The 72,089-nt window shown below is 37.6% G+C and overlaps 1 protein-coding gene across 1 annotated transcript; it reads left to right on the forward strand.

The window, feature by feature from the left end:
- The first annotated feature begins 21,152 nt into the window (after nucleotides 1-21,152).
- On the forward strand, nucleotides 21,153-30,532 carry LOC129247932 (ionotropic receptor 40a). The gene is made up of 10 exons (XM_054887310.1): nucleotides 21,153-21,252; nucleotides 21,398-21,836; nucleotides 24,389-24,557; nucleotides 24,637-24,906; nucleotides 27,441-27,951; nucleotides 28,187-28,416; nucleotides 28,497-28,671; nucleotides 28,746-28,842; nucleotides 29,790-30,097; nucleotides 30,222-30,532. Exons 1-10 carry the CDS (start codon nucleotides 21,153-21,155, stop codon nucleotides 30,368-30,370), a joined length of 2,448 nt encoding a protein of 815 aa, XP_054743285.1. The 3' UTR covers nucleotides 30,371-30,532.
- Nucleotides 30,533-72,089: the final 41,557 nt, after the last annotated feature.

Raw genomic sequence — 72,089 nt, forward strand, 5'->3', positions numbered from 1 at the left:
TGAGGTCTTGAATTGACCCTGGCTGTTGGCGTAGACCTTCTCTTTCACGTGGCCCCAAAGAAAAAATCACAAGATGTTAAATCACCAGACCTCGGTGGTCAATTTTGATCTCCCCTTCGAGAGATAACACGGCTCGGAAACTTTTCCCGTAAAAAATCAATGGTTTCGTTGCTTGTGCGGCACGTAGCGCCGTGTTGTTGAAAATAAACGTTGTCCAGATCAATACCATCCAATTCCGGCCATAAGAGACCCATAATCATCTCTCGATAGCGCAATCCTGTTATTGGAAAACCTTTTATAAGTGTGCTTTGCCCAATACATAAGCAGGTGATCCTGCAATCTGCGCAAACTATTGATAAGCTTGCTTAACATGGCATGCAAGGCCCTGTAGAGTGTATTGTGTGAGAGAATGCAGTCAAGCCACACAAACTGATTTGGCCTTCTCAATGCGGTCCATCAGAAAACAGAACAAAAAGAACCAAATAGGTGGCAATTGAAAGAAGGGGCCGCTTCAAGCTACTGATGAATTTCATTAAACCCGCTTAAATAAAGGGGGGTTAAATTTTAAGGGCCGGTGTTGGTTTTGAATAAAATACAATTTTTTAGAAAATTATTATCATTTCTCTTTATTATGATATCTAATATTGGTCTGGCTCAATTACGTATAGAACAAAATATCGGCCAAATGGTCGCCGCGGCATCAGCGGCACACCTCCATCAAAGTGAGAGCCAGATGCCTAAATCTTTTCCCTACGAGAGAATGGCAGTTGAGAAAAAAGCGGTGGGACGATTCTACCTCGTCCTCCAGACAGCTTCTGTAGAAAGAACTTTAAGTAATCCCAAGTCCACCGCGTGGACACCAAAAGTACAATGTTCAGCAAGGAGACCCACCAAATTCGAGAGCTGCGGCTTTGTTAGCCTTAGAAGTCCGGAATTCAAAGCTCACTGTAAAATAATAAAGTTGTTTAACAGTGGTTGCCCCTCAGCAAGCAATGATAAATATCAGAGTGTATTTCTGCCATGAAAGATCTGCGCATAAAAATCATCTTGCATTCAGAGGTGGAACTATTACAAGATGCACGCCACAAGTTGGAGGAGAGGCTCAACCAAAGCCGCAAAGGATGACAAACGCAAAAAAAATATATGCCCAACATTTTTATTTTTTCACATATATTTGATCAATTATATTTTTCAACTCATTCTATGATACATGCAAGTATTGCATGCCTACAACAACAAAACAAAAGAAGGTTTTAATTTAAGACGAGAAAAAGATGGCCTTCGGGTATTATTAGAAAAATTCTCCCACGAAAATATGTGGAAAATCTTAATTAAGTTATTTTGTGTGGCCTATTCACATACAAATACAGACTAAAAATGCCAAATGAAAACCATTTGTATGTTTTACTATCGAGTCATTGAATACCAATGCTATTTTGGGCAGCCAACAACTTCATTACAAGTACAAATATGCAGGTGTACATACAAGATAAGATATACAAATACTGTAAATGTACTTGATTTGCGTGACATGCAATTACCAAACTCCATCCGTACAAAATCAGCAACTTACCGCCGCATAAAAGTGCAGCCAATTACCAAAATTTTAACGCTTTTGCTTAATACGAAAACTTCACCTACTTTGGTCTATACTCTACGAGTACAATAAAATAAAGAAGCCATACATACATATTGGGTAGTTTAAAATGTTTGGTAATACATTTTTTGGTATTCGGTGAACTTTATTTAAAAAAATGTGTGCCAATTTTTATTGTGCATATTTTTGCTATTTTTCGCATGAAGTTATTTTACTGTCAGCGTAGACATTCTAGGTTTGTTGAGTGAAAAACTGATTGAAGTGAATTTAGAATTTAGAGGCTCTAATAAATTCAATTTTACGCCATTAACAACTTTTAACAAATACTAAAAATAGTCTGGAGTGACAAGGTTAGCCAATCATTTCGTACTCCTTTTCTGCACAAGATAATCAAAATGTATTCGAGTTTAGAGCCGCACATCATCACTTTGCTACCGAGCATTTTGAACTACCCAATGCATTTACGTGCAGCTCACAGAGCTGGTCATGCACACCTACAACATAAATAGTACTTATACAATAATTTATGTATTTGGCGAGCACTCCGCAGCGACTTCTACTATCGCATTGGTGATTTTCTATTTTTGGTAATTAACAAATGCCATTAATCGCCTTTTCTGCAGCTGAACGTTGTTGGCTATCAATTACGCTCAAGCGAGTATGTGTGTGTTGTTGATGTTATTGTGCTGGCTTTGGCATCGTATGTGTATATGTGGACCTACACTTTGGTGTTGCATTAATTTGCTCACAACTCACTGTGCTTTAATTAAGTTGCATTGCATTTTTGCGTGTCTAACAAACATTTTTTTCCTCCATAGCTTCCATTGATTCGCACAGTTGGTTGCACAGCATCAAAGAAGTGCAAGGATTACAAATATCATATATATAAAATTATATATATGTATCTACTCGTACACAAATGGATGTAAAATTGTAAGCATATTTGTGTTTATGAAATTTTTAATTTAATTGCCACAAAATATTGAGGAAATTGACGTATTTTTTATATTTGTATGCTCTTAAGAGAAATGGCATGAAATGAGGAAATGTGCGGGAAATTTAATGAGAAATTTTTTAGAAGATTCACGTGTGGGTGCCTGTGGTAAATACGGTATATACCAAGGAAATGAGAAATTAGTCCATAGATGTCGCTAGGAGTATTTTTAAACCTTCCCAAATGTCTTGTTTTTTTCGTCTAGCATCTGTCAACAATATTCAGTTCATTGTTTGTTACGTTTCATACAACAATGCATTTGTGTCGCTCTTAAAAACGTCGAATTTCATGCCTTCAAACTACGATTTGTGGACATCGTTGATTTTCTGTTATCAATTGAAGAAAAACGCTTCTAAAGCTCATCAAATGCTTATAGAAGCTTATGGTGGACATGCTCTAAGTATAGCACAGTGCTTCAGGTGGTTTGAAAAATTCCGCAGTGGTGATTTTAGCGTGGAGAACGAGGACCGTGGCTAGCCACCGAAAAAGTTTGAGGACGTCGAATTGTAAGCATTGTTGGCTTAATATGATGGTCAAACGCAAGAAATGATGGCAGAGCAGTTGGGAGTGACCCAAAAAACCATTTCCAAACGTTTGAAAGACACGGTCGGAAGATGGGTGCCGCATGAATTGACAATGTGACAATGCACCTCCACATCGAACAAGAGCGAGCCGGGAATTGGTGGTGACGTACGATTGGGAACCGCTGGCGCATGCGGCTTATTCACCAGACTTGGTGCCTTCCGATTATCATTTGTTTGCATCGATGGGCACGAACTTTCCGAGCAGCGCTTCAATTCTCACGAAGAAGCCAAAAAATGGCTCGATGATTTTTTTGGCGCGGCATCCACAAATTGCCTGAGAGATGGGAAAAATGTGTCGCTAGCGGTGGCCATTATTTTGAAGATTAAATTTGTAACCATTTTTTGCTAATAAACGTTTGAAATTGAAATATACCGTAAGTATCAGAATCTGCACATCAGGATGGAAAAAAATAATATTTTTTCCTTTTTTATATATTCTTACCATTGCCACCAACATTTTTCCATAAAACTGGAATAAAATACAATCTGAAGGTCGATATTATTAAACATATCCTTTAATTTCCCTCCAACAACGTCTAGAAAATGATATTAGGTGCGCAACTAAGTTCTCGCTGTTTGTCAATAGATGTCGCCAGCAGTGTGTGCTAGTCGATTCTAACATAACGTAAGCATCATAAATCAAGTTTAGATATATATACAAACTGCTTCGACACATTAGTGACTTTGTTTTGTTTTCATATACTTTTGGTTTTGTGAAAATGTGTGATTTTGTGAAGAATAATCGTCATATGCGGGAAGTGTTGATTTTCCTCTTTCATTCGAAAAAAACGGCTTCTGAAGCGCATCGAGAGCTACAAAAAGTTTATGGAGATGCTGCTTTAAGTGAAACAACGTGCCGAGATTGGTTCCGTCGCTTCAAAGACGGTGATTTTAATGTTGACGACCGTCCGCGTGAAGGAAGGCTAAAAAGCTTCGAAGATGCTAAATTGGAGGCGTTACTCAATGAGGATCCATGTCAAACGCAAGAAGAGCTTGCTTCAGTGTTAGAAGGTACCCGTTAATCCATTTCCAAGCGATTGCATGCTTTGGAAATGTTTCAGAAACAGGGGACTTGGGTTCCTTGTAAGTTAAAACCGTGTTTTTGCCTGTGGACAACTGCTCCAGCGGCAAAAAAGGAAGGAGTTTCTTCATCGCATCGTGACGGGTGATGAAAAATGTATTCAGTACAGCAATCCAAAGTAAAGGAAGTCATGAGGACTACCCGGTCATAGTTCTTCGTCGCCGCCTCGGCCGAATATTCACGCTGCGAAGGTTATGCTATGTATTTGGTGGGACCAAGTTGGTGTTATTTATTATGAAATACGCGGAGAGGCATGAAAAAGTGGTTCTACAGCATGACAACGCTCGGCCTCACGTTGCCAAGCCCGTTAAAACCTACCTGGACACACTGTAATGGGAAATCCTACCGCACCCGCCATATTCTCCAGATACTGGGCCGTGCGATTATCACCTGTTCCGATCGATGGCACATGGTCCAGCTGACCATTCATATGAAGACATCAAAAAATGGCTTGATCCGTGGATAGTCTCAAAAGATGAACAGTTTTACCGCGACGGTATACGAGATCTACCAGAAAGATGAGAAAAAGTAGTTGCCAGTGATGGGCAATACTTTCAATGATTCACTTGTAACCATTTTTTCAGAATAAAGTTGTGTTTTTATCAAAAAAAAAAAAACAGCGACAACTTAGCTGCGCATCTAATATGTTGTGTTTTATTTAAAAAAACAAATACAAACTCCTTTTTTTAGACGTTTTGCGAAAATGGCTAAATATAAAAAAATGGGTTTTAACTTAAAAATTAAAAATACTTATATCTTCTTTTTTGTATTTGATAACAGATCGCTACACCTCCTCTGGCAAATATTCATTAAATAGCCAACTATGCAGGAGGCTTTTGTAGTTTGTATCCTAACTTCTTTTGTTAGATCTCTGATGATCGCTGCAATATAAGCATCTAAGTACTTCAACTCCATGACCTGCTCCACACTTTCCCCCCCAAACAGGAAGTTTACACCTGGGGGAAAAGGAAATCTATTATTTTATCGGTAGATGACTGTAATGATCGATACTTCGTAAATAAGACTAAACGATTTTTTAATAGAGTCAGATTTAGGAGATTGAGGAATTACAGAGTAGAGATGTATTATTCTAAAAAGCATAAATTTAATAGAAAAAATAATAAATAAACTTAATCAGCCATTGGGAGCTATTTGCGGAATTAAAAAATATTAAACAGTTCAATAATTTTAGTTTGATAAGCAAGTTTAAGACTTATGCTCGTAGTCAAGGTGACATTTCACACCAAACAGAAGCTGATCGGCATGTTAGTAGTAGCAGCATCGCCCAGGAGCTAAAGATCGATCATAAAATAATGTCAAACCATTTGAGCCCAAATTTTACGCAAAGCTAATGGATTTCTTTTCCGTAGCTTAATATTTATTATAAGAATTCAATCCACTTTTGAGGTACAGCCAAAATTAGTCAGCAAGATCTACAAGAATTGGCTTGACAGAATGCGTTTCAGCAGCTTAAGGGAGTATTCTGGTCTAGAAATTTGAAAAGATCGATTTTTTTTGCATATTTTCAAAGTTTAGACCTTCAAAAAATATGCCCTTCAACGGATTTTTCAAAATTCGAATTATTTTCTGAAATACAGCGGATTTTGTCACGTGGCGTCTAAGGCGGCCGAGTGGAGCGAATCGCACAATGAACGGCAGATGTTACCGGACGACTTGAGGACTCGTTCTTTCCTGAAAATCTTTTGTATCCCACACAACCTTTATTTATTCTATACATATAAATTTTCAAATTAAAAAATAATTTGATTTTTTAAAAAAGGGTCGGAGCTTTTAGCTCTTCTTTATTACACTTCCTTTTTCAGATTGATTTCTTATTACAATTATTTGCCTAATTAAACTTATTAGTAAATATGAGAAATGCTATGTTTGTATTTCCGGTACGCTTAAATATTTTATGCAGACCTAATGTCTGTTTACAATTTTGAAGGCATCGAGTTCACTCGAATTCTATAGGAAAGTAATAAATTAAATTTAAATTTTACTGGTGTTAACTTATATATATACTTTATACTTCTATAATATATACCTGGAAATATATCGCCGATTTATCCAGAGTGAGTAGTAAATATTATAATCTAAGTTATTCTACTGGAATTCTCGCTCAAACTTCAAAACGCGATTTTCTCAAAACTACTTTTTTTGATAAGGTCGTCATGATATCTTAAGTTCAGCTTGAACGATCGCTTTGAAGTTTGATAAGAATTTTTTATTATACATCTGTCTATCGCGCCCACCTCGGATTTTGAAAAATTTAAGTTTGAAGTATTTTTAAAAAATTTGAAAACGTAAAAAAAAGGGGTACAAAATTGACGCCATTTTGTGAATTTTGTGTTTTCTTTGATTGGCGTAATCCGATAGCGACATCCTAACTAATGAAGACTTTTTTTAATTTGTTTGTTTTAGATCGCTACAGGAGCTAGAATCATTTCAACCATGCAGCACCGTTTTTTATGTAGCCACCACTCCGACGGCCTGTAATTCCACGATTTTTTATTTTTTTATTAATTTTTTTATACTTTTCCAATATTAATAAAAACCATAAAAAAATGGTTAGTAAAAATTGTTTTCATTTTTTTTATCTTAGTTTTAAAAATACCTAAAATTAAGGCGTCTAGACCAGAATACCCTCTTAATCGAGACAGACGCGATGTGTTAGCCAGGTTCTACTACATAGAATTAATTTTTATTAAATTAATAATAATTTATTAAATTAAATTTTTTTAAATTATATTTGGACGAACCTTTGTAGCAATTTTTTAAAGATGCTAATTTCCACTATTTTGCTTATTAAAAAAAGCCCTTTTATTTTTCAAGCAAGCAATTGGATAAATAACAGTGTTAATTTATATTTTCTACTTGTTTCGGCGTCAATTTGGCGGTCAATTTAGTTATCAACGGAAGATAGAAACTCCTTCAACTTTACGAAACTAATATTGGGAGTCCAAAAAACAAAACAATTAATAATAAAAAAAGACAGTAAAAAGCTTTTTTCAGTCAAATTAACATTTAATACTCGTACTTGCCTGTCTGCCGCTGGAATTGCATAGAAATTAAAAACTAGCCACCCCCTGCTCGGAGGTCGAAACCCCGGAAATCAATTAAATCTTCTTCCCATTCAACCATTTACACTATGAAAAAATATAATAAAAAATTTATGATTGGATATTAAAATTAAAAAAACCTCAGTGCAATTGGTATATACGTGGGTGTATTTAAAAAGTTTCTGCACTGAGGTGAATGCCTCACAACAGTGAAGGCAAGTTCGTTGCTGAAGTCTTTTGTTAGATACTGAATTACAATAATTAAGTAGTTATACATAAATAAAATATTTTAATTACCAATATTTTTTGCGAAGTAGTAATAAACTGTTTCGAAATAAATGTATAATTTTGTTAAATAAAACTGCAAATGAATTGAGTTATTGTAATGAAAATAAAGGTGCACAGTTGCTCGCACAACGAAGAAATCTTAATGAGGCAGTTGGTGGGTTTGCATGTACCTATTTATTATTGCGCAGCGATGCACGAATGAAGTTTAATTCATATTTATTTATTCATGTTTATTTCTCACTTCCAAGGAGCTTTACTCAACATTTGCAATGATATATTGGTGGTTGGCGCCTACTTTCGCGCAAAACATCGCACCTCAAGCGCCGAAAGTAATCACCTCGGAGGCAACAATAGCAATATTTTAAATAAATAAAATTGCAAAACAGCAGTTAATTTATTTTTTGGCGCCAAAGAAAGCGTGGAATTTCAACGTTACTGCTGTTGCCACTCAATGTTGCAAAAATGTGGAATTAAATGCGAATTTGCGCGAATGCGCGTGAAAAAGTAAATTTATGCAATAGTTGGCATAAACTTAGGGGTACTTGGCGTTTTGCAGAGTACGCAGATTTGCTAGCTGCCATCAGTAGCTAAAAAAATAAAAATTAAAAAAATGGGTATGAGGAAGCAGACAAACTACAAAAGTGTATTATAATACATTGAATCACTTCCAAATGTTTTACATGAAGAAAACCCCACAAAAACATAAAAAAAAAACAAAAGAAAATAGAGGATTTGCTAAAAAGTAATAGCCCGTTGAAATCTTTCGAAATTTGCATAACAAACAAAAACAAATTATAATTTTTCCCCATTTTTACACACGACCTCTACTGACCAGTTCATTTTTTCAGCTTCACTTTTATTTCTATTTATTAAACTCTTTAAGCTTATAAAAATTTCACGTTCAAATTTTGTGGCACATAAGAAAGACCGCAAAAATATTACGCTCACATAGTGGGTGGCTAGCGGTCACGAGTAATGTTAGCGTTATTAAACAAAGGTGTGTATACATAATAACCATTTACAGCAACAACAACTCTTTCAAAGCCATTGAGACACTCAACCATCTCTACTTTGACCCGAAATGTAAGTGATACCACAACGAAGCTGCAATGTACTTATGTGTGTATTCAAGGGTCTAACCATCCATGCTCCACAGTTTCTTTTTGCTGTTATAGTTTTTTCTGAGCTCTCAAGGGAAAAACATATGGATTTGCAGTTTGCCAAATTTTGCATGAAAAATTAACGTATAGCTTCCTCTTCTGCATTTGCCCCTCATTATGGACAAGTGCCTGTAGCTGCGTTATGCAAATCTTTTGATGGGCTGGTTACCCGCCGGAATATTTGTTGTGTTACACAACTTCCTCTATTGTTTATTATGATTGATGGGATATGATCTGGTGCAACGATGCGTATGCGTAACGTGTTTTTTCGGCTGAGAAGATGCAAATTAGTGTGGGTGTACTTAAAGAGTTGTTGTATTTTAACTGTCCGGTTGCACGTACTGTGAAAATTGGACATTAATGGGCCGAGTAGTAAAATATGTAACACTCTTTGGTTATGTCTCACTTAACCGTTGCATCATCATCATCATGCATGGCTAACAGTTTTCTTTTTCAATTCAGGCATTTTTCAAAATGAGCGTATGGGAACACGCGCACTACTTTTCTATTGAAAATTTTACTCTTATAAATACTTGTAGCCGTCCAGTTCTGTTTGAAAATCAATTCATTTCAATTCGCTTACGCGATTTTGGCTAAGTTTAACAAAGATCACAAGTCGTTTCTTTCTCGTGCTGACCGGCGCCAATTGGACACACCAAGTGAACTCAGGCCCTCCACCTGATCTTTCCAACCCAGATTAGGCCTTCCTACTTTTCTACTGCCACCAATAGGTACCGCACTGAATAGTTGCAGAGCCGAAGCGTTTGTATCCATTCGGACGACATGACCCAGCCAACGTACCCACTGGATCTTTATTCGCTGCGCTATGTCTATATCGTCGTAAAGCTCATACAGCATCATTACATTACCTTAGTCGAAATACAAATTTACGCTCTCTCACTCCGGTCTGTGCAGGCGTTAATTCTTCTTTAATTTTAATATAACGCCTGGTTTGCTTGAATTTGAAGCCTTTGTTCATTAGGAAATTTATTTCCCGCTTCGCTCAAGCTCTTCATTTGTGTTTAACCCTTTGTATGCCATAATAATATAGATCCCAAATCATATTTTTCTAAAAGGGGTGCTATCTATGAGGTTGTCGATTGTTTTAAGAGAAATTTGATAGCTCACTGGCGATGAAAATTCATCACATTAAACGATATCAAAAATGTGGCCTTCGAAATTTTTATCAATTCAATCTAAAGGACGCTATAATAGTCAGGAGACTCAGTTGTCCGGAATGTATTACACCCTCCTCAACTCCATCATAAAACTTTTAACCATCTTTTCATACTTGGATGGACTCGTCTTTCTATATTTTCTAGAGCTAAAACTGATCGCTGATGCGCTAGTGCAGACGGAAGATGAACCATGAGACTTAATTGAATAGACTGCGGAGCTCTAAAGCTTCGGACAGGTCGTATCAAATATTTGGCTGCTAAATAGAGCGTTCAATCATAACACCCACATTACTAGGTTGTTTAATAAGTATTGCGGTTCGATAAAGGAGGGCGTTGCTACTACCCTAAATGTTTGTTATGTTGGTATGGACGTATATAAAGTTTCATTTCAATCTATCTATTCAGTCTTTATTTACATGTCAGTTAGTATCGACGTGTCACAGTAATTTCTACAACAGGAAAAATCAAGTATCGTGCAGTGACAGAACTTTTATTCTTGGAAGGTTTAAAGGCAAAGAAAATTTATCAGTGAATGTTGAAATTGTATAAGGACTTTTTGCTATCAATTAGTATAGTTTTGAATTTGAATTTGAATTTGAAAAGGTCGAGCCAAGGAGCACCAGGAGATTTGGTGGCTCCTAAAACACTCAGGCTAAAAAGCCCATTGTATTTAAAGCTCTGGAAAGGGGGTAGATAGTCAAGGAGGGAGGGAGAAAAGTATCATAGAAAGAGATAGGAAAGAATAGAGACAGAGATAGAGATAGTTAGTCCTGTGAGAATTTTCCAGATTCTTTGGTAAACGTGTAAATATCCTCCAGTTTTAGAGAACGAATGTTACTCATTCTCATGACATAGGAACCCAAAACTCGTAGTCTTGCTCTAGCAAAGGCAGGACACTCACAGAGAAAGTGCTCAGTGCTATCCGCCTCCTCCAAGCATGACAGGCATACCGAGTCCTCGATGATTCCAATGGTGGTCATATGCTGACCCCATGGGTTATGTCCTGTAATGATGCCGACCATCAACCGAATGTCTTTCCTTTCAAGTTTTAGTAGAAAGTTTGACAGTTTTCTGTTCGGACTTGTCACAAAACACTTTGCAGTTCTGCAGCGTTCTAGACCGGACCATCGCTCTTTATGTAGATTGCCTACATAATCGTTGATCCAGTTCTTGATTCCTGCGGGACTGATTCCGATTATTGGCTCTGGCCCCTGTGGGGGCACCGCTGATCTACGGTTGGCCAATTCGTCGGCAATTTCGTTTCCTTGAACACCGGAGTGTCCCAGAACCCATATAAGTACAAGCCTGTTTTGTCTTGCGACAGAATTAAGCTTCTTCTTACATTCTTGAACAATCTTTGAGGTTTGCTTCGCGTTCTCCAGGGCCCTCAATGCAGCCTGACTGTGACTGAAGACTCCAATCTGTTTCCCGCTCCATCTCCTCTCGATTATCCATTCGGCTACTTTTAGGATGGCAAAAACTTCTGTTTGGAAAACAGTTGCCATTCCCCCCATAGCGTAGTGATACTTATTACTATCTAAGTACCTTCCGGCTCCAGACCCTATTTCAGTCTTGGACCCATCGGTAAAGAAAATATCCGTCAAACCTCCCTGCATGCCTCCTGGATTGCTCCTGACATCAAATTTCCTTCCGAATGAAACTGTGGGTATCAGGTCATCTTTAGGTGCCAAAAACAGTGGATACTGCTCCGACAGCAACTTAAAGATTTCTCTGTGTCCCGTAGAAAGATGGGTTACTGAATTTAAACGTAGTCGTACAAGTCTTGAAGACGATTCAAGTCAAGGATGCGCTAAAAAAGCAACAACACCAAGATATCTTATTGAAAAATCGTCGAGTGACTGAACGCGATTTAGTAGAAGCTCCAAACGTCTCATTCGGCCTTGTATCCAATATTTTAACTGAAATATTGAGTTTCAGAAAGCCACATTTGAATGCAACTTTCTCAGCAACTTTTAGAGCGTTTTCGAAAGCATAAATTGGATTTTGTGCATCAATGCATCACTATGGATGAAACTTGGATCCATCACCACGATCCTAAACCAAAACATGATCCTAAAGCAAATCAAAACGAGTGGTGTGAATCTGATTCTTCACCTCCGAAGCGAGTTCGTGTCCAGAAATGGGCCAAGAAGGTGATAGCATCAGTTTTTTGGAAGGCGAAAAGAATTTTGTTTGTGGATTACTTGCAAAGTGGTAAAACAATAAATTCTTAATATTATTGTATGCTTTTAAACCAGCTATAGGAAAAAGTCCGTAAAAAATACCCAGTTTGCCAAAGGAACAAATTTTTTTTCATCAGGACAATGCGCCGTGTCACAGGAGCATTTTGAAAATGACTAAAATCCGTAAATTAAGGTTCGAATCGCTGGAGCATCCTCCGTATTCACCAAATTGGGCCCCTAGCAACTTCTCTTCGTTTCCCGGCCTAAAAAAAATGCATGCATGGAAAGCGTTTTTCATCAAATGATGAGGTCATAACAGCTGTGGTAGCATATTTTGCAGGCTTTCCAGACTCTCACTTCAGCGATGGAATTCATAAATTAGAATCTCGTTGGAACAAGTGTATTGATGTTTAGGGAGACTATACTGAGTAATGTAATTGTATTTGAAATCATAAAATCATGTTTTAATTATCGAAGCACAAAACTTATTTAACAACCTAGCAAAGAAATAAAATAAATATAATATTCTCTACATACTTTATGCCACAAAACTTTATAATCTTTTTTATTAATTAATAATGCTGTAAAAAAAAAATTCTGGATGTCTTACATATAAAAATAACTGCTTTTAGTTATAATTAAAATTAATACCAATTCATATCATTTATGTAAATAATATAATATAGAGCAGAGCACCTAGGATAAACAGTTGTGCGACTCCTATTTCTACTTTTTCAAAACCAGAGATGCATTCGTTTATTTTGGTTCTTTGGGTCGCCCTTTCTGTTAGATAAGAATTAACGCATTTTAAATCATTATTCATTCAATAACTCATTAATGTATGGAATAAAAACATTTTTGGTTTCTTTCATAGTATTTCCCTTTCTAACGTTTCCAAAGCTCCTTTGAAGTCTAAAAATACAGCTATAGTTTTTCAATACTTTTCCACTCATTTACTAGGTAGTCTACTGCAGTCTACTAGGTAGTCTTGCGGAAACCTGTCTGGATTTTTGAGAATAGTTTTTTCCATATATTGTTCAAGCTGTTCTTCGACAACTTTCTCAAACGATTTTTCCAAAGTTTTTAAGCCATTGATTGGCCTGAATTCCTCGCATTTGTTTGTATCTTTAACTTTCCTAGAGCCGCTTTCATGGAATCTTTTCACGGTTGTGGGCATTCTCCTTTAAATAGCGAGGTGTTAATGATCCTCAGTGGTATAGGACTTTGTGTGACCCAATGATATAATAGTATTTTTGACTAACATATCGAAATCAAATTTATTCTTCAGTGATTTATACACAATTCCTTGGCTGACATTTTGAGTAATTTAAAAACTGTGTATCTTTTTTCTTAATATTGGTAAATCCGAAATTTTCTATTAAGTTTTGTATAAGCTTTACGCTTGACTCAAAATACTCTAAATTTATTTGATAAACTGATTTCATATGTATTTATACATTTTTTAAACAAAAATTATTGAACTAAAAAGCAGAATTAAATAAAAAAATATACAGTTACTGCCAACAACGTGGTTGCAAATAAACTCACACAAAAAAAATTAGAAAACTTAAAAACATACAAAATGCAAATGAGTTTACTCGAGCGTGCAATGAGTGCTTTCAGATTTCTGATTTCTTGCAGAACTAGCAAATCAAAGGCAGGGGAAGCAGAAAAAAGTTAGTATAAATGTATATATAAAAATGTGAAAATGTAAAAACACCGTTAAAAGCAAATTATACGATTAGTGGCCCAAATGTTCATAACCCAGACCACTACCCAAGCGCAGACCAAACAAAAAACGAAGCGAATGAATAAATAATGCACAAAAACCAAGACACAACTGCTCAAATACGTAAATATGTATCTAACTGTAGAAGAAAATGCACCAACATTAATTTGTACCGCAATTTAACTGCCAGAATGGGAAGTGTTTGCTACGCATAGATACGCAGATAACTTCGCACAATTACACCAAAGTTGAAGGTGAGGTACTGGAATCGGCATTAGGCACGCGAAATGAGATCAAGAAAATATTTGTGTGGTAGAAAAGTAAATGAAGCAGCTATGTGAATGTCAAGAAAATGAGAAAAACTTGAAATAATAAAACAAAACGAGCTTAGTTTGAGTTTGGAAAAATGAAAACGAACAAAAGCGCAAAACTACAAAAATATACAAAACATAATTGGCGGTTTCAGGCCAGTGAGGCAAGATCAGATCAGACGGAGCCCAGACAAGCGCCACATTTCTCACACAAACACAAGCACACACGCAAAAACAATAAACAATACACAATAAGCACAACAGCTGAAGAATGATAAATGTGCGTTGGAAAGCTTGAATGTTAATGGCCAAACAGGCGGAAGGCAATGCGCGCGAATGCTGGTTATGCTGTGGTACTCAAACGCATTCACCAGAAACCATGACTATTGGTTATTTAAAGGTGTGTGTGTGTGTGTTTCAGCAACGCTGTCATTCATAAAAAACCACTTTCTTTGGCCAAGATATGGTTGCATACAAAAATATGGGGGAAAACGCAAAGGCGGCAAGTAAAATAACATTTCAAACTCCAAATTCTAACCAGACAAATAACAATAAATCTAATATTTTTTAAGGCGCGCTTCTAGGCACAAAACAACTAAAAGTGCGGAAGCTCAGAAGTGAAGTACACCTATGTGCACAATAATAGCAGCGCGACATATTACAAAGTGTTGACAATTTTTTTTAATTTCTTATTCATTTTTTTTATTTTTTTTATAAAAATATGGTTTTTACTAAAGATTGTTCAGGTTGAAGGTACTTTTTCCAATAGGGTTTCTTTGACAGATCACGCGTGACTACTGTCAAACTAAAAACATGATTTTGTTGAGCATTCAACGGCATTTGATCAACAACGTTAAAAATTGTACATCGTACGAAAATCGGCACTCTGTGAAAAGTGTTCATCACGCGCTCAGGCCAACTTTTGGTGTTCAGGCTTGGAGGCCCATTTTTGGCTTAATCAATAAGCAAAATTGCCGCATTTGGGCTGAAGAGCAACCCAAAGCCATTCAAGAACAGCGATTAGATTCATTGAAAACAAAAATTTGGTGCGGCCTATGGGATGAAGGAATCATCGGCCCATATTTCTTCAAACACGAGGCTGGCGCCAATGTAACAGTGAATGGCGAACGCTATCGCGCCACGTTAAATGACTTTTAGATGCCAGAAATTGAAGTCCGTTTTGTCCACAACATTTGGTTCCAACAAGACGGCGAACGGCACTACTTGCCATACAGCCCCTAAAACAATTGACTTACTGCGTTGTCGTTTCCTTGAACAATTTATCTCCCGTTTCGGACCATTGGATTGGCTACCAAGAACCTGTGATATCACACTTTTGGACTTTTATTTGTGCTGTTTGGGCAGGTATGTAAAGTCTAAATGCTTTGTGGGTGAACCAGCTTCAATTGAGGTATTGGAAGCTTACATTACTCAAATTATTCATGAGATACCGACCGAAATCCTCCAGCGAGTCATTCAAAATTGATGTTTATTAATGCCCGAATTACGGCGCAGTTGCGGCCAACATTTAAAAGGGATTATCTTTAAGAAATGAATGGTTATACACAAAAATAATAAAGATTACCCAATCAATGTAAATTTTCGTTTTTTTTATTTCAATTAAATATCCGATACCTCTTTACAACAAAAGCCATATAACTCAAAGTTTAAAATTCAGTACAAAATTAAAAAAAAATTTTTTTAAATTTCACGAAAATTTCAAACAGAAAAAATTTTCGAGTATGCAGTTTATAGCTCATTGAATTTGGTACAAATAAATGCAAATTTAAAGTGACCTTAAAATCGCGTAGATTTTTGACTTTTTTTTCTCCATTCGTTATATAGAAGAAAATGCATAACATCGTCTACGTCTACAAAAAAATTATCAAAAATCAACACAAATTTTTAACCACTTGAAATTGGCACTTTATTATGCCAAAACTAAATGAGCTGCATATCCCGAATTTTTCGAAAAACTAAAAATAAAAGTTTTTAAATTTTTATGAAATTTTAAATTTGTAAAAATTGTGTACAAAATTTAAAACTTTAAGTTGTATAGTTTTGTTTTTTGTACGAACAATATTTTTATAAAAAATGAAAAAAAAAAGTTATAAATAAATAGTCACACTTTTACAATACGTCATGTCGTGCTACTATAATTTTGAGCACAGCTGTATACGGTGAGCATTATACTACAGACGTTTGCGTGAGAACTCATAGATGTCTTTATGGCATAAATAAGTACCTACCCGCTGACATTTACATATCTGCAATTACCCAAGTAATCAAACTGCTACTCACTCTTGTGATCCCAAGTGAATACGCGATCTAAAATGCGAGACTTCTTCGTGCTTCATGTTTATTCACAATATCACTTTCTATTTTGACTGGTAATTTGAGTAAGTTGAGTGAAGTTTATTTCTAGTACAAGCCCTTCTTCCACTTCCCTTGAGGTATGTTAAGTATGTAAGAAGTGAGCTTAGCAAGTGGCATTCTTCTTTGCTGGCAGACAAGTCAAATATCGCTGCTAATATGGCAGCCGCCTTAGGGGAGGGGGCAAGAGTTAAGGAGAATAAAATATGAAGTGTTACACTTAACTAAAAGCTGAAAAGAAAATTACGTGCAATTGTTTCTAACAAGTGACAGCTATCAATTGAATCAAGAAAAAATTGGTGAAATGCCGAAATGATAAAATGGCTTACAAACTGATGACTCTTATCTGAAAATTTCGATAAACTTCGGCCTGGTAGGCCAATCATTAAAAAATGAATGGAAGCATAGAAAAAATGAGAAAAAATGGCATATACAGTCCGGTTCACTTGATTACATAGAGGAAATCATTGTTATGGAAGAAAATGGTTATTAAAGCAGCCACATTTGATCTAGTAATATAAGGGTCTCTGATAATTCAAGTGAATACTGTTGCTTGCTCGAAAATAAATATGCATCAAAATAGTATTCCATCTAACAGTATTTCGCAGCAGTTTGCCTACATTATATAAGAAAGCAGAAAGGTTTAACAGATGGAAAGATCAAAGGACAAATCGATATCTTGACCTCAGAGGGAATTTAAATTGCTAAATTGCCAAACATATTTGTCGCTGTCCAAGTGTTGTAGATCTTCACATTTCGATCAAAAGATGGAATTAGCTCGTGAAAATTTCCATGCGATAATTTAATATTTCCTGTTTTCATTTACATCGATTATCGAGACAGAAGTGCACTGATCAACTTATTTCGACTTTGGGCGTTCAAGCGTCACACTTAGTCACTGTGAAATGCTGATGCAATGAGTTCCATAGTGGATGTCGATCCTTGCCAGATGAATTTTATGAAGGCCGTCCAAAAACGGCTATAGGGTCTGAAACAAACGATGCTGTTTGTCAGATGGTAACACAAAATCGTCATGTGACATACCGCTAGATTGAGACATCCTGAGGCATTGGAGGGCCCAGGATACAATCAATATTGCATGAACATTTGATCGTCAAGAAGCCTGGTTCTCATTGCTAACCCAAATACAGTATAATTTGACAATTGCCGAAAAAATAACTCGTGTCGATTTGTATAAAAAATGCTGAAGAAATTCAGCCGCGGCAGCTCAAAGCATGTACAGGGTTGCCAATATTCGACGGACCCATCTGGCAACCCTGTATCTTTTGACAGAGATGTCAAATCGCTTAATGACATACCGCGTTGGAAGCGTCAGTCCAAGCAGGTTTTTACCATGGAACAGTACACGCCACGCGCTCCTTTACATTTTACAAATTTACATTCAACAAAAGAAGTCAATTGTGAAAACTCAACGTGCGTATAAAAAATTAAATAATGTGAAAAGTACGCCTGCTGAGAACACCATTAAACGTTTGTACGAAAGGTTTTCAACTGGTGATGCTCTTTCTAATCCAAAGAGGCCAAATCAAAACCGACCAAGGTGATCGGATGAGAATATTGCTCTTGTACGGGCCAGTGTTAAGACGTCGCCAAGGACATCCCAAAATCGTCGTTCTCAGCAGTTGGGCATTGTTCGGACCACTTTACAACGAATTATCCGCATTGATTTGAATTTATTCCCATATAAGATTAAACTGTTGCCTGCGGACAAGCCTCGTCGATTGGAATGGAAACATAACAGCAATCGACTGTATGGGTATTTTAAGACGAACTTAATTCTATAAGAATTATTCGCAGAAGAAGTACCTCTAAGCAAATGGTCTCCGGTTTTTGAGAATCTGGTCATGTCGCAACTATAGCACAAGAGTAACTTAAAAAAATCAATTCTGAGTGGTACTGAGGCATTTGTTTTCCATAAGTTTTCGAAGAATTAAGAAAATATTACCGCCTAAATCGAATCATCCTTCACTAAAGCAATGTGAACTCTAACGTATCGGCTCAGAAAATAGAGTTTTTTGGCACTCAAAAGATCGAATGAATGGGTCATCCGCTTTACAGCCCTGTTTTGACACCTAACGATTTCTTTTTGTTTCCGAGCACCAAAATTAAAACGCCATGTCAACGTTTTTCAACGCCTGAAGTAGCTGCTGAAGCCTTGACTTCCAAGGAGAATATTCTGAAAAACAATAAACCCATTTCATTATTATTTTACTCTATTTTCATTAAAGGGCGCACAATGTAAAAGACTACCCTCGTAGTGAGGTCATAACATAAAAAGAATAAATAAATAATTGGCGCGTAAGCTACTGTTAAGTGTTTGGCCGAGCTCCTTCTCCTATTTGTGGCGCATGCCTTGATGTTGTTCCGCAAATGAAGCGACCTACAGTTTTAAGCCGACTCCGAACGGTCATAACGCATAAAAAAAATAAGGTTTTGGAATGGCCAGTAGAGTTCTGACCTCAATCCCATAAAAAATTATGGTCTGACCTTAAATAAAAATTTCACTGATCAATTTCGATTATAATCAATAATTTGATTATTTGTTGGCCGGAATCCAGGCTGCAGGAACCCTAATCCCAAAGGAAAGATACGAACATATTGTGGAAAGTATGAAACCAAAATATGAAAAAGTGATTAAAAATGGTTGTTATAGCATAAACAACTCATACTAATATGGTAAAATATTTGCTAAGCGAAACATTTTTAATTTGTTTAATCGTTTTTTTATATTTCACTTAAACTAAAGGGTGGTTAAGTTTCAAGGGCCGGTGTTTATTTTGGATCAAATACAATTTTTTTACAAATTATTGTCATTTCTCCTTATTATGATAATATTGGTATGGCTCAATTACTTAGGGAACAAAATATTGGCCAAATGGCCGCCGCGACCTCAGCGGCACACCTCCATCCGATGGTCCACATTTTCGATGACGCTGAGTCATAATTGAGGTTCTATGCCGTTAATGTGCCGAATTATCTAATCTTTTAGCTCTTGAATTGTTGTTGCTGGCTTATCGACGTACACCTTTCCTTTCAAATAACCCCAAAGAAAGAAGTCCAACTGTGTCAAATCACTTGGCGGCCAATTGACATCGCCGCGACGTGAGATTATTCGGCAATCAAATTTTTCGCGCAAAAGAGCCATTGTTTATCATCTCACGATAGCGAACACTATTCACAGTAACTCACTGACCGGCCTCATTTTGTAAAAAATACGGCCCAATGATGCCGCCGGCCCATAAACCGCACCAAACAGTCAGTCTTTGTGGGTGCATTGCTTTTTCGGCAATCACTCTTGGATTATCATTCGCCCAAATGCGGCAATTCTGCTTATTGACGAATCCACTGAGGTGAAAATGTGCCTCATCACTGAAATCACGAAGTGCGCGATATTCCTTTTGGATTTGAACGCCCGTTTTCATAATAAGCCTGAATAACTTTAACGCGTTGCTCGATTGTGTGAAATGCAGGAAAAAACTTGACGTTTAGGTGTGGTTCACATTCAACATCGGCCCTTGAAATTTAACCACCCTTTATTTTCAAATTGTGTCCCTGTTGTTCAGCATATTAGCACAGTTTTCCCTTATCAAACGCAAAATGGAGTTCATTTTTTCTTAATATGGAAATTAAGAGTTTTTAACTCTAAGCTGTCCCCTTTTTTATGCAGCAAAGTATTATATTTATTTTAAGTATTAAATTAACTTTTTCTATGCAAAGCCAAGTGTGCTATTTATGTGTCCAAGGCTGTAAATAAAGTAAGTATTGGAAGTATGTCAGCAGTTGAATTCTGCATGCCAAAGTAGTACATATGATAATCGAAAATTGCTTTAGAATGCAGAATTTGGTATTTACCTACAACTTCTCATACGCTCAGATATGAAGGAACCTCTTTAACCGCTTTCCTAAGTTTTTATCATATCAAGTAAAACTATTTACGATTTTTTAATAATACCATAAAAATGAATGCCTTCCTGTAACTCCGCAGACGCGAATGTATAAAAATTACAGCAACGTCTGCAGGTGCCAGCGCTTGGCAAACAAAGAGGAGGCGCCAGCGCGTACGAAAAGAACAATGCAGTACTTAAAGCTTGCAGGCAGCAACAAAAAAGAACAAAACGACAAAACAATGCAAAAATTAAGCTTCAAAAAGTGGAAGTAGCTGTGGCTGGCGCTACACACAATTTTTCTTCTTTAAATGTGCTTGAGGAAATATTGTAAGTCGACGCAGCGCAGGAATATTGAGTGCTGCTGACATGCGTTATTTAAAGTTGATGTGATAATTGACAATCAACATATCATAAATTGATGTTTGGCAGGCCAGAGGCAGGCCATAAACCGTGAACGGAAATCAATATGTGCAGAAGGAAATATATATATGCACATACATTGTAGAATGATGAAGCAAATGTGTGTTTGCGCACGCTTTGGATTTTCATACCGACAACTGCATATAAAAGCGCGCCCGAGGGCAGTTAAAGTTATTTTAGTTGATTGAAAGTGAACTTAAAAATATGTGAAGAGTAAGCAATAAAATTAATAAACCATACACGTTGCTGGGACCACTTACCTACTGTTGAATAGCTAAAAGAAAATGAAAGTTTTTATTCTGTGCTTAATTGTATGGCCATCGAGGCTGGTTTATGGCGCGATCACTTACAATGCAGATAGAAATATATCCGATGTGGCCATAGGTATTCATCGATGTTGCTAAGAGTAGAAGTTGTAAAAATTATTATATCATAAAAAATTAAGAAGCACAAAAAATATTTTTATATATAAATATCTATGTTTACTTAAAAAAACAAAAACACAAAACAATTATTAACATCTCCACAGCTCTCTCTGAAATCATCAATGGCTTGAAACCCCGCCAATTAGCCATTCTAGCAGCGCCACAATTTCACTTCGCCACTCGTCATGCTCCACTACCTGCAGCAGCTGAAATCCCTACCGATTCACAGCTGGAAGGCATGCAAATGGACATCGACGATTTCATTTATCAGCTACATAAACTCAATTTCAAATCGGTCATTTATGATAAGGCTGATTTGTTTTTCAAATTCGTCGAAGATAGTCTATTAGGCTCGATTGAGAGCGTCAATTTGATATTTAGCGCGCCCTATGAGCTCTCCGCGCGCATACAGGAGCGTAAGTTGTCACATCGGTTGAGTTTGTTCATATTCTATTGGGGCGCCAAGCATCCACCGAAAGCCCACGAGGTACGCTTTGAGGAGCCAATGAGGGCAGTTGTCATAACGAGACCGAGAAAGAAAGCGTGAGTTGAAAGGTTTTTTGCTACACATTTTTTATTTTATTAAATCTTTGTAAAGTGAGGCGAAGAGTCTTTCGAAAGGCATGAAAACAAAGCTAAGAAATTTTAATTCCAAAGTAAAATCAGTACTCCTATAAGGCTGTGAAACTTGGTTTGTGGAAATTTCAACAACGAAACAGCTTCAGACCTTCATAAATCGCTGCCTTAGAGTCATCTTGCGCTTATGGTGACCCCATAACCGATTGTTAAATGATAAGCTCCTCATCTGAGGTTGGCAAAGGCCAGTTAAAATTGAGATTCGCGAGCGTAAATGGAGAAGAATTGATAATGTTTTGCGAAAATTTGCGACTGACGTCAGTAGAAATATACTCCTGAAATTTATGGCATACCTACATGACAAGAAAAATTTGCACTCTAAACCAAAATTTTTCTAGAAGCACAATTCCTTTAATTTCAGAAAGTTAATACTCCGCAGAAAAACTATCAGTCTTTTAAGCCTATTTGATGAACTCTCTTTTGGGCTCTACGATGCGTTCCGAAATCATTTAGAAAAATACTTAGTACTGAATTTTTCCTCACTTTTATATGCGCAGCTACTCCTGTAGTGCTTCTAAAAGAAGAATGAATTCCTTGCCTCAGGCGGTATTCTTAAAGATTCCGCCGTGGATAAAAGAACTATTTTGACCATTGGATGAGGCATAAAGCTCATGATGTGAGCAGACACATTTGGTGAAAAATCATTGAGAAATGACATAAAAATCGTATTTATCTCCGTTGATTATCGAAAGGTCAGTGAATTTACGGTAAAGCAATTAGTTTTTCCTTTCATATGGTATTTGCCACAGCTACAAAGTTGAAAATGAGCTACCCAAAAAATCTACCCCGATTCGACAAAGATACTCGTATACTTAGCGGTTATGTGGCCGCCGTAGCCGAACTGGTTGATGCGTGACTACTATTCGGAAGTGCACAGATTTAAAACCACGCCGGTTCACTCCTCGGCAGACAGTGGCAAGCCTCCAAGTGTATTTCTGCCACAAAAAAAGCGTTTCATAAAGATCCATCTACCGCTCGGAAGCGGCATAAAACTGTCGGTTCCTGAATTTGTGGAAAACTTTAAAACACACACCACAAACAGGAGGAAGAGTTCGGCCCAATACCCAAGAAGGGTGTAAGCGCGTGCACTTAGCGGCTCCAAACTCACCTAATACTATAACCGAACCTCGTTTCATTAGGTAAAAGGAGTGGCTATAAGATAAAATCACTTATGGATTGTCCCCAAAACCTAATCCTAATCCATTGTCCACCTAATCCTTCGTTATATCTAGAGACCCATCGAATATCGATCTTTAAGGCGGACCGAACCGAACATTTTATAGAGCCCAATAGCTGATCGGTATTTTCACCTTACCTACAGTGCTACAGCACAATTGCTCACCAGCCACAGTCGATGGAAGAGCAGAAAGATATTTCAAAGCAACTAAATTTAGTGAGGCTGTTATAGTTTTGCCATCCAATAGTGATGTGAAATACCGTTTTAATGGTAATTTGATTTAATACCTGTAATTTTATTTTCAATAATACCCCGTGCTGCTTATTTCACCATTTTCCTCACTCACCAAATGAAAAATGTAGTACTTATATATCGATCGAATTATTTTATAAATCGGCCTCTTTTGGTTGGTTGGTGGGTTGGTTGGAGTCGTGATTCAGTTATGACTGCCGTCTACAGGCGTCCTGTCGTTTCATGTTTATCAATGTCGACGATTGCTTGAGATTGTAAGTGGGGCATAACGTCCTGCTGATTTTGCATTTCGTCTGGTCTCTCCATCTGCAATCTGCGATTCGAAGGGAAATTGCATTCTTGACTGCACCTAATGGTATGAATACCGGTACTACTCTTGCCAGTTCATCAGCTTTTTCGTTAACTTCTATGTTCCGGTGTCACAGGACCCAAATTAAGGTTACTTTATGGTTTTCACTCAAGGTGGTGAGGCTATTCCTACTTTGCCGCGCCACTTTAGAGGTTGTGGTAGCCGAGTCCAGTGCCTGGATTGCAGCTTGGCTATCCGAAAGAATAACGATATTGCCCTTAAAAGAGAAATCCGTGGTTAGTAGCCTACAAGCTTCCCCAATTGCCAGTACTTCCGCCTGGAAAACACTGCTGGTATTAGGGAGACGCACAGATTTTTCAACTCCAAGTCTATGAGAATATATACCAGCTCCAACACCACACTCCATTTTACTGTCATCTGTATAGACTGTAGTGTCGAAGTTGTTTAGAGAGAATCGGCCTCTTAATCTCAAATAAATATCTATAGTCAAGGTACAAGACTGACGGTGTTTGTTAAAAAAATGGGCAGACATTGTCCTAACAGATTCTTATATTAACTATAGAGCAGTTGGTACTAAGAAAATCTCCGATGTCGTTTGAAGATCATTCATTGGTGAAACACTTCAGCGGGTTAAGTCTTCTTCACTATAATAAACTGTATTGCACGATTTTCTTCAAGAAAGTTACATGCATAAATTTTGAGGTCCTACTCTCTTTATAGATTTCGCATTTACTACAATCAAGCCGTGCCCGATGGTGTAAGCAACCTTCGCCTGGTTAACTGGTATGATGGTGACAATTTAGGTTTACAGAAAGTTCCACTGCTACCAAATGCAGCAACGGTTTATTCGAATTTTAAGGGACGCGTATTTCGGGTGCCGGTTTTTCACGTAAGTAGAACTACTATTTATTTTACTACAAAAACTAAAACTACTAACTATTTTATTTTTTAACAATTTTTCCTGAAAGTCACCGCCATGGTTTTGGGTCAACTATGAGAATGATTCCATCAACTCCACCATCTTCGATGATTATGTTGATAATGACTACGCTGAGTTCACTGAAGTGAATGTAACTGGTGGGCGCGATCACTGCCTACTAAATCTACTGGCTCAGCATATGAATTTTCAATTCGTTTATATCGAGGCACCTGGCCGCACTCAGGGTTCATTGCGAAGCGATGAGACAGGCGTGGAGAATGACAGCTTTACTGGTGGCATTGGACTGTTGCAAAACGGGGTAAGGCGTAAATATGGACATACTTATGCAATTGACTCAAATATAACTCCTATGATAAGCTTTTTAAGCTTAGCTTAAAGCTCTTTAGCTTTTACTTTGCGCTTTTTTAAACGAAATTCTGTGTAAGTTCAGTAAAAGAGTAGTTAAAGGGTTAAACTGTTTTAGGCATAAATTGCTCGTAAATTTTTTTTGCAGATCTGTGCGAAAATAATTTGTATTTTAAATTAATTTAATTGGATATGGCATTTCAAGTAATTTAGTTGCCTTTTTCTTTTAAGGAGGTTGAAATCAAAATACCAGAAACATCTCAAAAGTGCCGGCACACCAATGGTGTGTGGGGCATGCTCCCACTAATACTATAACAATCCTCCACCCAGGCTAATTCTACCCTGCGACCACAAAAGTATAACTTCTGGGTAGAGCTGCGTTTATGTCCGAAGACACAATAGGTATCTGCGTCCAGGTTCCTCTCCTGTAGGCGGTCCCAAAGTAAAGGAGACAGTAGTAGTGCTATCTTAACTCACTACTGATTTGTCTTCTGTACGATACTGTATTGAGTGTTTCACTCAAACGTCTGTGCTTGTTGTCGGTTAGTCAGAAACTGCCCGCCTTCTCTGTTGCGTCGTGTCATAATCTTACCTGCGAACGTTTGCTCTGCCTCCCACTTATCGCTGGTTGCGCACATATCTCGAATAAGGGTGCTGGAGGACGGTTGATGACCCAGGGCTTGCTCCAGTATAGCTCGTTCCTCTCTAAAGCGGTCACAATAAAACATGACGTGTTCTGCGTTTTCGTCAGTATTCGGGCAGTTTGGACAGAAAGGGTTGTCTGCCAGCTTAAAATGGTGCAGGTATTCTTGAAAATAGCCATGTCCGCTGAGCAACTGCGAAATGTGATAGTCGGTGTCTCCATGTTTTCTCATTAACCACTCATCAACACGTGGTATGAGTTTGTAGGTCCAACGTCCACTTTGTGACTCATCCCACCGCTGCTGCCACCGGCTTATTATCAGCAGTCACTCCGCTGCTTTTTCTCCTGGTGTGGGCCGCGCTCTTTGTCTGTTATAGAGCCGAAACATTTCATCTGCCAAGAGGTTTAGGGGTTATCTTTCTAGCTATTTTGCAAATTGCATCATCAGACACCATTCTAAACGCGCAAGGTACTCGCAGCGCGCCTTGCCTGTATGTCTGGGTCACTTCCCGTCGATTAGACTTTTTGGTCCCCGCCCAGATAGGTGCTGCATACAGAATTATAGAGTCAGCGACCAATGACAGTAGTCGTCTGCGATTTCCCTGGGGCTCTCTTATATTAGGGAGAAGTCGCCTTAGGACACCATTGATAGAAGCCGCCTTAGAACTTTCATTTATTAAATGCTGCCTGAAACAAAGTCTTGTGTCGATCCAGACGCCAAGATATTTGATCGCCTTTTTCGAGACTATACGGTGTGTACCTTTGTTCAGCTCAAAGGACTTTCGCCCTCCAGCACTTATTAGGACTGACTCGGTTTTGTGACCGGCTAAATCTAACTTAGCCTCGTAAAGCCATCGTTGCACTCTCGCTGCAGCATCGTTGCACTTTTCCTTTAAGTGGTCAAGTTTCCTATCAACTACCACCAGGGCAATATCATCGGCGTATCCCACAATTTCGGCGTTTGGCGGGAGTTTCACCTTCAGGACTACATCGTACACCACCGGAGATCTTGTACGTTTTTTGTCCATTTTCAGTTTCATATCGCAGAATGCAGTCACTTAGATAACTGCTGATAATGCGGGCAAGATAGGCGGGTACATTGAAACCTTTGAGGGCCGTGATGATGCTAGGCCAGTTTGCCGAGTTAAAAGCATTTCTAACGTCTAGGGTAATCACAGCGCAGAACTTTCTTGCCGATCTTCCCGCACTTATACCCCTGCGTGCTATTTGTTTTGTGTGCTATTAGTTGCCTTTAACTTTTTTAAAAATACTTACGTAGGGGTATATACAGGTTTTACCTAAGAAGATCAGTAGCAAAAATGTTCAAATAATAATTATTTTCTAGTGCATTGTAAACCTCGAACCGCCTTCTAAACTTTTTTGGAGGCCTTTTTAGACGTAAGGGTCAAAATGAGCCTTTTTTATGGACGCTAGTGGGTAAAAAATTTTAAAATGAAATATTTCCCGTAAAATTCTACTGCATATGTCTTAGACTCTCATTTTGCTCAGACATATATTTTAACCATTTTGTTCACATTTTCGAAAACAACTTAGGTTGGGACATGAAAACTTAAGTAGGCCGTGAAAAAAAATTCGAGCTAACTTTTGCACACCCATCGAGTATTTTATTACTGAATAAGTATAATTTTAAGAAATATCAACAAAGTTCGGGCTTGTTTCGGTTACTGCACAGTGTAATCCGTTATTTCTCTAAGCCTCATATTTCACGCTGAAGGTTTACAAACATTTGAAAAAATATTTCCCAAATTAGATTCACCAGCAATGCAGTATTTTTTATTTGAACAACTTAAATGACTTAAAAGATTCCTCAATAATTTTTCCAGCTAGCCGATTTTCTTCTGGGCGATGTCAGCCTCAGCTGGGAGCGTCGCAAGGCTGTTGAGTTCTCCTTTTTTACACTAGCCGATTCAGGCGCTTTTGCGACGCATGCGCCGCGCCGTCTTAACGAAGCCTTCGCCATAATACGACCTTTCAAAAGTGATGTCTGGCCTTATCTTATATTGACGGTGATATTTTCGGGACCTATATTTTATGCCATCATTGCAATACCATACAAATGGCATTTGCCTTGCCAGACGCTGCAAGCAAACCGGCAGCCTCCTGGACGACTACAGCAACGCGATGTGGAGCGGGGCGGTGAGTTGGTCTTTCACATGGCTTACATCAAGGAAATTACAGGCGACAACGAGTTGACAAGGCGGTTACTGCGACAACAACAACAGCAACTATACAAGGAACAGGAGCGCCGTGGAAGAGTGCCTGCCTTGACGGAAATACCACACAATCTATTCGATAAATGCATTTGGTTCACAGTGCAACTATTTCTCAAGCAATGTAAGTGAATGGAGGAACACTTTGTGTAAATGTATTAAACTACGTGTGCGTGAGTGTGTGTATGAAGTTCTGTGTAACATTCTATCTATCTCTTAATGAGCATTTTGCGTCCACTCAGTCAACATTTCCTCTCAGCAGCTGCTGCTGACATTTATTGCATTCCCATTTCATTCAATTATTTTATCACTCCTTGCTTCATTACCTGTCCGTTGCTGTGGCGTGACGTGCGGTATAGCCTGCAAGGAGCTTTATCATGGCTATCGCGCCAAGTTTCTCATGATCGTCTACTGGATTGCGGCCACCTACGTGTTGGCTGATGTCTACTCCGCCCAGCTTACCTCGCAATTTGCGCGTCCGCCACATGAAGCACCAATTAACACGTTGCAACGTCTGCAAACAGCTATGTTGCACGATGGCTATCAACTGTTTGTGGAGAAGGAAAGCTCATCGCTGGAAATGCTGGAGGTTGTACTATTCGCTAGCGTTGCGTTGCATGGCAAGTGAAAGTAATTTTTTTTCTTGACTCGTTTTTTTTTTGTTTTTAGAATGGCACTGAGATATTTCGTCAGTTGTATGCACTCATGAAGCAACAGAATCCGGATATGGAAGGTTATCTTATTGATTCGGTGGAATCAGGAATTATGCTGATTGCCGATGGACTGGAGAATAAGGCGGTGCTGGGTGGACGGGAGACACTCTACTTCAATATACAACAATTTGGTGAGATAATACTGAACTGAGAAAAGTCTTTTGAACCTCTTCGAACTATGCGTTACGTTTTCTATTTCTTGAAGGCTCCAAGACTTTTCAGCTCAGCCACAAGCTTTACACTCGCTATTCCGCTGTGGCCGTACAGATTGGATGTCCCTTCTTGGATAGTCTGAACGATGTGTAAGTTTCTCCTAGTGTATGTTGAATTTTACAAAATTTCTTAATTTTCCATATTCCTGCTCTGGCATAACGTCTTTTGTTTCATTCCCATTTCCGTTTAATTTTATTTCCTTAATGTAATTAATAAATTTAATTTTGGACTTTGCCTTTGCAATTCTGGCTTTAGTATTTAATGCATTTCTGCGAACCTTTGACAAAGCAAGTGACTTAACTTCTGCATTTTTTGCTGTTACTCGCACTACGTTCCATACCTTTGCACTTCGTTCCATTATATTTTATAATTTCGAGTTCTTTCGTATCCATTCCATTCCGGCTCTAAACGAATTCATTTCAATGCAATTTAAAACATTTAATTCAATTCCATTCCATTCCATTTTTCATTTATTTCAATGCAATTTATAACATTTAATTCATTTCCATTCCATTCCATTTTTCATTTATTTCAATGCGATTTATAACATTTAATACATTTCCATTCCATTCCATTTTTCATTAATTCAATGCGATTTATAACATTTAATTCAATTCCATTCCATTCCATTTTTCATTTATTTCAATGCGATTTATAACATTTAATTCATTTCCATTCCATTCCATTTTTCATTTATTTCAATGCGATTTATAACATTTAATTCATTTCCATTCCATTCCATTTTCCATTTATTTCAATGCGATTTATAACATTTAATTCATTTCCATTCCATTCCATTTTTCATTTATTTCAATGCGATTTATAACATTTAATTCAATTCCATTCCATTCCATTTTTATCCGAATCTATTTCATCCAAAACAATAACACAACTGAATTGCATATCGTTCCATTCTGCGTTCTTTCATTCCATTAGATTCCGAGTTACCTCAACTCACCTCAAATCACCTCCAACGCTACCAGTTGATTTCGCATTTCTAACACTTAAAGTCATTTCGATTCCTCCCCATATACAGCATCATTCACCTCTTCGAAGGCGGCATCTTGGATAAAATGACAAATGCTGAATATGCCACGCAGTCGCGTATGCTGGGTAAGGAATATAACAACCTACACCCCGCAGAGTCCGAGGCAAATGGCAACAATGAACCACCGCCCAACGATGACAACCGAAATTCAAACGGTGGCAGTGACGCCAATAACAAAGGAGATGAGAGCGCTGAGGCTGCGTCCAAGTCGCAGGATTCACAAATCATACAACCACTAAATTTGCGCATGTTGCAAGGAGCTTTCATTGTACTACTCTGTGGCTATGCGGCTGCGAGTAAGTTGCCTTAATCAAGATCTATTTAATTTTTGGTTCTGCACTTTCTCACAGTGTATGAGCCCGCATTTTTGCATTTGCACTGTTGTACGAGTATTCTACGTATGTGTTTTGGAAATTTCAGCTGGTATTCTTGTACTGGAGCTGTGTTGTCACCGCTTGAATTCGAACCTTATGGAGCGTACTGAAGCCCGCATGGTGCGGCGGTATCATTGGTGTTGTCGGAAATTCCGTAAAATTACACGTTCGCTTTATGCCAGAATTCTACGATAATTAATTTGCTTATTTGTGGTGGACTGCTTATCGCATGGAAATTTTGCATAATGCATAACAAATGAAGTTGTAATCGGTGTAGCGAAATTAGTTGGCCGCTAATGTACTTTTAGTTTAGTTCTAATGTTATTGTTGTTCTAAAAAGCTATTTGGGTAATTTATAGCTGAGCCCGTATTTTAGCGCTACATACAAAATTGTCAAAGTAGTTCTGCTTCTAGAATGCCCTAATTGAAATATTTATCTATTACTTCGGAACGGCTAAAGCGTGAATTTATAAAAAAAAACTTCAACACAAAAAAGGGAGAAGGTATGGCTATGACTTAACATGAAAAAATGTAGGAAGTGTTCTAAAGAAAATTTACATAATTACATATAAATATTCAAGAGGCAAACATACATTGTAACTGCAAGCATATTGAGATATTTGTGTACTTTAAATTCAATGAAATCAAGATAAAAGCTTAAATAAAAAAAAAAATTACAGTTCAAGATTAAGCCCCAGTGCTCTCATTTCTTTTATATTTACTTGAAAATAAAAGGACAACTTTTTTTTTTTGGCGGGACAACTAGCAAGTGCAGCACTCAGACATTAACTAACATTGTACTACACTAAAAATCTACCCGATCTCCGAAGGAATCTGAGTAGATCTTGTGGTGCCAAGGAGCCGAGGTGGTCGCTTCTTAACACATCGGTGCGACAGACTTCAAACCTGATTCGAGCGAAGGCGGGGCAGACACACAGGAAGTGGTCCGCCGTCTCATCCTCCTCTTCACAGGCTGGGCAGAGCACACTGTCTGAGATCCCTACCTTTTCCATGTGCTTCAGCCACAGAAAGTGGCCCGTCATCAGTCCAACCAGCTGTCTACACTCCCTTCTGCTTAATGACAGGAGGATTTGCGACAATGGATCGGACATGACAGGTAACATCAGTTTAGCCCATCTGCAGCCTCTCTCAGCCTACCAATCTCGCTTGTAGGTTGCAGTAATCCATTTCCTAGCCGTGGCTTTGATGGCTGCAGAAGGGGGTGGCAAAACGGGCTCTGGGCCAAAGATGTTGGTCTCAGATCCCATCTTGGCTAAGGAGTCAGAGGTCTCGTTACTCACGATACCCACATGTCCCGGGACCCATGTTATTATCAGGCGATTATGTCTACCGACATTGTTCAGCCTGGATTTACAGGACTCGACTGTTGTTGGGGGGCTGTCTAAGGCCATGAGCGCAGCTTGGCGTTCGCTGCAGACACATATAGATCTGCCTCTCCATCTGTTTTCCACAACAAAGTTCATCGCTTCTTGAACAGCGTACACCTCCGCTTGAAACACAGATGCATGCATTCCAAGAGCAAAGTGCAGTTTTGCCCCGCTGGATTCCACGTAGACCCCAGAGCCGGAGCCGGCTCGGTTCTGGAGCCATCCGTTAAAGTAGATTTTCCTTTTTCGGAGTCAGTGTTTGCCGAAAACAGAGTTTGCCGGGTTCATTTTCAGAGTTTGACCTCAACTGAGCCTCTGGTAGCACTACACTGTTTCTCTTTTCAAGCACGACTCTTGATGGCTCCATGCCATGGGTATGGAGAGAATCGTTGGATCGAAGTCCATGCATTCTCTGTTTTCTAATGTCGGACAAGGGCCGTACCAGTTCCCATTGTGTTTCAGCCTCAGCATCTAATGCCCGGCCTGAAGAAGTCGGAAAAGCTCCGGTCCTCCTGACTCCCACGAGAGAGAGTCTACTCATCCAGACCACTGATGTATAGGTGATAATAGGTCTTAGAAAGGACAACTACTCGCCGCCGTAGCCGAATGGGTTGATAAGTGACTACCATTCAGAAGTGCTCAAATTTGAATCTCCGTGCATGGAACACCAAATGATAGAAACAGTTTTTTCTAATAAGAATCTCCTATCCGCATGCAATGGCAAACCTCCGAGTGTATTTCTGCCATGAAAAAGCTCCTCATAAAAACCATCTGCCGTTCAGAATCGTCATAAAACTGTAGGTCTCTCAATTTGTGGAACAACATTAAGAAGCACTCCACAAATAAGAGGAGGAGCTCGGCCCATTAAATATAAAGGGTGATCAGATTGGAGGTTTTTTCCAATAGGGGGTTTTTGACAGATCACGCGTGACTACTATCAGTCTAAATACATAATTTTTTTAGTATTCATTGGCATTTCATCATGGCAAGCTCTACGCCTCCACCACGTTTACAAATCGTACAGTCCTATCGTGTGAAAAGTGTTCATCGTTTGCTCAGGACAACTTATGGTGTTCAGCGATGAGGCCCATTTTCGGATTAATGGCTATGTCAATAAGCAAAATTTCCATATTTGGGCTGAAGACGGGCTGCTCTTCATTCAAAAACAGCCATAAAATCCATTGCAAACGAACGATGAAGGAATCATCGGCCCATATTTCTTCAAACACGAGGCTGGCGCCAATGTAACAGTGAATGGTGAACGCTATCCCGCCACGTTGAACGACTTTTAGATGCCGGAAATTGAAGCCCGCGATCTCCACAACACTTGGTTCCAACAAGACGGCGCTACTTGCCATACAGCTCTTGAAACTATGGATTTACTGCGTCGTCGTTTCCGTAAACAATTTATCTCTCGTCTCGGACCAATGGATTGGCCACCAAGATCATGTGATATCACACCTTTGGACTTTTAATTGTGGGCGTAAGTAAATTCTAAATGCTTTGTGGATAAGCTAGCTTCGATTGAGTGATTGGAAGCCAACATTAATAAAGTTGTTGAGGAGATACGGGCTGTAGTCCTCCAGCGAGTAATTAAAAATTGGTGTTTACAGATGGCGGACTCCGACGTAATTACGGCCAACATTTGAAAGGTATTTGAAAAGCTTAGGACGTCTATGCCAATCGAAAATGTTTTAACAGGTGCTAAAAAAGTTCTCTATGCATTATTTGGCAGAAGGTATTATATTTAAAATTTTTCAGTGGGATTAAAGGCCAGAATACTCGGACACGTGCAAACGATATGATAATGCCAAACTGGAAGTAAATTTAGTTATTTCTCGTAACTCTTTACTGCAAATTTTTAATATTTCCGCACTCGTTTCTGGCAAAAGGCTTCTTGTGTTTGAATTTTATTTTATTCCCTTGAATTGCATGCGTTTTGTTGCTTACGAGTAAATGCTGACCAAGACTTCGTTTGAAGAAATAAGTGTCCACTTTAGGCAATTTCGTGATTTCTCTAGGCGCTTGATTTTTACATATTCCGAGGCTAAAGCGGTGAAATCAACTTCCGTCTGTCAGATATCAGGCTATAGAAATGATAGAAGAAAACATTAGCGGAAGAAACTGCCAGATTGAGCTAAAAAACTAGCATCAATGGAAATACAAAAAAATTTAAATACAAAAATTTAGTAAAAATAAATCAAAAACGGCTATAAATGGAAAAATTTAATTGCATTTCATAGCCTATGTTAGCGTGGAATTTTGAAAAAAGATTGGAACTTTTCTCATTCAAAAATAATAGAGACACAATGCACATAAGAATCGAAATATTATGTTTCGAGAAAATTAGCTGATCCATGCAAACAGAATGTAGATCCAAATCTACAACCTTAAATAAAGTTTTCGTGTCTCATTTCTTTTTTCCTTCATTTCTTTATGTGTCAATTCAGCGTCCTCTCAGCGTAATTTATAACACTGCAAATCCCCATAATAATTAAAAAAATGGATGCATAAAAGGTACGCGCACATTTCTAGTTAAGCTCACTAAAATCAATCGTCATATAATTTTTTTTACAATAGAATAAATCTCATTCCAATATTAACTTAGCTCTACAAATCAGTATAAGTTGAGCTTCGGTCATAGGTCAGTACAAAAATAGCTTTGCCAGTAAAGTAATAACTTACACAACCACATAAACAACTTATACTTATACGCATACATACATACGTACATACTTTTGAACTACTTCTTTTTTATTCACTGGTTAAGCTGAATGCTGGACGCACCCAACTTCGCCTACATAAAACATTGAATGAAGGTATCCGTAATTATTTTTAGACCACAAATAAGTACGTAAACAAACAGCAACAAAAGAGCTCAACTCGAAACAATCAAAAAATAACAACAAATAAATAAATAAGATACCAAAAAAAAAAACAAAAAAGATAAATTGTAACCAACAATTACAGAGGGCATTTCATACCATTTACGCAACGGATTGGAAAATTAAGAATGTGCAGTAAAAACTTCCTTAAAATATATTTACTTTTGAGTGATTCTCTGGTGAAAGGCACTCTTATTTTTGTCTCGCTATGTAATCTCGGTTGAATGTTTGAGATATTCAAAAATATATCAAAATAAAATTAATTTAGAAAATTTAAAAAATATAAAATATAAAGGGAAATCGAAAAAGTGGGGCACTCCTGTCTAGCTTCCCAAGATCTTTTTTTTTTCAAACAATCGCTATTGGAATCATCTAAAGATTTTAGTAAATATCTGCTATAGAACTAGAATAATTTTGTAGCCTAGAAAAAGGTAACTTCTCTTCTTTTATTCAGAAAATAAGGAAAGACAAAGAAGTTCACACTGAGACAATGTGCCGGGATTTTTGCAATCAAAATCAATCACAGGTAGCTTTGACCTAAACCGATTAAAAGACGGTGTGGAATTAAATAAGAATAAGAAATACATTTTTAGAATCATCAAGGGAATTCAAATATATCATTGCAGATTGAATCACCATCATACATTAATTGCTAACGTGTTCATTGCACGCCTGGTGCCAGACAGGTTTCAGATTCTCAGGTTGCAGTGCTAAATCCCGTCATAATATTCGCTTAAACTCCTGAGTGTACAAACCGTACCCAGGTAGTAGAGAAAATTGTATCGCTGATTTTAAGATCTTCTGAGTCGAAAAGCAAATCAGGAAAGCCAAAGAAATTAAATACCATTTATGAAAAAATTCTATTTGAAGTCAAGCTCTTCTCCACCTTTTTCTTGATTGGCGCAATATCTGCTTAGGTGATTTTGGTCGAGTTTAACAAAGCGCGTCTTTTATTTCTCCTGCTAACTGGCTCCTGTTGAACACACTAAGTGAAGCCAAGTCCTTCTCCTCCTCATCTTTCCCAGGCAGAGGAGGCCTTCCACTGTTACCACTAGGTGGTACCGCATTGAAAACCATCCATTCAGATGACATGACCCAGCTAACGTTACCACTGGATCTTCATTCGCTACACTATGTATAATATAATATATGCCGTCGTAAAGATCATACAGCTCATCGTTCCATCGCCTGCGATACTCGCCGTCCTTAACGTGTAAAGGTCTAAAAATCTTCCGCAGAATCTTTCTCTCAAACACTCCAAGCGTCGCTTCATCCACGCTTCTGCGCCATACGTTAAGACGGGCATGATGAGTGTCTTATAGAGTGTTAATTTTATTCTTCGAAAAGGACTTTGCTACTCAATTGTCTACGTGAGTTGGTTTTGTTCTCGTTACCTTTAAAAAATTGTGTCTGGGCGTTTACGTTCTGCGGTTCGAACGATCTTTTCCTACATCTGGTTAAAGAAGTCTAATGACAGCGAGTCGTTTGGTATCAAAGAAACTCTCTTGCCAATAAGTACTACTTTGGACACTTTATAAGGTTCTCATCATGCCCGACCTAACATATGTGATAGAAGCTTGGACGATGACTATATCCTAAGAGGCGTCCCTTGGAGTGTTTGGGCTTTTACACGTGGGTGACGGCAAAGACAAAGCGCAGCGAATAAAGATCCAACGGTTTCGTTGACTGTCATGCTGTCTAAATGGATACTAATGCCCGGACTCTGAAAATATTCGTTTTGGTAGCTGCAGGTGGAACCAGAGGAAGAGCAAAGCCTCCTCTGAGTTGAAAAATCAAGTGAAGAAGAACTTAGCTTCATTTGATGTGTCTAACTGGACAATCAAGAAGAAGAAGAAGAAACACAAAAAAATCCTAAATACTCACGTCTAGTAACCGCGGTCTGTATGTGTGCGCTCGGGAGCATAGGACCTCGACAAGACTCTTCCATTGTACACGGCTCTGGACTGTTGTTTTTGCTCCGTCTGCTATGCCGATATCTGCTAGCTCACGCAACATCTACCACCTCCAAGTGATCTTTGGCCGACCGCGACCTCTGCTCTCTTGCGGGTTCCAGTCCAGTGCCAATGTCGTTATGCTATCTGCTGATTTTCAAAGCGTGTGACATATCCAATGCCACTTTCTGCGCCTGATTTGCCGGTATAATGGGCCCCTCATTCTTTAAACTGCACAGCGCGTCGTTGTTGATTGCAGTGCGCCTGGAAACTTGTAAGCTCGCCCATACAGCTTTCTAATTCTCATTTTTTCTGCAAAAAAACAAAAAGTATTTTCTTGGTATCCCAAATAAAAAATAACGAGTACGATCTTTTCGGCCTTCGATACCATCCGCGTCTTCTTCAAAGCAGGTTTATCCGGTAGAATCAATTGTGTTGTTGAAGGCGGTTAGACATTAGCCAACTCTCTCGAAATTAGCTTTAATAATTCGCTTATTTGCGGAGTCATTTCGCCGTTCGGAGTTGGCTTAAAACTGTAGGCCCCTCCATTTGTGGAAAACCATCAAGACGCACGCCACAAATAGGAGGAGAAGCTCGGCGAAACACCTAACAGCAGTGCCCGCGCCAATTACTTGTTATTATTATTTTAAATTCGCTTATTTACCTACCCAAGGAGGTCGGGTCGACACCTCTCTCATAAACTATAATATAAAATTATCTTTAATGATAGGCTCGCTTATCGTTGATGCTGACCTTGGCCACGATTCTTTGGCTACCACGCCAGCCATTAAGTCTGGTGTCTCCTATTCAAAAAATCGTTAAACCAACGTCCGAAAGTTGTCAAGCTCGTAGATGTCAAGCGGTTTTTCGAGCAGTAGAATCTATTTTTTCTGTGTTAATGTCAATTTTTTATAACCAGCCAATAAATCCATAGCAGTAAGGAGAAGATTCAATTTCGCATGCCCCTCTATCTATTGTAGTTTAGTTATATCAATACTTTTCATTTCATTGAGTGCCACCCCGCAAGCGAAATACATTCATTTATGAATGGCATAAAATATCTGTGGCCATATTAACGCCAGCATCAGTTATTTAAAACCGAAAGCCACCAACAAATAAAACGATTGCAATGAATTTTTGGTCGCAGCCTGGCTATCGCATGATGATGACTACGCCGATGACGGCGTACGACGACGCTGAGATCGCAAATCCACTTAAACTGTCTTAAATCTCCATACGCTGATCAGCATGGTGGACGGACCTTGTGGACAGACGAACAGCCGAACAGCATTCACTAGACTGCCGTGGATGAAACAACTCTTGTGCGGTTTGGTTGAACGGAGGTGCAAATGGATGGGTCGCATGCCAAAATCAAACAGATCAATGGTGGGATAGGCTATACGACGAAGGCTGTATAGGCCAAGCAAAGGGCGTGAGCAAATGTGTAAATGTGTGTGTGTATGTGTGTGCGCATGTAGGCTGGCATGTGGGTTTGTTTGTTTGATTGTGTGCACTCATTTGGCGCTCCAAATGGCGCGAGTACTTCACTTTCCTACAGTCAACGCCAACTCGGTCATCACTCGTCTTCGATTGACGTAGACGCACTATCGGACGGCTAGGTTTTCCTTGCGCTGTCTACTAAATATTTATTTAAATTGCATATATAATATGTATGTGTGCATATATGTTGAAGTGCTGTTTCTCAGTCTGGCCGCTTGATGCAGTCGCAAACATCTACACACTCGTATGTGTGTATGTGTGTGTTATTGCATACTTATTGGAAAACAAAAAGTATTGGCGTGTTTACTTTAATATTTTACTTTAATTTCCTTTCTGTTTGTTTTGACTCAAAGCATCGCCACTGCTAAGCCATGTGAAGGCGCATAGCACTCATCCTGCTGGTGTGATCCTCTTACCAGATGCTATCAATGATCGTTGCCGCGCACGCCAGACAGGCAAACGCATAGCCAACGAGCCGAAACGCTAATAAACAGGGCCGGTGTTTTGAGGGGAGCGCAAATAGTCATGCAGCCGCACAACTGGCCGTGCTTCTTTGCTCGCCAAATTATTCTGCCGCACCTTTGAGCTCTTGTCCCGCGCTTTAGCCACGCAGAGCTGCCTACGCTGACGTTCATGTCGCCGCTGATTGTATCGGTCGAATGTCGTTAAAGTCACTTCGCGGCTGCAGCTGCTGACCGTGGCTCTGAAATGAAGCCGCGCATTCGACTTGGACTTGGTCTGCAACTCTCAGACATTACAGCTGGGTTTGGCTGTAGATTTATATGTTGCTCCTACATATTTGGTTTCAGTTTTTGTAAGTGTTGCATGTACTGTTTAGCGTATGGCAAGTTACTGGCCAGTTATTTGACGCATTTAGCCCACTCTTCAACACCTCACTGTTCACTCACTTTTTGTTACACTCCACCAGCTAGCAGTTGGACTGAAAGTTCTTTGTCGACTGGTGTCGCAGCTCAAAAAATTTAAATCTTCGATTTCAAGACGTCATTTTTTCTCTTCTCTTCTCTGTCCACTAAGCTGTACTCTGCTCGCCGCTATGCATTTCTCGTAGTGTCGAATAGTTGTGGTATCTCACTATTGCACTTATAGTATCCTTCCCATATCGGTGCAAGAGGAAATACATTTATCTATACTTTCCATTGGTAGAGTGAGAAAAGTCCAAAGAGCTTCACTGAGCACGACCGACGCAATAATTTACACTGAAAATTACGCCTAAATTATTACGAAAAACTTAGTAGTAGGGCCCAAAAATCAGTGGATAAGGGTGATATGAGTGCACTCTATGGCATAACCAGAATATTATATTAGTAGACGACGCAACAATACAGCTAACATCCCAGTAGAAAATGGTTCGCTCTGTACTATGAAAGAGGAAAAATTTAACAGTCTAAATGATGAACATCTAGAATCTCTGGAAAGTATCAGATGTCACAATGTTAATAGGCAAATACCTACCGGCTCGCCAACTCTAGAATAAATTTTGGATGCGATAGTTTCTCTAAAAAGAGCGAAATCGCTTGGTAATGATCGGTGCGCAGTTTAATCCCTGAAGCTAGGACGGAAGAGCTAGAACAAATAATCTGCTTGGTTTGGGAAACCGAAAGGTTGCCTCCTGTATGGGAAGAATCAATTATCGGAAAAGGATTTCTTTTGTAATTTCGGCTACAGGGTTTGATTGAAAAGTAATGAGCTTTATTTTTTTAAGCAGTTTTATTAAATCTTTTGGCTTATACAACTAATATTCTTCAAAATAGGACCATTGGGGGTCAATACACCGCTGGTAGCGGTCCTTCCACTGCAGAAAACATTTTTTAAACTCATCCGCCGGAATCGCGTTCAATTCGGCTGTCACAGTTTTTTGGATCGCCTCGATGGATTCCAAACGCCTCCTCTTCAGCTTTCTTTTCAGGCGCGGGAACAAGAAGAAGTCCGGTGGGGACAGGTCTGGGCTGTAGGGAGGGTGAGGAAGCACCGGAACCCCCATCTTGGCCAATGCAGAAGTGCAGAGGAAGACGGTGTATGCCGGCGCATTGTCGTGATGAAGGGTCCAATTGTTGACGAGGTCGGGCCGAACCCGGGCGTCGCGGTTTTTCAGCCAAAGGAGCACTTTTTTGTAAAATTCCGCGTTTACAGTGCTTCCTGGAGGTACAAACTCCTTGTGAACGATGCTCGTGAGTCGAAAAAGATGATCAGCATGGCCTTCCAGATCGCTGTTCGTATTCGACTTCCTCCCGGCCTCCCATGAACGACTTGTGCCACAGTTTTACCTGGGCACTGGACAGAGATTGGTCCGCGTAAGCCTCCTTGAGTAGCCCAATGGTTTCGGTACTCGTTTTGTTTAACTTTACGCAAAGTTTGATCGAGTAACGTTGCTCCAACGATCGCTGCATTTTCACCACTGCAAAATCCTAACACACTTTTAAAATAGCTTTCACGCGCGGAGCGATGTTGACTGCACCGCTGTTGTCAGCGAATTGGGACCGGTTTCTAGTGGAAGGGGAAGGTCCACCGATCATTTTCCCCCACCAGCCGATTCGGTTGATCGCTTGGCAGACGCTCTGCGCAGGAAGGCTCATTACTTTTCAATCAAACCCTGTATATCTCATGCCTACTAAAACAAAACCTTTTAGCAAAGTTACACATCAGCCCATGTCTGAGTATCTAGATGGCTTAGTAAGAAAAATCAAGCAGGCTTTCGACCAGGTAGATTCTGTGTTCACCTTATAAATACTACCCGGATTATTATTGAGCAATCTGACGAGTTCCACTCACCGCTGTATCTAGTGTTTATTGACGATAAACCAGCATTAGATTCTTTGAACAGAAATTGTATTTGGATGGCGTACCAGCGAAACTAGTTAACATTATTAAAGCAAGCTATGAAGAATCAGGAAGCCGTGATCTTCATTTAAGTAGCTCTGAATACTGAAAACCCGTTCTTTAGCAAAACGATAACATAGGTAAAAATATCACCGGCATAAAAATCTATTTAACAGGCTAATAGCGCGGATCGCAAGGTTTTAAAGGCACTGAGATAAACAGGAATTAAAAAAGAAAACTTTTTAGTTATTTCTATTCTACATACAATTGTACAGGGTGTTTCAGTAAGCACGCAGAATTTTCTTCACAAATAAAACAACAAAATATTTCAAAATTATTATTTCTTATTTTTTAGTATATTGCGAGATACATTCAACATGTAGAGCAAGCAGCGCAAGAGCAGCAGATTTCATTTTTTCCCCCTTTTATTTAGTCTTCAAATAGTAAAATTTTATTTAAATTACTCTCAACTATCAGTCCTTGTATCCTACAGATCCTTGTATGTATGAAACACTATAATAATGAAATGCCCACCACGGCTCTGTGACAAATGTCACTTGTCAATGTTGCTTGTTAATGTATTCGTTTAGGCGAAAACGCAGAACGACCTTTTTCATAAAACGTTTGGATCACTTGTACGCATTGTTGAACTCAGTATCGATCCATGACTGAGCTTACCAGTTATCTGAAAAAAATATATTATAATTACGTTGTGTATTTTAAAGTATACTGGTATAACACTCCCTCTGAAATACGTCTGGCACCTTCTGGAGTATATAAGGGGTGGTTAAATTTTAAGGGCCGATGTTGAATGTAAACCACACCTAAACGTCAAGCTTTTCTGCATTTCATTTGATATTTTTTTAATTTCAGACTAATTCAATTTGAACCATGGAAAGATATACAATCGAACAACGCGTTAAAGTTATTCAGGCTTATTATGAAAACGGGCGTTCAAATCAAAATGCATATTGCGCACTTCGTTATTTTTTCGGTCAGTTTAATCGTCCAAATGTGCGTAAAATTGGAAAAATTGTGCAAAAGTTTGAGCAAACCGGGTCTGAAGGAGATGTGAAAACACCAGCGTATGTTCGTACAGCTCGTACTGCAGAAAACATTATGCTCTTCGCGATAGTGTGGTTGAAGAGTCATCCACCTCAACTCGTCGCCGTGCCCAACAATTGCACCTCTCACGTCGTTGATGAAAATTATGCGTAAAGACTTGCATTTACACGCTTACAAGGTGCAATTGACTCAAGAAGCCTCTTGGCCATTTTAAGCATCATCAATAGTCAGAATGGTGGCAGGCAATGGCAACAGTGAATGACCAATTTTCGAAGAAAATCGTCCTCAGTGATGAGGCACATTTTCACCTCAGTGGATTCGTCAATAAGCAATAGAAAATTTGGACCATCGGATGGAGGTGTGCCGCCATACGTAATTAAGCCATACCAATATTATCATAATAAAAAGAAATGAAAATAATTTCCTAAAAACTTGTATTTTATTCAAAATCAACACCGTCCCTTGGAACTTAACCACCCTGTAGTACAAAATGACTTCCGAAACCGAGTTTAGCAATGCGCACCAGTCGTTTCTTTCCCGTGCTAACCGGCGCCAGTTGGGCACACCAAGTGCTCTTTTCCACCTGATCTTTCCAGAGCAAAGGAGGCCTTGTTCTTCCTCTGCTACCACCAGCTGCGGTACCAGCGGTACCATCGAATACTTTCACAGCCGAACGACTTGGGTGAGCCAACGAAGCCGCTGGATCTTTATTCGCTAAAGTGAGTTAGTTGAAAATTGGCATACAAAGTGAAGCACAGTTGTCAGACTCTTATACTCGTAAGCAAGAAACCTGGTTCTCTCTTCAGTAAAAAAGTGCTGACCCCTTCACTGCTGACTTATCCAGAATATACAGTTTCCTCATCTTTGCTTGCAACTATTCAAATTCAATGAAATGAAAATATGTAAACGAGTTTGTTCAGGTGAAAGAACGCAAGCCACATATCGCCTGCTATAACTTCTTTAAAAAAATATTGACTTGCAAGTTTTGACATTTAATTGCATTTTTATCAAAATTAGGCCATCAAAGGCATTGAACGGAAATGACAGCAGCACCAAAAGCAAAAAACCGTAAACCAAAATCGGCAAACCAGCTAATCTGTGTCAAAATGATGTCATTTTTAAATACAAAATACATACATACATACATAAATAAATAAGTATATTGACACAAGCCAATTATAAGGAATGACGGTTCCAGCCATGCACGCATTGAATGGATTGGGGAAAACGGTGAAATAAGAATCAGGTGAAAAATACAAAAGCAAGAAAAATACACCAAAAAAAAACATCAAATTTGAAAGAGAGCACAGTATGGCAAATTAATTTAGAAAAAAATTCCGAAACGCTTTTAATCAAGCGTGACCAATTTCTTTACTGTAACTAAAAGCTGAGAAAGAAAAGAGGATTCTGTTCCCCAATACCATTCAATGTCAATGAGGAAGACTTGCCAAGAATAATGACAGTTTTGATAAAAACGCTGTTCGCTGATAAAGTGGAGCGTTGACATGAAATTTTATTATATTGTACTTGGCTAGTTTTTTGCTAAGCAGCGCCGAGAAGAAAGAGAGTTGTAAATGCGCACAACACGGAATTAATGTCAATGACAGATTGACAGTAACAGCGCCGCGTTCGCGAGCGACAACTGTTGTCGATATTCAATGCAGAAAAAATAGATACCTACTTAGCCGTATGCGAGTATAAATAAAAGCAAAAGCATGCCACACTAACAAAACAAAAACTGCCAAGTAGTTAGCCAAGGCAAGCAATGCGGACAGCAGCCTGTTTGACTTATGAGTCAGTCGGCAATCGGCGAATTGAGTGAATTATGTGGTTAATAAGAAGGAACAAAACAGTGCAGTGCAGATGGTATCAATAATAACGAAGCTGATGCTGATGATGAGGATGACGCAGATATACTCGTATGCACTTTTATATAATTGGCACATGCAACCAATGCTGAGAGTGTGGCCAAGCTTCTTCTCCAATGTGGGGTGTGCTATTTACTGTGGTCCTATAAATTGAGGGCCCGTCTTCGAACGGCAGCTAATCCTTATGCGCAGGTATTTCATAGCACTAACGAACGATCGCAAATAAAACCACGGTTCCTGCCATCAAATGCTGGCGCACGATCACATTGGGAATCGAACCAAGCGAATGGTGGTCGTCCGTCACACGCAAGCCCAACATGCCACAGCGGCCGTCGCTGGCGCAGCTAGATAGATGGTAGAAGATTGCGCTGAAAATGTTGTTATGCCTATAAGCAGCCGTTTTGCCTCAAATGAAGTTGCTGCTCGCCTTGACGCATAGCAACGCAAAGTGCCGCTTTTCACTTTAACAATTAAAAGCCGCTTTCGTTTATTCTCTTGCTGGTGTTTATTTTTAAATTTTCTTCTTTCGTTTTGTTTTTTGCTTTGCCATTCCGTTGATGTGCCTGTGAAAGGATGTGGCGTTGCGGCATACAACTGATTCTGTTCGTTTTTTTTTTCTCTATTTTTTTTTAGCTTTTGCTCTAACCGAGAATGTCACCGCATTTCACTTGGCTCCTTCTCTGAATCAGCGGCATTGTCAGATTTTATTTTTTTGCAGCTCAAGCACGTTCGCTACTTAAGTCTTTTGTTTTACTACTACAGTGGCTTCATGATTTGCTGTAATCGAGAGAAAAAGTTGTGAAAGTCGTTTGCGCAGCCATCAAAAAGGCACACGGTCTACCTCCTGTTGGTGAGCGTAATTTAAAATAAAAAAACAGATCCGTTCCATGGTCAAGAACGTCCAAAGAAATACATACCTATGTATGTGTGAGTAGCGCATGCAGCTTTTTCTTTTTTTTTCATTCATACAATTTCACATAAATTCACTTTGGTAATTAATAAGAAAAGCGAGCACATAAATTGCACTGAATGCCATAAATTTGTCAGAAATTATCGCATTTAAGTTGAGGTCCGTTTTGGTGGCCTTCAAGTTTGTCGCTTAAGTCTTTTGTTTGCGGCTTATCTTTAAAGGAAGTTTATATTTATCTTCCCAATGCAGCTATGTAAATTATGTGCAATTTACTTGCCAGGCCGCAAGAATAAGGAAGTGCAAGTAAATAACCAAAACTTTTGTAAAGAAGGAATTATTCAAAAATATTGCGAAAGCGCAGTCGAAAATCAATTGCCACCAGTGAAGGTACTTTGTCATTCGGGCTTTTGCGACGTTTTTATTTTGAGGAAGCACAAGAAATTGAAGGAAATTAATAACGAAAGATGAGCAACGCGTTACAGGTAGGTAAACGGAAAATTTATTCAATTCTTTCCTTAAAATAAAGTGAAAACAAATTTGAAAAAACATTTTTTTTTTAATTTTTGAATAATTGAATAAAATAAATTGATATTTGTGCGCCAAAATTAAATAGTGAAGTAATTTCATAGTGAAAAAATGCGTTTTTTGGAAAGAGTTTATCCAGTACATAAATTTTTTAATCTTTTAGTTAAGAAGTAAGCATAAGACAGTAACCAGTGGTGCTAACACTTACATGAAATAACTTCAAAATGATTTCAATTTTGTTAAATCTAAAAGTATTAAGTTAGAAAATTGTTTCCAACAGGCAATTTTTTATTAACTTACACACCTCTTTTTACCCATCCAACTCTGCTGATTCGTATACCTGCTTTTATGCTTTAACTTGTACACTTTAATGATATTCATATGTAGTTTAAGTCTAAAATAAATTTCAAACTTATAATTTATAAGTTAAATTGGTAAAATGAAAAGACTAAACGACTTACCGTACATTTTTCGTAAGCAAATAAATATAAAAAAATTCTGATCGCAAATTTGTTAAATGCTAAAGAGAAAAAAATTTAGTGTTCCCCTATTAAAAACTCCTTTATTTCCTAACAACCGCATTTCATACTTATACCTCAATCCCAGAAAATTTGTAAGACCCTATACAATTATTCAGCCGTCCTTATTCTAAATACTTTATTCACAATTTTTATTTTTATTTTTACAACATTTGGCCGTATATTTAAATTTCTTTTCATTTATGATATCTCTTGAGGCTCGCGGTTCATGTAAAAAATGTAAATTGCGAATTTCTTCGATCTTTATCAGCACCTAAAGAATGTTCGCTACAGTGCGTGTCTTAAAAATCATCTAAATTCAGGAAATCGGAATAATTTATTTACGAACAATAATTTTGTGTAATTTTATTATTATAGAAATTAACGTATAACTCCAAAAACTAAAAAAAAGAACTGAAAAAGGAGAGAGCAACAGTCAAATAATTTGCTTAGAAAGTGTCAAACACGTTTCAACGGCGGAATCCTAAAAAGTTGCATATACTTCGGAAATAAAAATGTTCTATCCTTAATGCAAGGGTGTTATATCCAATTTCTATGTAGGTAGGTTGGTTAGGTGGTTGTCGTAGCGACACACTTAGACCTTTCGCAGGTCCATTGTGATACCTTACCCTACCAAACCATCCGGTAGTTTTAATAAACAAGCAGAGCTTCCTTAGTTTTAGATGCGCTATGTCCGCTACATCGGTTAAAAATTATGTATCAAGAGTGCGCAGCCTCCTCATAGCTAAGCTTTCACACTCACATAAAAGTTGTCTGACTGTTTTCTCTTCTTCTGTATTAAGACAACTTCTACAGAAATCGAAGTATGGGAGTTCTAACCTTCTAGCGTGGCTGCCTATTAAACAATGACCAATTAATACCTCCATGATTTTTCTTATAGCTTCTCTGTTAAATCTTAACAAGATTTTTGATCGACCGCTGTTCCAATTCGGCCATGTCTGTCTGAGTTTTTACTAGCTTGTATTTACCTTTTTGATGGTTTCCCTGTCTATAAGTAATTTACAAGGGGCTATAGGCATGGGTATCAGCGTCTTATCCGGTTGGAGATCGAGCCTTGTACCAGTTCGAGCAAGTTCATCCGCCTTGCAGTTTCCTGCTATATTCCTGTGGCCTGGCACCCAAATAAGGTGCACTTTGTAGCACTTAGATACGCCAATTAAAACATTCTAAGACTGTTTTTGACGAGTGTGTTTTAGATTCAAACGCTTTTATTGCCGTTTGACTGTCCGAGTAAATGAAGACTTATTTTTTGGATAATACTCTCGTTTTTATTACCGTAAATCCCTCTTTTGCGGCAGTGACTTCCGCCTGAAATACGCTGCAATGATCAGGTAGACGAAATGATTGGCTAACTCCGAGTATATCGGAGTAAACCACTCCACCTACTTTGTTGTCTAGTTTTGAGCCATTTTTTGCTCGAAACATTTTTTTTTGTTGTTCTCAAAAGTAAATAAAACGTTCTCAAAAATAAAAAATTCTGAAACTTAAAAATTTCTCTTAAATAAAATTTTTGTCCCATTATAATGTTTTCTTTTTAATAAAAATAATGAAATTACATTCGCAAGGTTTTACAACCCATTAGACAACAAAAATTTCTTACTCAGGTTACATCAAATACATAACAGCTACATACAACGACACCTACTATCAGGAAATTCTGCTGCCTCTTGCCAATTTTTCTCCCAAATCGCGCCATTAAAACATTTCATTAACAAATGTAAACTTTTAAAGAGATCAAGAAAAATTCACTTTGGCTCTACAAATCCCAACACTATACTAAAATCTCTATCCTCTGCTAATATAAAAGAAATGTTTAATTTCATTGTATGTAGAATATAAGTTAGATAAGTTTGTATGATTTGAAATATTTTACACATTCATTGCCATAATCAAAAATATCTACATTGAATTATTTATTTGTATTAAACATAGGCATAATTTAAGATTCTCTTGCACCTCATATATTTAATTTTCCGTATTTAAGATAACGAGTCGTTGGCATTAGATGCTGTACTCTCCTTTATACTAAGTTTTATATTTGTATATTCTACTTAATAAAAAAAATAATAATAATACATACATACAACGTCAATATAGCTCATATCCAGATAAGCACAAAAACTAAATACATATGTGTTTGTAGCAACCCAATCACAACATACGAAAAAACTAATTCCCAAACATCCTGCTTTCTCATCTTCCCACAAAAACAAATTTTATTCATAAGCGCAGACACTCGTCTCTCCGGCAAATAAACCTACAAATACAGTTTTCATAACTTCTCTGGATATGTTGTATTTGTCGCTTAAATTCGTTCTTTTCATTGTTGCCGACGAGAGCGGCTACTGCTACTGTTACATTCTCTGTAAGTATAATAATTTGAATAATTGAATAGGTTTGCCATCAAAAACTTGTCGACCTTATTTTTCAGAAGGCTTCATAAGCCTGAAATGCTTATCGTACCAATAACAGCAAAGAGAAAACACCAGATTCGAATATTTCAAAGTATTTGAAAACAGGCGACTATGCGTATATGAGGGAGAGTATTTTAGTTAGCCCAAGCTGTCGAAGCAGCCGTCGTAGTCGAATAAATTACCAAGGACATACAATAGAAAAACAAATTTTTGGAGAAAGCTTACAAAAAGCTTTTCACAATACTCATCTGTCGTTCAGAAAGGGCATTAAGCTGTAGGTCCATTTGCCATACAACTCTAAGCTGCACACCTCAAATTGGAGGCAAACTTTGGCCAAAACACTTAGCAAAGTTTTCCACGCCAATTATTCTTATATAAAGGGTGGCTAAACGTTACGTTTTTTTCTGCATTTCATTTGACATTTTTCAATTTCAGACTAACTCAATTTGAACCATCGAAAGATACACAATCGAGCAACGCGTTAAAGTTATTCAGGCTTATTATGAAAACGGGCGTTCAAATCAAAATGCATATCGCGCACTTCGTGATTTCAGTGATGAGGCACATTTTCACCTCAGTGGATTCGTCAATAAGCAGAATTGCCGCATTTGGGCGAATGATAATCCAAGAGTGATTGCCGAAAAACCAATGCACCCACAAGGAGTGACTGTTTGGTGCGGTTTATGGGCCGGCGGCATCATTGGGCCGTATTTTTTCCAAAATGAGGCCGGTCAGGCAGTTACTGTGAATAGTGTTCGCTATCGTGAGATGATAAAAAACAGCGAATAATCTCACGTCGCGGCGATGTCAATTGGCCGTCAAGATCATGTGATTTGACACCTTAGACTTCTTTCTTTGGGGTTATTTGAAAGAAAAGATGTACGTCGATAAGCCAGCAACAATTCAAGAGCTAAAGGATGAGATAATACGACACATTAACGGCATAGAACCTCAATTATACCTCGCCGTCATCGAAAAATTGGACCATCGGATGGAGGTGCGCCGTCGAGGCCGCGACGGCCATTTGACCGAAATTTTGTTCCATACATAATTGAGCCATACCAATATTATCATAATAAAGAGAGTTGATAATAGTTTCCTAAAAAAATTGTATTTCATTCAAAATCGACACCGGCCCTTGAAACTCTACCACCCTTTATAATATAATATTTCGGCAATTTTGAATGACTAACTTAGAAATTTATCGCTTACTGTTAATCGCATATCCATTCCACTGTAGTAGCTATAATTGTAAAATTATTGAAAAATTAAATTACTCTCCCAATTACATAAATTATTAACTGCGCATCTGCTTACCAATACCAACACCACTACTCCCTTTTGAGTTCTTTCTTTCACCTTCGCTGCTTCCTGTTTGCTAAAATTTCGAGCTGTTAATCTCTGGTCATTAATTTTATGGCTCAACTTCAGTCGATTGCTTGTGAAAGTGAACTCGAAAAGTTCTCACTTCGAAATGAAGCAGTTTATTTACTTGGTCAATGCAATTTTATGTGCATGTTAATGTGTGCAATCATCTCACACGATTGGATGGGAACATTTCATATGAGTTTATATAAAAGTTGGTATATAAATATATATATTAATGGCTATATAAAAGTGAAAATCCATAAAATAGTATTTAATTAAAACATGAAAGAGTTACAAGAATGCGGGCAACCGTTAAGTTTACACTTCTGGTCATTTTTTATGATTATTATTGCATTAATGTGTTACAGCTCAAATTGAGGTCGTTAAGTTCCAGAATCTTTATTTGGTGACAAAGTTGCACAGGTTGCTTTAAGTCAGATTTGAACTAAAAATTAAGTATTGCAATTTTAATGAAAGGATGTATGTTCCATATACATATTTATACATCTCTTTTATTTTTGCCTAGTATCTTAAAAAGTTGTGTAGTGAACTTGTATGGCACAAAAGGACTACGTGGATGCGACTTAGATTACCTTTAAATACGTAAAACAATTTTACTCTTTATGGATTAATCCTCTTCAAATCTTCCTGTGAAGTCCGCTTTTAAATTTTGTGACCTAAAATTTGATAATTATTAGCAAATTCACCATCAAATTAGAAACACTTTCCGTAACCGCCGTAGCCGAATGGGTTGGTGCGTGACTACCATTCAGAATTCACAGGGAGAACGTCGGTTCGAAAACATTTTTCTAATATCGGTCGCCCCTCGGCAGGCAATGGCAAACCTCCGAGTGTATGTCTGCCATGAAAAAGCTCCTCATAAAAATATTTGCCGTTCGGAGTCGGCTTGAAACTGTAGGTCCCTCCATTTGTGGAACAACATCAAGACGCACACCACAAAAAGGAGGAGGAGCTCGGCAAAACACCCGAAAAGGGTGTACGCGTCAATTATATATACATGCGTAACCGCCAAAGTCAATAAGGAAGGTAACAAGCAAATGGATAATCTCTCATTTTGTGGAGAAAATTAATAGTGTGTTTTCATTACAGTAAAACATAGCATTTAAATTAACAGATTCAATCGAAATTATTGTTGTAACAATAGAATACTTTCAAAATGAAGTTAACACACTCTTAATAGCCTAACAGGAAATGTTGTGTTAACAGTGATTGCTGTTTCACAAATGTAAACACTTTTACAGAATACTTTAAGAAACAGTAAGAGATGTAACTATAAAAATACAAGAAGAGTCGCTGATTTTGTTGTTATGGTAGATATTTTTTTAGAAAAAATGAGTTTTCCTTTACTTGTGGCATAAATATATTTTGTCCGCAATAACCGAAGTTAGTATTTGGACATTAAAATTATTAAAAAATACTTACACTACATAAAAGTTATCCATCTGTTAGTCACCTGTGGTCACCAAGCCGCAAATGTAAGCAAAATAGGCTCTTGCGCTTGAAATTCTTGCTATTTCAAAAGGTTAACAGAGCAATTGGCAGCCGTTAATGTCTTGGTTAAAATAGAGTAGGATTTATTAATTTAGATATGTTCTAGGAATGCTCTTGCTAATGAACTTGTAAAAGCATAAAATTACGAAAGTTCGACTAAATATTGTCGGAGTTGGAAAAGGTTAGATTTCCATATCTCAGCATAAATAAATATAATTGACTTAGTTGAAAGTGGACCAACGACTGGTTTGATCTTAAAGGGACAGACACCTGTAAAAAAGCGAAAAAAAAATATTTTTTTTACATAAAATGTTAATATAATCCTTTAAGAATATGTCAGAAAAATTGTTAGAACGTAAATTTAAATATTTCTTAGGTATATTAAAGATCGCCTCTATTCCTTGCGTTCGAGCGCTGGGAGAGGTATAGTTACATTGCCGACTTTAGACGCGTTTTTCTCAAAACTATATTTTTCAAATTGGCGTACACGATAATTAAAAAAGTTATTGACCGATCTCCCTAAAATTTTGCACACATCTTTTTTATGATATTATTTTCTATATGAACTTACAAGTTTCCGAAATTTTTTAGAAAAAATAATTTTTTCGAAGCAAAAAAGTTCGCCCCAAAATTCATTTCTTTTTTTTTTGAAGCATTTTTTCCATTTTCTTTAATTGATATAGAAATTATGACATTAATAAACAAAAAAATTTAGTTTTTTGTATTCAGGTCACTGATGCCGATGCTACAATGCGCGCCGATTGAGAAGCCCCGCTTCGACCTTCCTGAAAGAATTGAGTGTACATCCGCTATTTTAAACGATTGAAATAAAAAAAAATTATATTATTTTAATGCATAAATAAACTGTATGCCAATTTTGGAAAAAATATATTGACTTCTTCATTTTAAATGATTTTAATGAAAATCAGAGAAAATATGGCCGTTTACAGCTATCTGTACCCTTAAAATCGCTATAAAAATTTCGTTCAATATTTTTCAACGGCCTTAGCCTTATTAGAAATAAAAACAAAAGGCCGCAATTTTTTTTTTATTGAAAAATATTTTTGTATTTGATGTTAATCATTTTTTTAGATCGCAGTTACTAATTCTGAAAGCAAACTTCAAACTTCTTTCAAATGGCAGTTTTGTTGGCCCTGCCAACCAAATTTCTTAAGGTCTTGTTAATGATGTCGCATTCTATTTCAAAAACGGATTGGGCGATATTTCTCTGAAGCTTTTATCCGAATCTTTAACAAAATTCACAAATTGTCTCGCCATGGATCCAGTCGCCGTCGTGATTCGAAAAACTGCCGTTTCTTACATGAATAGGCTATCTCATCAAGTCACTATGGCCGCAATTAAACAAGAAAAGAACAAAGAAATTGCTTAGTCTCTCAAGAGATAATATCTCGAAGGTCGTGGCTTGTTTAACCGATCACTGGCTATTTGGCAGGCATTCTTCGAGACTCGGGGTTTTCTCCCATGAATATTGCAGATGTTACAGAGATGAGGAAGAGGAAGAAACAGTTGAGCACTTCCTTTGCAATTGTCCAGACTTAGCTAAAATCAGGGCAGGTTGTTTTGAAAAAAATTTTTTATTTCTTCTACAGATCTGTCTGGCGTGGGACGCAACCCCTATCAATTCTACGTTTCATAAGAGCTACAAAATGGTTCCACGAAGGAAGGTAAATGGGGTTCCCGTGCAGCACAGTGGTATCACAATGGTCCCCTTGGAGAATATATTGGCTTCTTGTTAATCACGAATGCGTTTCCCTATCCTCATATGAGATAATTTTACTTGTGAAAATAGCCGCCGAGATGAATATGCTCGCCTAATGAAACTTAGTTTTAATAAAAGAACAGTTTGAGGTAGCTGGCACTCACTTCGAAAATAAGTTAGTATTATTTTCACAACAAAGCTCAAGCCTGAACCGATCAAAGCATACAACAGTCTATGTGACACTCTTTAGTACTAGCCGTAAGACTAAAAAAAGTACGATGCCCACTAAAAATTTAATAATAAATATTTTACTTGCCATTTGCTCAAGATATCATCCCTAAAATAATCATAGAAAAGATGTTTTACACATGCATACCCATATACCTATTCAATGTATTAACACACTGTAAAAGAAACCCAAAAAGGTAGGCAAGTACGAGTACAAACACTTAACCTTCAAACTGTGCAGTCAGCAGGTTTCTCAGTGCCGTGACTGATATGCTGAAAAGGAATTCTTTTTGTACTCATTTACGAGCGTGAATTGCTTAGCACTCTGCTCCGACTGATGGTGTATTAATATTACAGCATTTTTTTTTTGTCCCTGCATATCCTTTTTCACACATACATACGTATTTGTTTAGAACATTTAATTTGTTCATTTTACGCTCATTTGTCATTACGTCAATTTTCTTGCATGACAAACACTGGGACATCGGATACGATGTACGATTGTATGTGAATATGAGCTATTACTACCACACACATGCCTTTGTATGTATGTTCATGTAAATACTTATGAATTTATTTATGTGTATCAACAAATGTACTTCAACTGCCACACAGCGCTTGATGGCTTCAAAAATGCGCTAGTCTTCCTTATACTCCACACTACACATTCTTGCCAGCATACGAGGTGTGACAATTAAGTTCCAGGAATTTGAGAATAAAACAAAAGCAAATTAAGTTACGAACAAAATTTTGCTATCGACCTTCACATAGCCTTCTCATACCTCGACACAATGATTTTAACCCTTGAGTAAGACTCCTCCCATGTATACACAGATGGCTCAAAGCTCGAGGGCAGGGTGAGCGGAGGTGTATATTCTGAGCATCTGGGGATCTCCTTCAATTTTCGGCTTCCCGACTACTGTAGTGTTTTTCAGACAGAACTGATGACAATAATGAAAGCCGTGACACTGGTACAGTATGGTGCGATACCTGGAGATGATATCTACATTTTCACTAATAGCCTGCGGCGATAAAATCCCTCACAAAACATTCGACAACCTCCAAGATAACCATGAAATGCCGCGCATCTCTTAACGAGATGGCTGAGGCATTTCACCTAATGATAGCATGGATTCCTGGCCATTGCGACATTGAGGGGAACTGCAAAGCCGATGAACTAGCGAAAATCGGTATCAAATTGGCTGATGAGTGCATAGACAATGATATAGGTATACCCTTGCAAACATATAGACTACGTATCCGCGAGAAAATTGTAAGAGTAGCGAATGAAAAATGGCGTAACGAAGGCACTTGCAAAATAACCCGATAGATATGGCCGACTCTCAATGCTAAGCGCACAGAACTTCTACTAAGAAGAAATAAGCATAGCCTTAACACACTAATTTCAGTTATTATGGGGCACTGCCTAGTCGGTAGGCAACGCCCAGAGAATGGGTGTGCAAACACATGACTTCTGCAAAAGTTGTCTAGACGAGAAAGAGAGGATCCCGCACCTTCTGTGTCACTGGCCTGCTCTATCCAGACGTAGACTCGCCATTTTGGATGGGCATTTCTTTAACGAATAAAAAAACCTCGGCTCGGCTTGAGCCTGAGTGTGTCCTACAATGGACAACCGCTTCCACCTAACCTAACCTAAAACTCCCTTCAAGATTGCATCCTTGGAAATCCATCGTCGATAACCCATACAGCACCGCGGTTACAGATCCATTGATCTCATGTAGGTCGGCATGATACGTTACCTTAAAGGACGTGGACATTTTGAGGAATTAGAAAAACATGCAGCGGGCAATATCAAGATGCGGGTCTCAACTCTATACTCCAATATTCGGGTCACAACTGAATCCGGAACAATAAATTCTCTCAGATCGATTATAATGTGAGCCATTCATTTTCACGACGCCACTAAAAAAGATATATTTGAAACAAGAAACACATAAAACACAAACCAAACGTCTATCCACTTCAAGTTTCTACTGGAACTAAGGAAAGGCTCCCCTCTAACCACTTCAAGTTTCTACTGGTAGTAAAGGAAGTTTCAATCTACCCAGACACGTTGCTGTTAGTTTCAGAATTATAACTAAACTCCAGGAGCCTAATTGCTCCACCTCGTACATCTTATCTAGAAGCCCGTATTCATGTTTGCATGTGTGTGCGTATTTTTCGTTTAACCAGTTCTTGAGTGTACGCGTACAGGCAATCGGCCGTATCTCATTGATGTTTAAGACGACACTTGTTACAGCGCTAGTAAGATACTTATGTCAGCTTATTTAACATGATAAAGATCTTTGCATGCGATAGCGAAAGTGATAAGCCGATTGAAATTTGTATTGTGCTGTACTTTATTGTGTGTAATTGGAGTCTTTTAACAAAAAGAATTGATATGCATGTGTGTGTATGTATTTGTGGAATATGAAAATGAGATCGATAAATAAGAGGCAAATATTATGAAGAAGTCATGGGGTTTTTTATACAAATGCAAATGTATTTCTTAAAATAAAGTAAACAAAAGCTTGACTTCTGATAATGGCCGATGCCATCTTCGTAAATAAAATGATAGCTATGCAGCGAGTTAGAAATGAAATATTAGGTAGATCCCAATCGGAGCTTGTTGGGAAGGTGGGCTATGCACTTCCGTCTCCAACTTCTTCTTCTTCTTAATTGGCGCGATCACCACTTACGCGATTTTGGCCGAGTTTAACAAAGCGCGGCAGTCGTTTCTTTCTCGTGCTAACCGGCGCCAATTGGACACAACAAGTGAAGCCACGTCCTTCTCCACGCTTCCGTCTCCAACTGTCATCACAATATTCACGATCCTCCACTCAACCTCCTACTCTACCTTCAAGGAAAGAGTGAGAACAGAATTTTGAAGATGAAGAAGAGGATGAAACGGTTTTGCACCTTCTGGACCACAGTTCTACTCAGTCTAAAGGAAGAGTCGCCATTCTAGGTAGATAATTCCTCAAGAAGCTGGAATATCTCAGCTCTTTAGTCAGTGGTCTTCTAAAGTTTTTGATCAGTTGAATTAGTTTTAGAAAAGATCGGGACAAGTTGCCAAGCGGCATCACAATGAGTCAAAAGCTTGAGTGTGTCCCATAATGGACCACCGCCACAACTTAACTTAACCTACAACAAATTAGTTTTCATAAATTCTTTAACCGGTAACAAAACCATCTGCTCTTTTATTACAACTTATCTGTTTCAGATTTCATATCACTTCAGACAGTGCAATCCCATTTGTTACGGCTCTCGGCTAATAAAGATATTCATTGTTCCACAACCCTAATTCGACCTAACATCGCCAGTAAAGGAATGCAAGCTTTGCTCTACAACAGCAGATGCACTAGACCCCAGTGATACTCCAAGAATTAGGTTTATGGAAAGAAGCCATGGTTGTATACACTAAGATCCTCTATATTTTATTTGTCACAATCAGACAAGGTACTCGCTGTAGAAAACCGGGTTTGTGCATGACCGGATAGCTTCGGCTCACAAGTTTTTATAACCAAATCAAGCCCGGTAAAGTAGTGCAGAGCTCTTTTTAATAGCATCTGAAGCCAGCTCTCGGAAGACTTAATTTGAATCCCTGATAAGCAAACTTGGATGTATTTGCTTCACAAGAAGTTTGTAGATAAACAGAGTTGGTAAAAAATAGGTGCCGAAGCGAATGTTTTGTTGAAAAAAAATTCTCAACTTGAACTCTGAAATCCAATAAACACATTGAAAAGCACGCCGTTAGCAAGAATACAATTCGAGGCGCTAATTTCGTATAAAATAGTCCTAAGACTGGTTTGAGGATGTGACAGGTTTTAAGTCTTTTATTGAGCCATGGTGCACTCGAGCCCTGATGTGGTATATTGTGCTCCACCGCGATCCTGTAATTGGACAAGTAAGAACTTTCAACTGCCAACTTTCAACTGCTCAACTACTGAATGAGTTTTGAGAGAAACAAATTATGTAAAATGATTCAATCCGGACGTACCATTCTTTTTCTGGATTGGCGCGATAACTGTTCAAGCGACTTTGGCCGATGCAGACATAAGAGGTATGTTCAAAAAGTATTGCGAATATTGAATTTTCGCAGGTTACGTTTATTCGAATTTCGATTTTTTGTGGCGATGTGTTGGTACTCATGTATCTCACTCATGCCGACGAATCCAGCCATTTTGAATGTTCAGTTAATTGTTGATAGCTGCTTTGTTTGCACGTGTTTCGGTTCGTCTTCGATTTTTACCTATTCAAAAAGATGGATCAAAGAACCTGCACCAAATTTTGTGTGAAAAACGAAATTAAGGAGAAGCTACTTTGGACCAAAGCAACGTTTATCGGTGGTACAAAATGTTCTCAGAAGGCCGAAAAGATGTGAATGACGAAAAGCGTGCCGGACGCCCGAGCCCTTCAACAACAAACGAAAAAATTGATGACGTGAAAAAAGGGTTTTGGTAATCGTCGAATCACGGTTAGGGAAGTTGCTGAGGACCATTCGATTTTGTTCAATGATTTGGGATTAAGACGGATCGCCGCAAAATTCGTACCAAAACTGCACAATACCTAAAGCAGCATCGCATGAACATTGCTAATGAGATGTTGGACTCTGTCCGCGACGACCCAAATTTGCTCCAGAGGGTCATAACTGGTGACGAACCGAGGGGAGCTGCCGCTCAAACCAAGACCGAAAAAAGCGCGCCAAGTTCGGTCGAGTGTAAAAGTTTTGCTTCCCGTTTTCTGCGATTGCAGGGGCGTTATGCATCATGAGTTCTTGCCACAGGGTAAAACGGTCAAAAGGGAATATTACCTGCAACGTATGTGCAATTTGCGTGAAGCAATCCGCCAGAAACGCCCGAATTTATGGAAGAACAAAAATTGGCTCTTACATCACGATAACCCCCCATCTCACACATCGTTGCTTGTGCGCGACTTTTTGACAAAAAAACAACACACCAATGATGCCACAACCACCGTATTCCCAGATCTGGCACCTGTGACTTTTTCATGTTCCCGAAACTGAAGAGGCCCATGGGGATTACTTTGAAGGGGACAAAATAGATATTAATGAATAAATAAATAATTTTTGAAAAACACAAAATTCGCGATAATTTTTGAACCCACCTCGTACTACAAAGCAAAATAAAGCAATCCCTTAATCAACTAGTCGTGCCCGCTTGTTTATTTCTTAATATGAGATTTGAGATAATCAAGTAAAAGTAAATATTTACAAGTGGCTTAATTGTTTTTCACATAGAAAAATATACTTTTTAATAATAATTTGTAATAATAAATAATAATTTAATAAAATTTCGAACCAATCTATGAGAAAAATGGTAATATTATGCGCTATTCATTGCAAAAAAATGTTGTTATGGCCACATATTCAAGCAATATTGAATGCGTGCGAGTGGACTAATACTCAGACATGACCTAATCTGGCAACATAGTTGCGAAGTGTGAAAACCAAGAATGCCGGTGGCTTTGTCATCAAAGTCCAAGCGAATTAATCAAAACGTTGTTATTATAAAAATCATCGCACGAAAGCGTTCACAGATTTGTTTATCTTTTGACCACGATGAACGTTTCAAGTGAGAAAGGCCAAGGTTCAACCCGAACAATCACGCCAGCAATGATGATGATGATGAATGTTTCAAGTACCTGCAAGCAACACAAATCTGCTGCTGGGTCAGCATTTCTAGTGCAAAAAGCAGTTCAACTTAAAGCACTGCATAAACTGATAGCCATTCCACGGTGAAGTGAATAAGAATGTGGTAACAAAATGATGCGGAAGCGCTAGTTGGATTCTGGACGAATCTCCACTTAAACTAACCAACCAACCAAGTGAATTCCGACGCTGAGAGATTATTTTGAAAGGGTGGAAATGAATTTGGCGACGTAAATAAATTTTTTTTATAATAAAAGGTATTGTAATATTTTTATTTCATCAGTGAAGCGCAAAGCGATGTGCAAAGTAATCTAGCAGATAGCAGAATATATTATACAAATTATATGCCACTGGAAATCCCTGACCTTCCTCTCATCTGCTTCTTTATATGGTTTGGCATGAGTAACTAAAAAACTTTCCAAATGAATCATCAAATTTTATTGAGTGAAGATTCAACCACTGCTTTTCATATCTACATACAAATATAAAATAATGGGAAGTCGGGTATTTATTTTCCTTAGAAAATGGTACTTTTTTCCACTTTGTACTTTCATGTAATCACAACCAAATTTTTTCTTAGAATATTTTTCCTTGACTCTTTTGCTTTTCCAACCTTTTTGCGCTGCTGATAATTTTCCTAAAACATTAGAAGTTCTAAATAAAACCTCAGAATCCCAATCAACAACTTCAAGCATCTCAACAAAACAAAAAAAAAAAACAAGTAAAAAAAATCGAGAAAATCCAGAATTGACGGAATTTATCATGCACGAATTTTAATCTGCCGCACGGCACATAAATTTCATGTTTCCCTCCACAAATAAAAAAAAGAAAAACAAAACAAGGAAAAAGCAGCACCAAGATAGGCATTAACAACAACAAAAAAAAACACAATTATCCACGGTGACAGCAGAACAACAAAAAAATTATAACATTTCCAGTGCTGCAGCCGATGCGAGCCACATTGCTGCGGTTTCGATGAGATGTAACAAAAAAAGTGTAAAACCCGCTGTAATTCGGCAGCCGCTGACTAATCAGCGCCAGCCTTAAATTGAGGCAGTAGTAGCAAGCAGGCGTTGCGTTGTATTCAACGCACGCAGCCAAATTCGTTATGCTTATCAGCAGCAACGGCAGCAGTAGGCGCATTGCAGAATGATGGAGAGAATTTAAAAGCAGCAGCAGCAGTAATTTGTTGGCGCATGGACGATAGTCGCATCGTAGCGGTTGAAAGGTGCCTGCCTCTATGCGCTTTCATCACACCTTTCGCCCTCTTTTTCAACTGCTTGTAATTTTACTTCTTCACACAGCCCACCTCACAAGCCCCTTTTTGCCTTGCATTGCTGAGCTGCCCTTCAGTGACTCTCTTTTCATTTCTTCTTCCTTTGTCGAAATGCAAGCGCAATCATTTCTGAAGTGTGAATTTCTAAATTTAGATGCTGTGTGTCTGCTGCCTGCCTCTGTCAAGCAAATGCAAGCGAATTCACAGCAAAAATTCGGTTCCGGAAATTAAACTCGTTTTAGAGGTTGCTTTTATTGCTTTTTGTCTCGTACCTCAAATATTTACATTTTTTGCATCATCTCAATTCTTTATTATCTTAAATTTTTCATTATAGGTTTTTTCCGTTTTTTGTTTTTTGCCGCGCACTGCGTTCAATGTTTCATTTAAAATGAAAATTATTCACGAAATCCCCTGTAAATAACTTTGAAGTGACGTGCGTTGGCGTGGCATGGCTGGTAGCCAGACATAATCAGTGCGCGTAAGTGGACTGAAATGATTAAGGAGACTGAAGTGATTTAGTTCAGTTATATTCGTAAAGTTTGTTTGTGTTGTTTTTATAGCTGCTAGATGTTATCATTACCTTGGTCCATATGCCTTTTGTTATGACACGTGTATGCCCTGAGGAATGTTAAGTACGTACGTACTTACATACTTACGCTCTTTATTGATCGATGTGTGTGTGCACGCCATGCAAAGAAAGATTTATGCAACGAACTCGAAAATATTTACACGAGAAAACTGAAACCCCTGTATTAGAGGGATGATATCAACTATTTCTGCCAACAAAAATAGAAATTTTGAAATTAGAAAAAGATTATGAATTTAGAAACCAATAGAATTTATTTTATATGTACATAGGGAGAGTGAGGTATACTATATAAATGGCCCCTCCATGACTTTCTAGTGCAGAAAATCCAGAAATAATTTATCCGAAGTAAAAACAAAAGTTTTTTTTTTGGTTTTATAGAAATGCTAATGAATCTTACTTCAAGTTTTAATACACACTAGCGTTCATAATATAAGGTGGCGCAAAATTAATCACCCTATGGGAAGATTTATAATTTTTAGAAATGCCGTCGCACGTCAATCATATTTGACACTTGCTGACGTAGCTGTCTACAGTTACGATATACAAACAAAGCAATGGAGCACATAAAGTTCAAAATAAAGCCTATCAATACTCTAAATATACGAGGTGTGTTCAAAAAGTATTGCAATCGTTCCATTCAATTTTTTTCAATGATTTGGGCATGAAATTGCTCAATTTCGAACACAAGCAGCATCGCATGAACATTGCTAATGAGATGTTGGACTCTGTCCACGACGACACAAATTTGCTTCAGAGGGTCATAACTGGTGAGGACTCGTGGGTTTATGGTTATGATGTAGAAACCAAAGCTCAATCATCTCAATGGAAGCTGCCGCACCATCCAAGACCGATAAAAGTGCGCCAAGTTCGGTCGAATGTAAAAGTTTTGCTTCTTCGATTGCAGAAACGTTGTTCATCATGAGTCAGCCATAAATGCCCGGAATTGTTGGAAGAACAAAAATTGCATCACGATAACGCCCTTGCTCACACATCGTTGCTTGTGCGCGACTTTTTGGCCAAAAGCAACACGCTAATGATGCTACAACCAGCGTATTCCCCAGATATGGTCTCCTGTGACTTTTTCTTGCTCCCGAAACTGAAGAGGCCCATGAAAGGGCGTCGCGATGCTTTTTGAACACACCTCGTATATTTTCATTTAGTAAAAAAGTTATTCAAGACCGAATTTATTGGTCTCGGAACATCCCACCTTGATGGAAAAGTTAACGGAATATATTCAGAAAATTCAAAATGCATGTTTATTCCCCAAAAGTGATATTCTCGTCTTCAAAGCACTTCCCATCAACTGCACCGCACTTATGCCAGCAGCTCTCGAACCTTGGAACTCTATTTTCGCTAAAGCCATCAGCGCCGTTTTCGATTTTTCCATTACTTTCTTTCGGCTGTTAAAACGAGTTCCCCTTAGTGGTTTTTTGACTCGATCAAACAGAAAAAAATTGCAGAAGGCTTTACCTGGCGAAATCGATGGTTATTGGATCGTATTCGTTTTGATCTTGGTCAAAAATTAACGGATAATGATGGCACAGTGTGAACGTGCGTTATCATAATGCGAATTCCAAAAGTTGTTTTGCCACAAATCCTTTCTTTTTACGCGAATTTCTGTAGGTAAATATCTCATAACATCCGAATTATAGTCCTTATTACCCGTCTGAGCTTTTGGTAAAAAATTCGTGGTATACAATACCGTTGTAATGCATAAAAACCGTGAGCATAGCTTTCTTTTTTGACTGAAAACGACGTATTTTTTGTTTTTTTTTCGTATTCGTTCATTTGGAGCTTTCCACTCACCCGCCTGATGTCTGAAATGCGTGCCGGACTCATAAGCCCATGTCTCGTCTCCATTTATGATACATTTGATGAATGTTGAGTCGGATTCAACCTTGGAAATCATGTCTTTAGCGATATCTACGCAATTCCTTTTTTGAATAAAATTCAGGTCCTTTGGACCAACTTTGCAGCAGCATGACGCAAACCCAAATCTTTAACTGCAATCTTCTAAACAGACCTTTAAACAATGTTTAAGTCCTCGGAGAGCTTTCAGTTCACTGGTAGTTAATTTTGCGTTTATTGATCTCCTTTTCTTTCACTTTATTGTTGTTTTCATCAGTTTGAAACTTTGTACACAATTTAAAAAAATTCAACAAGTTCTCGTAGAAATTTTAAACATTTTTTCCAGTTTTATAGCACTTTGCATTTTGGTATAGTAAAGTGCGAACTTGAAGAAGCTCAAATCGCATTAGTTTTTGATAGTTGTTGCTGATGTTGTAGCAGTAACTTTGCCCTGCCATTGCAAGGTAATCACCTCCATACGGTACACTAGGCAGGCTAGTTTACTGGGGCGACAGCCCTTGGTAGGGAAAAACTCGAGTCATTCCGGTAACGTAGAACCGGCTGCCAAGGGAATGAGTTTTTGATAGTATTTTTTACTAGCTGTCTTGTGCTTTTTCTCCATACAAAAATTAAGGTGAGCATTCGATACATAAAGGAAAATAAAACAGTCACCAAAAAAATTCTCAAAAATCAATGCCATTTTGAATCACTTTAACCTAGCAGAGTATTGTTGCAGAATTGTATTGAAATTAATTTTATTCATTTATTTATTAAGTCAATGAATATAAGGCTTTAAGAAAAAGAGTGCAAATGACCTATTTATAATTAATATTCAAAAATGATTAAATTAATAAATTAATTGAGAATCTATTCATTTGAAAAATAATATTTATCTTTCAGGTCACAGATCACGGTACTCCACTTCATTCAGAGTAATAACTTGATAAGATCAGACAGAGTAGCGAGAAAGCTCGCAGTTCCTTAATAGGTGTGGCACATCTCATCGCAATATTCTTTTATCGTCATTCAGATGCTTAAGATGCTTATCTAGGCTGCTAAGTGAACCATACCCATTACGCATTAAGGTGCACTGCATACCTGGTTGTCTTAGGTTATTTATCAGTACTATGAGCAAGTCTACAACAGTCTCGGACATTAACAAATTGGACCCATAATCGCATTTGAGATCGATGACACGGACAAAAATATGGACAAGGTGGGCATATGATAATACAGACATATAAACATCCACTCACCAGTTCGAGTGATTTTCTTTTATTTTTTTTAATTTTCATAAGCTTGTTTATAAAAATACAGTCCATTATGGGGTTAGGAGTAATCAAAGGTCCGAAAAAATAATGATTTTCAATAATTTTTTTTTGCTAGTCAATTGCTTTATTTTACAAAAATAAAAACATATCATTAATATATCATGTTTCGCCTTGACTTTAGCATTTAAAAAAATATATATATATTAATTGTAAAATTTATCGATAATCGATTATCGATTTGTCTGGAGCCCGTTTCTCCAGAAATCTATTGCGGTGATCATCATATGTCTTTGGAAATTCATCTAAAATCAATCGGACAAGAGAAATTAGTTTTATCAATAAATAATCTTGTGCCTGGTGGAAGCTTTTTTTTCAAAATTAACAATATGGCGGTCTCAGGAAATATTTTTCAGATTTTCGAGAAAAAAACCGACAATTAATGGCTAGAAAAATAAATTAAAATTTTTGAAAAAAAGCAGTATAAATTTTATTGAAATCTACCAAGCGGTTTTTAAGATACAGTGATCAGTTCGAAAAACATAGTTTTGAGAAAAACGCATTTTTAAGTTTTGCTATCGATTTACGTAGAGTTATACGAATTATTTAATTACTTATCTGCTTATCTGTCACTTTCGCACGTGCAGCATCCATTTTTCAGCATCCCTTTGTTAATTGTTGAATAACTCGAAAAGTATTTGTCGGATTCAATTCAAATTTTCACACAACATTTTTAAGATACTATACTTTCAGAAAATTCTGACTACCCCTACCCCCTTATACATATAACAAGCACCACATAAATCAAAGGTTAAAGTTTCGTGCACTTCGAAAAATGTGCATCGAAATTGCAATTTTAAAGAAATTAGTAGGCAGATTTTACTCCCATTAAATTTTTATATAGCATTGTGCATGTTTGAAATCACTCAGAATTCTCGATGATTTTTGATAGTTTTTTCCCAGACAATTTACATATAACACTTTCTGCATATTACGAAAGCACAATTTTTTTTTTTTGTTAGACATTAATGAATAAATAAATAAAAAAATAAACTAGAATTTTGAATCAATTTGAGAGTGCACTAAAACTCAATAATTATAAAACTACGTACCCAATATTTTTTTCCAAAATCCTGATTAAAAAATTAAAACTATTTATGAAAATTAAAAAAAAAAGTTGACAAAACTGTTCAAAAAGTGCCGATACTGCAGTTTTTCCACGGACTACACGTACAAATTTCAGCAAAGCGAACCGGCATTCAATAATTTTAGAAGCAGTGGGAATGGGTCTACAAAAAGTGAGTGCATTTCTGTGGCATGGTGCATCAGCGGCATTAATGGACGAATGAACTCACCTCTTTTTTAATACTTAATCTCAATATATGTTGCCTCAGTTACCTTCACACATACTATAATAGGATTAGGGAGGAGGTTATTGATATAACCCTAGCATCAAATTTAAGCTCATTATTGGCACCCTAGCCAGTAGAATAGATGTACCTCACAATGACTTCTGCAAACTTTGTGGAGATGAAGAAATTGAGCCAGTACAACACCATTTCTGTGAATGCGCAGCACTACTCCCCAAACAGTGTCAAATATCTTTGCGATTATTTCTTCAAAGGCCTGGAAAATTTGAAAAATGCCTCATTGGAGGGACTAGTTACCTTCTTAAAAAGATCTAAGTGGTTTAAGCAAGTTAAGTTAAGGGATGAAAATCAAATGGGCGTTAGTGCTACCAACCTGGCTGACTCACCTAACCATCTCTGTACCACAACTCTATTATTATATCTTGAAGTCACCACTGACTTTTTTAGCTAGCCTTTACATCTTTATATATATTTACATATGTACATGTATAATGGCGCTTACACCCTTTTTGGGTGTTTGGCAAAGCTCCACCTCCAATTTGTGGTGTGCGTCTTGTTGTTCTTCCACAAATGGAGGGACCTACAGTTTTAAGCCGACTCCGAACGGCAGATGATTTTTTTATGAGGAGTTTATTCATGGCAGAAATACACTCGGAGTTTTTCATTGCCTGCCTAGGGGCGACCGCTATTAGAAAAACTTTTTTTTTTTAATCTTTCACCGAGATTCGAACCGACGTTCTCTCTCTGAATTCCGAATAGTAGTCACGCACCATTCGGCCACGGCGGCCGCCACGAAGTTTTGAAAATTTAAAATAACCCAGTTAATTTCACAAATTAAAACTATTTAGAAAATTTGCATAAGGGGTTCACTTTTTTTTAACGTTTGTTGTGTTGTAAGTATCACAGACTCGCTACTTTTATATGGCAAAAAAAGTTTCAATTTTCCTACTACTCAAACGCTTGGCAACCCTTTACACCTGCTAACAATGCTTAATCATCTCACACAGTTCTCTAACGTCAGTAATGCCACAAAGTTAAAATTCCCTGAATCGAATAAAAAACATCCCACTGAGCACCGCAAAATTATTTACACTCTGTCTTATTGAACAACAGAGCATAAGAAGTTGCTAGCTAAAGAAAAAGCGCTCTATTACACCAACAAAGTGCTAATACGCTCACGCTAGCGCTCAGGAAATGTGTAAACATATTAAAGAGTTTATAACAAAAAAAGTACAAACATAGGAAAACCTTCTTATAAGTGACTAAATAACAAATACAAAATACAATTCAAATTAACAAAAAACTTACTGAGTTGTGTCTGAGACGTCGAGAGAGTAAAGTCTAGAAGCAATTGAGCAGCTGAGCACTATCTGAGCGACCAACTGCGGGTACGGCACACAGGTGAGATTTCTGGTTGGCATACTTGTATGTGCATGTGTGTGTGTGTGTAAGTTGTGCATTGCATGCTGCTTTAAGATACTCGCGTGCTGCAGACGCAGAGGCATAGCAGCAACAACAATGAAGTACAATCAGAAAATAACACTTGAACCAGCTGGCAAGCCGTACACATACATACATACAGCGCGCTGCAGTGCGATGCGATTCAGATATGTGTTTAATTTGTTCATACATACATACATACACATGTACATGTAGCAGTGTATTTCGATTTTCAGTTGAGTTTTGTGCGAGACATTTCAGTTCTTCGACGACGGTTGGCCGAGTTGGTAAGAATTTACGGAAGAAAAGGAACGGTGGTGGAAACGAAAAGTCAAACATTTGGTTACTTAAAAACGCTGGGCGCAGTGAACGGAGTGTGCGCGTATGTGTCTAAAGATGTGGAATAAATTAAGAAAGAAAATCAGTTGGAAAAATAGATTTTTTTGTAGAATTTAGAATATGTAAATGGAATGCTGTGTGTCTGCAAGCAAACAAGAAAGTTTATTTAAATAAAAAAACTGTGGGAAATATTGAAATATCAATGAACGAAATTAGCGCAAAAAAATTTCGCCGATGTAAAAATTATTCAATAAAAAATTAATCACAAAAATTCACACGTTAAAACGCTACTCAATTGTACGCATAACATATTTTGGGAATATTTCAAATATTTTGTTTTCAATAAATCCAGAAGCAGAAAAGCAACAACAAAATCAAACAGCTTAAATTTGTGACTGCCAAACAAATGCAAATGCAATAACAAATACATAAAACGAATGCAACGAAAAAAGCAAAAAAAAAACAATAAAAAACAACAACAAATCACACAACGCATTCAAACGAGTTTTCTTTTGGTACACAACTTAAACGTCTGACTGTCTTTCACGCGCCCGCCGCGCACTACGCCGCCCCTTGGTTATATATTTTAGTAAGACAACAACAACAGCAGCAGCAGAAGAAAACAAAACCACTTTTTTGCGAGTGCAATTCGCTTGCTGCATTTCCTTCATTTACCTCCATTTGTCGTCCCCCCGTGGCTGTGGTTGCAGTGCTGCTGCTACTGCTTCTTCTTCTTTGCGCCCAACATTGCAGCTGCACTCCGCCGTTGCTGTGGCCGTAGCCGGGCACGTTTTTGTCTTTGTTTCGCGTGTATTTGGTTTATTATTGGCCATAAAAATCGTTAAAATGCAACAACAATAGCAACAACAGCTGTAAAAAGTGCCAACAAACCTGCATTGGCAGCAGCAACGAAACAAACAAATAAAAGAAAAAATGCGACTACAACAAAAACGTTCAGTTGACGGCGTTTAAAGTGCGAAAAAAGTACGTGGAAAAGCCGTTACGTGAAAAATTCTAAAAATTCAGTAAGAAAAACGAAAAAAAAAAATCAGCAAAACGTAACAAAGTTTTGGACGTATACTCGTAAAAAGTGTCAGAGACAGTGGGCGAAATTGGCTTGTAACGGCTTTTTGCGTGAAACAGCTTGTTTTTGTGTAATGCGAAGGAAATGTGATTGTTGACATAATTCTGTGAGAAGTATCAAACATATGTGGATTTGTGAGCGATAAACATATTTGGATTTTTTCAAATTAACGCGACAGCAGGTGGGAGTTGGCGTGTAAATGCTTTAAAAAGGTAAGCCGTAAAGGTGTAAGTCTTGTTGCCATGTTTTTAAAAAGATGTGTTGTAAATATGCACATAGGGGCGAATGTACATATGTAATAAAAAATTAAAGACCCAATTTATTTTTACGACACAAATTGCTGCTACAAATTGTTTGGTGATTTTTTTTTGTGATGAAATCGAAGATCCATTTAGTTTGTCAGCTTTGGAAAGGTAACAAAAAAATTATTTTTGCTATGCATTGAGAGAAGAAAAAGGAGGTGAGAGGAGGGAAATATGTAAATGGGAAAGCAAATCACCAACTCTAATTCTGGGAGAACTGCAATGAGTTTCAAATTATCTTGTTTTAGAGCTACTGGACAAAATTTATATTTTTCAAGAAAACAAAAAAAAACTTGTATGTGGTTGTAGTTTTATTCTTATAAAGCCAAATGTGCTATATTTCAATCTAATTAGTATTGAAAAAATTGCAACACCAATCTGGCGGCTAAAAAAGTACCCAATTTTGTCGAATTACTTGGCGAGTGTGGAAAAGAGATGCGAATTTATTTTCAAAGAGTTTTTTTAACACGTTCGTGCATCTAAAAATAACGTTTTTCTAAAGTCTTCGAAGTCAGCTTAAACTTTTCTGCTGGCTTCCGAATATCTCGTAAAGTGCACGATCTGCAAATTAAAAAAAAAAAACGAAATTGGTGTCATCTATTTGGGCAAATCTCTACAAGCAGACGGTATTGTGTTGCGCATTTCTTAAATTATTTTAATAATGTCATTTTATTTATTATAAAAAATCTGAATCATTTTGATAAAAAAAAATTGACGTGCTTACTTGGCTAACTTATTTAATTTGTTTGAGTATATTACGTGGTAAATAGTAACTCTTACAATAGGAAATGCCTTAGACGTTGAAAAAAATGTGTGCTGCTCATAAAAAAAATAAACTGTAAAAATCATTTTGAGTCAAATACTATTCACCAGTTTTTGTCCATTATGCGCTCGTCCATCCTTTACAATTACAAACATGGTTTTATTTTTTAAACAAATATTACTTCTTCTTCTTCTTCTTAATTGGCGTGATAACCGCCTACCCCAGCCTTTATTCGCTGTGCTATGTCTGTATCGTCGTAAAGCTCATACAGCTCAACGTTCCATCGCCTGCGATATTCGCCGTTGCCAACGTGCAAATGTACAAAAATCTTACGCAGCATACGCCAACAATTGTACGCTCTTATAAAATATTGTGCCTGAGCGATTAAGTTCTGCAAATATTACTTATGTGCATATAAACGGGCAAAATTAAAATGTATTGAGGAAAATGTTACTTTTTTGCCTCCTTTATTAATTGCGCTTGTCTTATGACACTGCGTAATTCGTTTAAACCGGCTGGTTTTAGATGTAACTCCTGTTTGAAGTGGTGCTGTTTCTGCGTTATGCGTGAATGGCTTTAAATGTAGTTTCATTTTAATAAATTATTGACAAGCACTAACAAATCAAGAGTTCTTTCAATCAATTTTTTCTTTTTTTTTGGAAATAGTGCACCTTTGAACAATTTTTGATTTTTGGTTACAAAGAGAATAATAAATAAAATAAGAAAACAATTTGTATTCAATAATAAAAAGCCTACGAACTTACATTTAAAACGTCACTGTGGCGCTACTTGCAACATTTCGCATCAATTCATGCAAGGGTGCCTGGATTGAAAAAAATCGTATTTAAATTAATTCGAAAAAAGTTTTGAGAAAAATTCTTTACAAATTTATGAGCACTTACGAGCAGCTCCAAGACACTATGGCAAAATCAATAATTGAACCTATTGGACAAATTTTTCCGCTATAAGACTATAAGACTAACGTGATATTGGTTTTTCGTTGGTGTGCTTATGTTAAAGCCAAAGGAAAATTCTCCAAAATCTTAGTGTGGCGCTAACTCTTAAGTGATATTACGGGGTCCGAAGTGTAACCAATTAAAAAGGCCATAAATTTAGTTAGGAAAATTACTTTTATTCAATTCAAAGTAAAAAATGTGTGAAAATAATACAAAATTAAGAATGACTTCGAGTGCCGGACCCTCTAAGGAATGATGGCACATCAATATTTTTACAAGTTTTGACAAATTTTCTTTTCTTCTATTTGAGTGTTCGGTACTATTTACTTTTTTTTTTCTGTAAATCCAATTTTCAAATTTTGCACAAAAACTAGAAAAAATCATATACATAAAATTTTAAAATATTATATTAAATATTTATAATTTTTACAAAAAAATTTACATAAAATTTTAAATATTAAAATTTAAAAAAATTTTATTTTTATGTAAATTTTATGTATATTAGGTTAGGTTAAGTTTGGCAGCCGCATCGCACATAGAGACAACGATGCCACTTAGACCACGAAATGGGTCCGTTGTAAGCCGCGTGGACTGGGCTACATTTCCCTCCCCATATTGAACCATCCTGAGCTTTTGACAAAGCGTAAAAGGTTGTTGATACCTAAAGTGTATAGATTATCTATATTCGTAAAGAAGTAGAATTTTAAAAATCGGTTCCTGCTTCTGGTGTTGAATTGTTTCCATTTCCTCCTCATTTCTGCAGCTACGACAGAAATCATGCGTGTAAATGCCTAATCTCCTTGCATGATTTCCTATGACACAATGTCCTGTGAGGACTCCTACTAAGGTCCTGATTTCAAGTCTACTCAGTTTTATAATACTCTTGGACATGTTTGCCTAGCAATTTCACAGGTGTTAACGCTAATAAATCTTTGATTTGCAGAACTGATTAGAGCGTCTTTAATGAGAAGCTTACAAGTTGCGAGAGGTATCTCCATAAAATTACTTATGTCTGGCATACAGGTACCTTGTACCTTCTCTTGCAAGTTGGTCAGCCCTACAGTTCTCTGGTATGTCTCTGTGGCCTGGAACCCAGCATAACATTATACGATATTGCTTGGCCATCTCATTTAGAGATTGGCGACAACGTAAGACACTCCTTGATGTTGTTTGGAATGCATCCAGGGCTCGTAGGGCAGTTTGGCTGTCCGATAGAATACGGATATCCGTTGGTGATATTCTGTTTACCTTTAACCATTTTAAGGCTTCAAGAATAGCGTTTATTTCCGTTTGAAAAACGCTACAGTGATCCGGCAATTTAAAGGATTCACTAATAGAAAGCTCTTCGCAAAATAACCCTGATCCTACACCCGTGTCCATTTTAGATCCGTCCGTGTAGATCTTAACGGGTGTGTTGGGTGTTGGGTCTTCTTCAAGCCACTCCAGTCTAGAAGGGATTTCCATTATTTATATTTAAATTTTATAAATATACATATATATTTTACACAAAAATTTACATACAATTTTAAATTTTTACATACAATTTTACATGAAAATAAAATTTTAAAATTTTTACATAAAATTTTAATTTAATTTAATTATAAAAACTTTATGTAAAATTATTTTTCAACACAAAAAAAATTCAATATAAAAATTATACAAATTTCAAATTTTATACAAAAATTAGAAAAATTTCAAAAACTTTCATCACAGTTTTAGTTAAACATATTTTGGTGCAACAAAAAGCAAGTTCATAGCTGTGAAAAATACCGTTAACTTTTTATAATTTTTCCCCATGATAATGTTGCGCATTTTGTTCATATACCTAACGATTGCACAAATTTTTATTTTATATGGAGAAAATGCGCAACATCGTGGAAGAAAAAAATTTAAAAAAATAAATGGGATTTCAGGAGCTATAAAACTGCAAACCAACAATCTTTCTAGAAATTCTAATTAAAATATGGTTTTTATTAGACAATGAGCTATACTTTTATACAAAATTAATGAGTATTCCAAAATAAATATAAAACAATCGTTTCGTTGCGGGTTGTATAGGTAAATAATTTTTTTCGGAATTTCTGAATTAAAAATACTGCTTATTTCTTGAAAGACAAAGACAGTAACTATCGCTACGTTACAACGACGAATGTCTCGCTGAGCTAAATGACTTCCAAATCGCCGACTACATCAAGTTTCAGCATCTTAAATGGGCTAGACATGTTCTGAGGGTGGACCCATACGAAAATCATTGCAGAGGTGGTATAAAATTATCGAAAGCTCATTGGAATACAGC

Source organism: Anastrepha obliqua, chromosome 5, assembly GCF_027943255.1.
Source record: "Anastrepha obliqua isolate idAnaObli1 chromosome 5, idAnaObli1_1.0, whole genome shotgun sequence".
Lineage (NCBI taxonomy): Eukaryota > Metazoa > Arthropoda > Insecta > Diptera > Tephritidae > Anastrepha > Anastrepha obliqua.

Coding starts and splice junctions, on each gene's coding strand:
- LOC129247932 (XM_054887310.1), top strand. CDS start 21,153: ATGAAAGTTTTTATTCTGTGCTTAATTGTATGGCCATCGAGGCTGGTT. Junction 28,843..29,789: donor TTGGATAGTCTGAACGATGT/GTAAGTTTCTCC, acceptor CCCCATATACAG/CATCATTCACCTCTTCGAAG. Junction 30,098..30,221: donor CTGTGGCTATGCGGCTGCGA/GTAAGTTGCCTT, acceptor TGGAAATTTCAG/CTGGTATTCTTGTACTGGAG.